The 71900-nt window shown below is 50.4% G+C and overlaps 2 protein-coding genes and 1 long non-coding RNA gene across 3 annotated transcripts; 1 reads left to right on the forward strand and 2 right to left on the reverse strand.

Moving 5' to 3' along the window:
- Positions 1-26233: 26233 nt before the first annotated feature.
- On the reverse strand, positions 26234-27370 carry LOC134201746 (craniofacial development protein 2-like). Its single transcript, XM_062676995.1, has one exon. The coding sequence runs from the start codon at positions 27368-27370 to the stop codon at positions 26234-26236; it is 1137 nt and encodes a 378-aa protein (XP_062532979.1).
- A 1102-nt stretch (positions 27371-28472) lies between these two features.
- Positions 28473-35649, reverse strand: LOC134201747 (uncharacterized). Its single transcript, XM_062676996.1, has 3 exons — positions 34648-35649; positions 29274-29412; positions 28473-28981 (listed from the first exon to the last, which is right to left on the reverse strand). Exons 1-3 carry the CDS (start codon positions 35647-35649, stop codon positions 28473-28475), a joined length of 1650 nt encoding a protein of 549 aa, XP_062532980.1.
- A 25960-nt stretch (positions 35650-61609) lies between these two features.
- Positions 61610-63084, forward strand: LOC134201800 (uncharacterized). Its single transcript, XR_009977061.1, has 2 exons — positions 61610-61852; positions 62178-63084. It is a non-coding gene; the product is annotated as an uncharacterized LOC134201800 (long non-coding RNA).
- Positions 63085-71900: the final 8816 nt, after the last annotated feature.

Raw genomic sequence — 71900 nt, forward strand, 5'->3', positions numbered from 1 at the left:
GTAGCGTGAGCGGTGATGCCCCTGCTGAGGTAGTACCTCCGAGCATCTCGGAGGAAGAGATTCGTGCGGCCGTGTCGAGGATGCGGAGGAAGGACGCGGCCCCCGGCCCTGACGGTGTTCACGGCCGGGTCTGGGATTTGGCCTTCGGTGCCCTTGGGGACCGGCTCGTGCGGCCCTTTGAAGCCTGCCTCGAGTCGGGACGGTTTCCGAAGCAGTGGAAGACGGGCAGACTTGTTCTGCTGAGGAAGGAGGGACGCCCTGCGGACTCACGTGCGGGGTACCGTCCCATCGTGTTGCTGGACGAGGCGGGAAAACTGCTCGAGCGGGTGGTGGCCGCCCGCATCGTCCAACATCTGACGGGGGTGGGTCCCGATCTGTCAGCGGAGCAGTTCGGATTCAGGGAGGGCCGCTCGACCATCGATGCGGTGATGCGCGTGCGTGCCCTCTCTGATGAGGCTGTCGGCCGGGGCGGGGTTGCACTGGCGGTGTCCCTTGACATCGCCAACCCGTTCAACACCTTGCCCTGGTCGGTAATCGCAGGGGCGCTGGAGTATCACGGCGTCCCTGCGTATCTCCGTCGGCTGATCGGGTCCTTTTTTTTTGTTTTTTTTTTTTTTTCGGGTAGAGGGCCGAACCTCCTACGAGGTCCCCGCGCAAAAGGGGCGCGCGGGGTATGTGAGACTCAACGATCTGCATGGTGTTGTGAGCAGACCGCGGGCCCAAGGATTTTAGGACCCACCCACTAAACGACTCCCCTGCACTCTTACACCCGACGTCCGATCCCCTCCGAGGTCAGAACCCGGATGAGGTAGGGGGGCTACCACGGTCAACACTACAACCAGACGGCGCGGCTCACCCCAAGGACGCCCAGCCGACGGAGCCTTCGAGGCGAATCGAAGGCTCTGGAACGTCGGCCGTCTCGGTACGGCAGCCCGTCGGGCCGCCCAGACGGTGCCGCTGGTGTCCCGGAATACCCCGCTGGACCAGAACCAGCCTGCCGGGTCGGGACGCGATACACCGTCGACCGGTCGCTCTATTCACTCCACGGCAGCGCGCTAGAGTGCTGGTAGCGCGCCGCGCGGCCTCACCCCCTCAGGTCGCCCCTTGACCTTCACCGGGGGGAGGCCGCCACCTACAGGGGCCGGGACGTACGGGCGTATTCCCGCCTCCGGCCCCCGGCTCGACGGCGACGGATCGGTGCGGAAAGGGAAGAGCTCTCCCTCTCTCGCTCCGCCGCCTCCTTCTGCGATATGGTGGACTCGCAGAAGTCGAGCATCGCCTTCCAGGACGCATCGCTGCCGAGCATCGTAGCCACGACGCGCGGCAGCGAGAGGTCCTCTCCAATGACCGCGACGAGGGCGGCGCGTTGCTCGTCAAATCCAGAGCAACGCGCCAATGTGTGTTCCGCTGTGTCTTCCTCGTCGCGGTCAGCGCAGTGGTGGCACTGCGCCGTCGGTTCCCTTCCGGCTATTTTGAAAAGGTACCGGCCAAAACAACCATGGCCGGTCAACATTTGCGTCAGCCGGAAGGTGAGGCATCCGCGGTCGCGGCCCACCCAGTCCGCGAGAACCGGGCGGACCGCCTCGACGGTACGGAGGCCGTCCGACGGGTCCGCCAAGCGGCGAGACCACGCCTCCAGCACGGACCGCCGAGATTGGAGCCTCCGCGCTCGAACTACTCCTTCGCCGGGGCGCCCTTCCCCCCTAGAACGAAGGTCGCTACGCCACCGGTAATCGGCAGCGAGCGCCTCCGCCTCCAGGTCCCAGGGTGGCGCCCCGGCGAGCAAACACGCCGCCTCGAAGGAGACGGTGCGGTATCCTCGGATCGCCCTGACCGCGATCGCGCGCTGCGGACGTCGCAGCGCCGCGACGTTCTTGCGGGTCAGGGCGTGGCACCATACGGGAGCCCCGTATAGTGCCATCGACTGCACCACCCCCATGTAGAGGCGGCGCGCCACCTGATCGGGACCCCCGACGTTTGGAAGCAGCCGGCTCAAAGAGCCGGCCGTCGCCATCAGTCGAGGGCCCAACTTCGCAAAGTGAGCGCGGAAGTTCCACCGACCATCCAGTTCGAGGCCGAGGTACCGAAGACCGGTCACCCCGACCCCGACGCGGACGCCTCCGATCACGAGGTGGGCACCCAGAGGCGGCGCTCGTCCCGGCCCGTGAAACAACAGGGCCTGGGTTTTGTCGAGCGCCACCTCGAGTCCCAGCCGTCGGATCCTTGTGACGACGTGTGCTACGCCTGCGCACGCCAGACGGGCAGACTCCCGGTAGTCCCTCCCCGGAGCCACGACCAACGTGTCGTCGGCGTAACAAATTACACTCAGCCCGGGGAGGGGACCCCGTACGACGCCCCGCAGGACCCAGTCGTAGCCGATGTTCCACAGCAGGGGGCCCAGGACAGACCCCTGCGGAACACCGCGCTCGACGGGGAAGCGGTACATCGCCCCACCGTGTCCGATGCACTGGATCGACCTGCCCTCGAGGTAGGAGCCGATCAGTCGGCGGAGGTATGCGGGGACGCCGTGATACTCCAGCGCCCCCGCGATCACCGACCAGAGCAGGGTGTTGAAGGCGTTCCTTACATCTAAGGATAACGCCATCGCCACCCCGCCCCGGGATACGGCTTCGTCGGAGAGGGCACGCACGCGCAGAATTGCGTCTATCGTCGAGCGGCCCTCTCTGAAGCCGTATTGTTCCGCCGAAAGATCGGGACCCGTCTCGGTCAGGTGCCGGACGATGCGGGCCGCGACGATCCTCTCGAGCATCTTGCCCGCTTCGTCCAGCAACACGATGGGGCGATAGCCCGCGGGTGAGTCCGCGGGGCGCCCGTCCTTCCGCAGAAGGACCAGTCTGCCCGTCTTTCATTTCGACGGGAACCGTCCCGACTCGAGGCACGCTTCGAAAAGCCCCCCGAGCCGGTCCCCTAGGGCCTCGAAGGCCAAGCTCCAGACCCGGCCGTGAACGCCGTCAGGGCCGGGGGCCGCGTCCTTCGCTCTCATTCTGGACACGGCCGCATGGATCTCCGCCCCCGTGATAGGGGGAGGGGGCTCCTCGGCAGCGGGAACGCTGGGACGACGCGGAGGCGTGCCCCACGTGGCGTCCATCTGGGGGGGCTCAAAGTCCCCCCCTGCTGCCGGCGGGAAGAGTGCCGCAACAATTTCCCGCAGCTGCCGAGGCTGGAGCCGCTCGGTCACCGGGAGCGCCCACGGCTGCAGTTTCCTGCGAACCATCTTGTATGGGCGCCCCCAGGGATCTTCGTCGAGCGACTCCAGGAGAGTCTTCATGCTCTGCTTCTTGGCCTTGCCGATGGCCAGCTGCAGCGCCGTCTGCTTTTGACGACAGTCAGCGTGCAGCTGGGCCGCCGTCTCCGCGAACGCAGCGTCGCGACGACGGCGGCGGCGGTGGCGTGCGCTCCGGCGGCGCGCCCTCACGCACTCCTCGCGGCGTCTTGCGATCTCGGGCGACCACCAGAACGCACCCCCACGTGGTGCTCGGGGGCCGACCCGGGGCATGGCGGCATCACAAATGTTTGCCATGGTGCCCCGGAACCAGTCGACCTCCGCATCCACGTCCGCGAGCCGCGCGGGTTTTGGCGCCCACGCAGCAACAGCGGCCGCCTCCATCAGCAACTCCTTGTTCATCCGCTTCAAGGCCCACCTGGGGAACGAACGGGGCGCACCTTACGGGAGCTCCTCCTCGCCGCGGGCGCCCACGGCTGACGACGACGACAAGGAGGAGGCGGAGAGCTCGAATCGGACGTATCTGTGGTCCGAGAGCGTCTCCGCCCCCTCGAGTACGCGCCAGCCGCGGGTGCGGCGCACGGCGGACGGGGACGCGAACGTCACGTCCACGTGAGATTCCCCGTTCCACCGCACGCAAGTCGCGACCGTGCCTCTGTTTAGAAGACAGAGGCCGGTCGCGATCGCCCACTCCGACAGGAACTCGCCTCGCGAATCCGTGCGGGGGGAACCCCAAGCCGTACACTTGGCGTTGAGGTCCCCCGCGACGATGACAGGGCGGGACCCGAGGCGGTGTAAAAGCGCCTCGAGCCCGCCCAGAAACCGTTCGAATTCGGCGAGGCTCCTGTTCGGAGAAAAGTACGCCCCGATCACGACGGTCCCGTCGATCCTAGCCGCGACGTACCCGGCCACCATATCCAAGGGGGGTAACGCCGCGGACTGTCTTAGTACGATGGCCACGGAGCCGTCGACGTCCCCCATCCAGCAGTCCTGGTCGGTGGGGACGAAGTACGGCTCCGCGGCGACAGCAACATCAATTGACCACTCCGCCATGGTGTGGACGAGGAGATCCTGTGCCCTGGCGGAGTGGTTCAAATTGCACTGGAGGAAGCGGTGGACGCAACCCATTACGGGGCTACGTCCATCGCTCCCTCGTCTGTCCCGCCCTGCGGCTCTTCCCGTGCCGCGGCGGGAGCTGACTCACCGGCTGCCCTTTTTGCAGCCGGCTTCTTTTTCTTTCCGCCCCTCCTCGTTTTTGTAGAGGAGGGGGCGGACTTGCATGCCGGGCCACCGGCCCGGTGGTCGGCCTTCCTTTTAGCCGCGTCGCACAAGACACAGTGCGGCGCGGCTGCGGTGCAGGAGGCTGCCTTGTGCCCCGGATGGCCGCAGCGGAAGCACAGGTTGCTGCGGTCCACTGTCAAGGGGCACTTGGCAAGGCCGTGGCCGGTGCCGAAGCACCGAAGACAGCGCCACGGCCTGCTCTCCTGCAGTTGCACGTGGGCCACCACCCAGCCCACGCGCAGTTGTCCCGGGCTGTCCGAAGGCCGACCCTGTGGAGGGGTAGCCAGGACTGTCGCCGTTGCTACCGGGCAACGCGCCCACGCCGTCCGGGTTCCGATATATGTAGGCCGAAGCTCCCCAACTTTTACGTCGGCGAGGGCGCAGTTGCCCTGCGACGCAATGGCCGCGGCGACTTCCTCTTTGGTGGCGCATTCGTCGAGGCCCGTAATTTTCACTTCCGCCATTTTGACGGGCCGCGCGATGCGCACCACCTCGGGGTCCGGCAAGATTTCCCGCAGACGGACCGCCAGTTTTTCTGCCACGGCGCTGGAATTCGCGCCGGGGCATTCTACCAGGCGGGCCCCGTTGGCCGTCTGCCGGACCCTCAGGCCACCCTCCACGCCGAGGGCGTCCACATTTACGCCACCGCGCGCCTGGGTCATCACCTCGTGGTAGGTGATGCCCTTTTCTTTGCCGGCCGGCAGCAGCTCCACAACCACTGCAGCCGACCGCGGGGCGCGCGGCCTCCTTCGTCCAGTTCGGCCCCTCGGCTCCGCTCGACCCCCTTGGCGGGGAGCGGCAGCCGCAGGGGCGGGCTTGGGGCGCGGCGCAGGAGGCGCCGCCACCTTTTTGGGCCCGCGCCGCACCACCGTCGTCCAGGCCTCGTTCATGTTTATCGGGGCCGGGGGCAGTGGGCGGGGCTGGGGGGTCGGTGCCGGTTTGGCGGCGTTGACGCCCCCCTTCTTCTTGGTCCGGCTCCTGCCGGGCCCCGCCTTCGCAGGCTGGGACGGGGCAGGAGCAGTCTTCTGCGTCATACGCTGGCCGGTGCTTTGTGCTCCTGAGGGAGCGGGTTTTGGTGCCCCCGTATCTTTTTGGGTCCCCGATGGTCCTGGTTTGGCCGGAACAGAAGCCGAAGCAGCCGGACGTGCCGCGGGTGTCGCGCCCTTTTTAGGGCCGCTATACATTTTAGCGGCCACAGTCCTGCGGGGTGCCGGTGTAGGAGCTCCGTTTTTCACCTCATGAGCGAGGGGCGGTCTTGCGCGCTCAACGTTCGAACTCCTTGCCTCCTGTATAAGGAGCTGCCGCCTCAGCTCCTCGACCTCAGTGAGGCCTTCTGCTTCGGGCGGAGGAGGGACAGGGGCCGAGCTGCGTTGCCGCTCGATGAGATCGGCAACCATTGTTCGCAGCTCGGCCATGTCGACGCGGAGCTGTCCGTTCTCCGCCCGAAGTTGGCCATTCTCATCCGCCAGTTGTTCGAGGCGGGCGTGCTGCAGGGCCACTTCTTGTCGCAATCCCGCCGTCTCCACGGTTGTGGTGCGATCCACAACGTCCTGCAGCCTTTCTTCGAGCGTGGCGGCCGCCGATTTCATGGCCGACAATTCCGAGCCCTTGAGGCCTGCAGTGGATTTAGCCGCAATGGTCGCGACTATTCTCCCGACTATTCCACAAGCTCGGAGGGGGTCAGAAGGTCCCACCTCCGTCAGGGATCGCTGTAGGCGCTCGATTTCCTCCAGCTTCCTATTCTTTTTTATCGCCTCACGGCAGGCGGCCCTGGACTGCGCCGAGGAGGCAGCGTCCAGTCCGCAAGTCGACGGCTTGTCAAAATCAGTGGCGGGCGGCGCCGCAGCAGCCGCCGGCCCTTCCGCCAACGCCATATACTTGGCGCTGGCAGGCTCTCCTTCCGATGAATCGGACGGAGCGGAGGACGCCGGCCGACGAGCCGACTTCCGCTTCCGCCGAGTCCGCTGCCGATCACAATCGGCAAACAGCGCCGGTGTCTCCCTCCCACTGGACGCGTCGCCCCTCGCGGAGCTTCGCGCCGAGTGCAGCGAGATGAGGCTGTCGCACCTCTCCAGCAGCACGGTGGGGACTTTGTCCCTTACGCGACCCGTGTTGTCGCCCCCTTCGTCGTGGCAGTGTTTGCCCCCCCCAGAAACGGTGGGGCAGCGTGCGGCCGATCGCTCGACCGCACGGAGGGATTCTCCCCCCGCAGAGCGAGAGGTACCCTCCTGGGGTAGTAGTTTTGGAACAGATGCCATTTTTTTCATTATTCCTTTTTGTTTAACCAGGGGTCGGTCCCCTGGGGTCTGGTTGGTACCCTTGGGACTGGACTCCCTCCAGCCATTCATCCCATCGCCGGGCACCAGAGCTTAGGATTGGGGCATTTTTTAAAGAGGTTTACGTCCTCGCGGCCCCGTGCCTCGCGACAGCGGCCCCCGTCCCCCACACGGTGAGGATTACGGGTTGGCCGGCGACCCGCCGAGTGCAACGAGCAACACGACAGACCACCGCCCGACGCTCAAAAGAGCAACAACCACGAAGCCACGCCGGTATACCGGTACCCCCCTCTGGAGGGCGTGCCCCTGTAGCCGAAGCCGGGGACATGGCGACCAGCGGCCGGAAGATGCGTAAGCAACGCCGGCTCACTTCTCCATCAAAGGGCAGGCCAAAAGTGGCCCACCACCACCCGTGGGTTACGTCCGAAACGGGTCGGACGTGACCCGAAGAAAAAAGAAAAAGGGGGAAGAAAGGGGAAAAGAGAGGGAGCCCGAGCGTCTCCAGGAGGAGCACCCTTCAGCGAGTGAAGGGCGTGGAGAGCTCGCAACTCCCCCTGCTGGTTTTGGTCCGCGTCATCCGATCTCTTTCGTTGCAAAGCCTAACTAGGCTACCCTTTTTTTTTTTTTTTCGGGTAGAGGGCCGAACCTCCTACGAGGTCCCCGCGCAAAAGGGGCGCGCGGGGTATGTGAGACTCAACGATCTGCATGGTGTTGTGAGCAGACCGCGGGCCCAAGGATTTTAGGACCCACCCACTAAACGACTCCCCTGCACTCTTACACCCGACGTCCGATCCCCTCCGAGGTCAGAACCCGGATGAGGTAGGGGGGCTACCGCGGTCAACACTACAACCAGACAGCGCGGCTCACCCCAAGGACGCCCGGCCGACGGAGCCTTCGAGGCGAATCGAAGACCGGTCACCCCGACCTCGACGCGGACGCCTCCGATCACGAGGTTGGCACCCAGAGGCGGCGCCCGTCCCGGCCCGTGAAACAACAGGGCCTGGGTTTTGTCGAGCGCCACCTCGAGCCCCAACCGTCGGATCCTGGTGACGACGTGTGCCACGCCTGCGCACGCCAGACGGGCAGACTCCCGGTAGTCCCTCCCCGGAGCCACGATCAACGTGTCGTCGGCGTAACATATTACGCTCAGCCCGGGGAGGGGACCCCGAATGACGCCCCGCAGGACCCAGTCGTAGCCGATGTTCCACAGCAGGGGGCCCAGGACGGACCCCTGTGGAACACCGCGCTCGACGGGGAAGCGGAGCATCGCCCCACCATGTCCGATGCACTGGATCGACCTGCCCTCGAGGTAGGAGCCGATCAGTCGACGGAGGTATGCGGGGACGCCGTGATACTCCAGCGCCCCCGCGATCACCGACCAGGGCAGGGTGTTGAAGGCGTTCCTTACATCTAAGGATAACGCCATCGCCACCCCGCCCCGGGATACGGCTTCGTCGGAGAGGGCCCTCACGCGCAGAATCGCGTCGATAGTCGAGCGGCCCTCTCTGAAACCGTACTGTTCCGCCGAAAGATCGGGACCCGTCTCGGTCAGGTGCCGGACGATGCGGGCCGCGACGATCCTCTCGAGCATCTTGCCCGCTTCGTCCAGCAACACGATGGGGCGATAGCCCGCGGGTGAGTCCGCGGGGCGCCCGTCCTTTCGCAGAAGGACCAGTCTGCCCGTCTTCCATTTCGACGGGAACCGTCCCGACTCGAGGCACGCTTCGAAAAGCCCCCCGAGCCGGTCCCCTAGGGCCTCGAAGGCCAAGCTCCAGACCCGGCCGTGAACACCGTCAGGGCCGGGGGCCGCGTCCTTCGCTCTCATTCTGGACACGGCCGCATGGATCTCCGCCCCCGTGATAGGGGGAGGGGGCTCCTCGGCAGCGGGAACGCTGGGGCGACGCGGAGGCGTGCCCCACGTGGCGTCCATCTGGGGGGGCTCAAAGTCTCCCCCCGCCGCCGGCGGGAAAAGCGCGGAGACTATATCCCGCAGCTGCCGAGGCTGGAGCCGCTCGGTCACCGGGAGCGCCCACGGCTGCAGTTTCCTGCGAACCATCTTGTATGGGCGCCCCCAGGGATCTTCGTCGAGCGACTCCAGGAGAGTCTTCATGCTCTGCTTCTTGGCCTCGCCGATGGCCAGCTGCAGCGCCGTCTGCTTTTGACGACAGTCAGCGTGTAGCCGGGCCGCCGTCTCCGCGAACGTAGCGTCGCGACGACGGCGGCGGCGGTGGCGTGCGCTCCGGCGGCGCGCCCTCACGCACTCCTCGCGGAGTCTTGCGATCTCGGGCGACCACCAGAACGCACCCCCACGTGGTGCTCGGGGGCCGACCCGGGGCATGGCGGCATCACAGATGTTTGCCATGGTGCCCCGGAACCAGTCGACCTCCGCATCCACGTCCGCGAGCCGCGCGGGTTTTGGCGCCCACGCAGCAACAGCGGCCGCCTCCATCAGCAACTCCTTGTTCATTCGTTTCAAGGCCCACCTGGGGAACGAACGGGGTGCACCTTGCGGGAGCTCCTCCTCACCGCGGGCGCCCGCGGCTGACGACGACGACAAGGAGGAGGCGGAGAGCTCAAATCGGACGTAACGGTGATCCGAGAGCGTCTCCGCCCCCTCGAGTACGCGCCAGCCGCGGGTGCGGCGTACGGCAGACGGGGACGCGAACGTCACGTCCACGTGGGATTCCCCGTTCCACCGCACGCAAGTCGCGACCGTGCCTCTGTTTAGGAGACAGAGGCCGGTCGCGATCGCCCACTCCGAAAGAGCCTCGCCTCGCGAATCCGTGCGGGGGGAGCCCCAAGCCGTACACTTGGCATTGAGGTCCCCCGCGACGATGACAGGGCGGGACCCGAAGCGGTGCAAGAGCACCTCGAGCCCGCCCAGAAACCGCTCGAACTCGGCGAGGCTCCTGTTCGGAGAAAAGTACGCCCCGATCACGACGGTCCCGTCGATCCTAGCCGCGACGTACCCGGGTCCCCTGGCCACCATTTCCAAGGGGGGTAACGCCGCGGACTGTCTCAACACAATGGCCACGGAGCCGTCGACGTCCCCTATCCAGCAGTCCTGGTCGGTGGGGACGAAGTACGGCTCCGCGGCGACAGCGACGTCGATTGACCACTCCGCCATGGTGTGGACGAGGAGATCCTGTGCCCTGGCGGAGTGGTTCAAGTTGCACTGGAGGAAGCGGTGGACGCAACCCATTACGGGGCTACGTCCATCGCTCCCTCGTCTGTCCCGCCCTGCGGCTCGACAACAGCCGCGGCGGGAACTGACTCGCCGGCTGCCCTTTTTGCAGCCGGCTTCTTTTTCTTTCCGCCCCTCCTCGTTTTTGTAGAGGAGGGGGCGGATTTACACGCCGGGCCCCCGGCCCGGTGGTCGGCCTTCCTTTTAGCCGCGTCGCACAAGACGCAGTGCGGCGCGGCTGTGGTGCAGGAGGCTGCCTTGTGCCCCGGTTGGCCGCAGCGGAAACACAAGCCGCTGCGGTCCACGGTCGAGGGGCACTTGGCGAGACCATGGCCGGTGCCGAAGCACCGAAGACAGCGCCACGGCCTGGCATCCTGCAGCTGCACGTGGGCCACTACCCAGCCCACGCGCAGCCTTCCTGGGCTGTCGGAAGGCCGCCCCTGTGGAGGGGTGGCCAGGAGGGTCGCCGTTGCTACCGGGCAACGCGCCCACGCCGTCCGGGTTCCGGAGTAGGTTACCCGGAACTCCCCGACCTTGACATCGGCGAGGGCGCAGTTGCCCTGCGACGCAATGGCTGCAGCGACCTCCTCCTTTGTGGCGCACTCGTCGAGGCCCGTGATTTTAACTTCTCCCATCTTCACGGGCCGCGCGATGCGCACCATCTCGGGGTCCGGCAGAATTTCTCGAAGCCGGGCCGCCAGTTTTTCGGCCGCGGCGTTCGTGTTTTCGCCGGGGCACTCCAAAAGACGAGCCCCGTTGGCCGTCTGCCGGACCTTGACGCCACCCTCCACGCCGAGGGCGTCCACATTTACGCCGCCGCGCGCCTGGGTCATCACGTCGTGGTACGTGATGCCCTTTTCTTTGGCGGCCGGCAGCAGCTCCAATACCACTGCAGCCGACCGCGGGGCGCGCGGCTTTCTGCGTGCTCCTCTTCTTCCTTTTTGGCCCCTCGGTTCCGCTCGACCCTCTTGGCGGGGAGCGGTGGCCGCAGGGGCGGGCTTGGGACGCGGCGCAGCAGGCGCCGCCACTTTCCTAGGCCCACGCCGCACTACCGTCGTCCAGGCCTCTTCCATATTGGCCGGGGCAGGGGGCAGTGGGCGGGGCTGGGGGGTCGGGGCCGGTTTTGCGGCATTGACGCTCCTATTCTTCTTAGTCCGGCTCCTGCCAGGCCCCGCCTTCACAGGCTGGGTAGGGGCAGGAGCAGACGCCGGTGTCTTTGGAGGGGCGGACGTTGTTGCCCTCGCAGCAGCAATCGCGGCGGGACGTGCCGCAGGAGTTACGCCCATTTTGGTTTTGGGGCCGCCATATGTTTTGGTGGCCCTTGATACCGCGTTAGAGCTGGCGGTCGTCTTCATGATCCTGCGGGGTGCCGGTGTTGGGGCTTCTCCCTTTCTCTCGTGAGCGAGGGGCGGTCTCGCACGCTCCACGTTCGAGCTGCGTGCCTCCTGTATTAGGAGCCGCCGCCTCAACTCCTCGGCCTCGTTGGCCTCTTCTGTCTCGAGCGGATTAGATGCAGGGGCCGAGTTGCACTGCTTCTCGACTAAATCGTTCACGAGCGTGCGCATCTCAGCCATGTCGACCTTCATCTGCCCGTTCTCCTGCCGAAGGCGATCGTTTTCGGCACTGATTTGGGCCAGTCGGGCGTGCAGCAGGTCCACTGTTTTTCGTAGACCCACCGTTTCATCATTCGTGGTGCGGCTTACTGCACTTGCCATTTGCTCCTCCAGGGAGGAGGTAGCCGATTTTAGGGCCCGCACGCAGTCGCCCTTTAGGCCCTTGGCCGACTTCTTCACTACCGCAGCCACTAATTTCTGGGCGATATCACATGTTCTGAGGGGGTCGGAGGGACCCACCTCGGTAAGGGAGCGCTCCAGATGCTCAACCTCTCCGTTTTTTATAGGTTCGTTGGCCTCACGGCGGGCGGCCCTGGTTTGCGCCGAGGAGGCAGCAGCCAGTCCGCGAGACGAACGAGTCTCTAAATCAGTGGCGGGCGACGCCGCAGCAGTCGCCGGCCCTTCCGCCAACGCCATATATTTGGCGCTGGCAGGCTCACCCTCGGACGAGTCTGACGGAGCGGAGGACGCCGGCCGTCGAGCCGACTTCCGCTTCCGCCGAGTCCGCTTTTGCGCGCTGTCTGCGAACAGCACTGGCGTCTCCCTCCCACTGGACGCGTCGCCCCTCGCGGAGCTTCGCGCCGAGTGAAGCGAGAACAGGCTGTCGCATCGTTCGAGGAGCACGGTGGGAACTCGATCCCTTACGCGACCCGTGCTGTCGCCCCCTTCGTCGTGGCATTGTTTGCCCCCCCCAGAAACGGTGGGGCAGCGTGCGGCCGATTCCTCGACCGCACGGAGGGATTCTCCTCCCGCGGAGCGGGAGGTACCCTCCTGGGGTAATAACTTTTTAACAAGTGCCATTATACATTTTTTCCTTTTTTATTAACCAGGGGTCGGTCCCCTGGGGTCTGGTTGGTACCCTCGGGACTGGACTCCCTCCAGCCATTCATCCCATCGCCGGGCACCAGAGCTTAGGATTGGGGCATTTTTTAAAGAGGTTTACGTCCTCGCGGCCCCGTGCCTCGCGGCAGCGGCCCCCGTCCCCCACGCGGTGAGGATTACGGGTTGGCCGGCGGCCCGCCGAGTGCAACGAGCAACACGACAGACCACCGCCCGACGCTCAAAAGAGCAACAACCACGAAGCCACGCCGGTATACCGGTACCCCCCTCTGGAGGGCGTGCCCCTGTAGCCGAAGCCGGGGACATGGCGACCAGAGGCCGGAAGATGCGTAAGCAACGCCGGCTCACTTCTCCATCGAAGGGCAGGCCAAAAGTGGCCCACCACCACCCGTGGGCTACGTCCGAAACGGGTCGGACGTGACCCGAAAAAACAAAAAGGGGGAAGAAAGGGGACAAGAGAGGGAGCCCGAGCGTCTCCAGGAGGAGCACCCTTCAGCGAGTGAAGGGCGTGGAGAGCCCGCAACTCCCCCTGCTGGTTTTGGTCCGCGTCATCCGATCTCTTTCGTTGCAAAGCCTAACTAGGCTACCCTACTCCTACACCTAGCCTACCTACCTAACACCTAGAAATCCTTGCAACGAAAAAGACCGGACGATACCCCTGGGAGTGGGACTGTTCCCAGAGGATCCCGTTATCCGCCACCTACGGACGCGCCCGGTGGAAGTCCAGCAAAACTCCCCCACAGACGGAGCCCCCGGCCACGCAGAGTGCGCGCCGGGGGGCCCGCCCAGGTCCCTCGGGCTACTCCTACACCTTTTTTTTTTTTTTTTTTTTTTTTTCGGGTAGAGGGCCGAACCTCCTACGAGGTCCCCGCGCAAAAGGGGCGCGCGGGGTATGTGAGACTCAACGATCTGCATGGTGTTGTGAGCAGACCGCGGGCCCAAGGATTTTAGGACCCACCCACTAAACGACTCCCCTGCACTCTTACACCCGACGTCCGATCCCCTCCGAGGTCAGAACCCGGATGAGGTAGGGGGGCTACCGCGGTCAACACTACAACCAGACGGCGCGGCTCACCCCAAGGACGCCCAGCCGACGGAGCCTTCGAGGCGAATCGAAGGCTCTGAAACGTCGGCCGTCTCGGTACGGCAGCCCGTCGGGCCGCCCAGACGGTGCCGCTGGTGTCCCGGAATACCCCGCTGGACCAGAACCAGCCTGCCGGGTCGGGACGCGATACACCGTCGACCGGTCGCTCTATTCACTCCACGGCAGCGCGCTAGAGTGCTGGTAGCGCGCCGCGCGGCCTCACCCCCTCAGGTCGCCCCTTGACCTTCACCGGGGGGAGGCCGCCACCTACAGGGGCCGGGACGTACGGGCATATTCCCGCCTCCGGCCCCCGGCTCGACGGCGACGGATCGGTGCGGAAAGGGAAGAGCTCTCCCTCTCTCGCTCCGCCGCCTCCTTCTGCGAGATGGTGGACTCGCAGAAGTCGAGCATCGCCTTCCAGGACGCGTCGCTGCCGAGCATCGTAGCCACGACGCGCGGCAGCGAGAGGTCCTCTCCAATGACCGCGACGAGGGCGGCGCGTTGCTCGTCGAATCCAGAGCAACGCGCCAGCGTGTGTTCCGCTGTATCTTCCTCGTCGCGGTCCGCGCAGTGGTGGCACTGCGCCGTCGGTTCCCTTCCGGCTATCTTGTGCAAGTACCGGCCGAAACAACCATGGCCGGTAAGCATCTGCGTTAGCCGGAAGGTGAGGCATCCGCGGTCGCGGCCCACCCAGTCCGCGAGAACCGGGCGGACCGCCTCGACGGTTCGGAGGCCGGCCGACGGGTCCGCCAAGCGGCGAGACCACGCCTCCAGCACGGACCGCCGAGATTGGAGCCTCCGCGCTCGAACTACTCCTTCGCCGGGGCGCCCTTCCCCCCTAGAGCGAAGGTCGCTACGCCACCGGTAATCGGCAGCGAGCGCCTCCGCCTCCAGCTCCCAGGGTGGGGTCCCGGCGAGCAAGCACGCCGCCTCGAATGAGACGGTGCGGTATCCTCGGATCGCCCTGACCGCAATCGCGCGCTGCGGACGTCGCAGCGCCGCTACGTTCTTGCGGGTCAGGGCGTGGCACCATACGGGAGCCCCGTATAGTGCCATCGACCGCACCACCCCCATGTAGAGGCGGCGCGCCACCTGATCGGGACCCCCGACGTTTGGAAGCAGCCGGCTCAAAGAGCCGGCCGTCGCCATCAGTCGAGGGCCCAACTTCTCAAAGTGAGCGCGGAAGTTCCACCGACCGTCCAGTTCGAGGCCGAGGTACCGAAGACCGGTCACCCCGACCCCGACGCGGACGCCTCCGATCACGAGGTGGGCACCCAGAGGCGGCGCTCGTCCCGGCCCGTGAAATAACAGGGCCTGGGTTTTGTCGAGCGCCACCTCGAGCCCCAACCGTCGGATCCTAGTGACGACGTGTGCCACGCCTGCGCACGCCAGACGGGCAGACTCCCGGTAGTCCCTCCCCGGAGCCACGACCAACGTGTCGTCGGCGTAACAAATTACGCTCAGCCCGGGGAGGGGACCCCGAATGACGCCCCGCAGGACCCAGTCGTAGCCGATGTTCCACAGCAGGGGGCCCAGGACAGACCCCTGCGGAACACCGCGCTCGACCGGAAAGCGGTACATCGCCCCACCGTGTCCGATGCACTGGATCGACCTGCCCTCGAGGTAGGAGCCGATCAGTCGACGGAGGTATGCGGGGACGCCGTGATACTCCAGCGCCCCCGCGATCACCGACCAGGGCAGGGTGTTGAAGGCGTTCCTTACATCTAAGGATAACGCCATCGCCACCCCGCCCCGGGATACGGCTTCGTCGGAGAGGGCACGCACGCGCAAAATCGCGTCGATCGTCGAGCGGCCCTCTCTGAAGCCGTATTGCTCCGCCGAAAGATCGGGACCCGTCTCGGTCAGGTGCCGGACGATGCGGGCCGCGACAATCCTCTCGAGCATCTTGCCCGCTTCGTCCAGCAACACGATGGGGCGATATCCCGCAGGTGAGTCCGTGGGGCGCCCGTCCTTCCGCAGAAGGACCAGTCTGCCCGTCTTCCATTTCGACGGGAACCGTCCCGACTCGAGGCACGCTTCGAAAAGCCCCCCGAGCCGGTCCCCTAGGGCCTCGAAGGCCAAGCTCCAGACCCGGCCGTGAACGCCGTCAGGGCCGGGGGCCGCGTCCTTCGCTCTCATTCTGGACACGGCCGCATGGATCTCCGCCCCCGTGATAGGGGGCGGGGGCTCCTCGGCAGCGGGAACGCTGGGGCGACGCGGAGGCGTGCCCCACGTGGCGTCCATCTGGGGGGGCTCAAAGTCCCCCCCCGCTGCCGGCGGGAAAAGCGCTGAAACTATTTCCCGCAGCTGCCGAGGCTGGAGCCGCTCGGTCACCGGGAGCGCCCACGGCTGCAGTTTCCTGCGAACCATCTTGTATGGGCGCCCCCAGGGATCTTCATCGAGCGACTCCAGGAGAGTCTTCATGCTCTGCTTCTTGGCCTCGCCGATGGCCAGCTGCAGCGCCGTCTGCTTTTGACGACAGTCAGCGTGCAGCTGGGCCGCCGTCTCCGCGAACGCAGCGTCGCGACGACGGCGGCGGCGGTGGCGTGCGCTCCGGCGGCGCGCCCTCACGCACTCCTCTCGGAGTCTTGCGATCTCGGGCGACCACCAGAACGCACCCCCACGTGGTGCTCGGGGGCCGACCCGGGGCATGGCGGCATCGCAAATGTTTGCCATGGTGCCCCGGAACCAGTCGACCTCCGCATCCACGTCCGCGAGCCGCGCGGGTTTTGGCGCCCACGCAGCAACAGCGGCCGCCTCCATCAGCAACTCCTTGTTCATCCGTTTCAAGGCCCACCTGGGGAACGAACGGGGTGCACCTTGCGGGAGCTCCTCCTCGCCGCGGGCGCCCGCGGCTGACGACGACGACAAGGAGGAGGCAGAGAGCTCAAATCGGACGTATCTGTGGTCCGAGAGCGTCTCCGCCCCCTCCAGTACGCGCCAGCCGCGGGTGCGGCGCACGGCGGACGGGGACGCGAACGTCACGTCCACGTGAGATTGCCCGTTCCACCGCACGCAAGTCGCGACCGTGCCTCTGTTTAGGAGACAGAGGCCGGTCGCGATCGCCCACTCCGAAAGGGCCTCGCCTCGCGAATCCGTGCGGGGGGAGCCCCAAGCCGTACACTTGGCATTGAGGTCCCCCGCGACGATGACTGGGCGGGACCCGAGGCGGTGTAAAAGCGCCTCGAGCCCGCCCAGAAACCGTTCGAATTCAGCGAGGCTCCTGTTCGGAGAAAAGTACGCCCCGATCACGACGGTCCCGTCGATCCTAGCCGCGACGTACCCGGGTCCCCTGGCCACCATATCCAAGGGGGGTAACGCCGCGGACTGTCTTAGTACGATGGCCACGGAGCCGTCGACGTCCCCCATCCAGCAGTCCTGGTCGGTGGGGACGAAGTACGGCTCCGCGGCGACAGCGACATCGATTGACCACTCCGCCATGGTGTGGACGAGGAGATCCTGTGCCCTGGCGGAGTGGTTCAAATTGCACTGGAGGAAGCGGTGGACGCAACCCATTACGAGGCTACGTCCATCGCTCCCTCGTCTGTCCCGCCCTGCGGCTCGACAATAGCCGCGGCGGGAACTGACTCGCCGGCTGCCCTTGTTGCAGCCGGCCTCTCCTTCTTCTTTTTCTTTCCGCCCCTCCTCATTTTGGTAGAGGAGGGGGCGGATTTACACGCCGGGCCCCCGGCCCGGTGGTCGGCCTTCCTTTTAGCCGCGTCGCACAAGACGCAGTGCGGCGCGGCTGTGGTGCAGGAGGCTGCCTTGTGCCCCGGTTGGCCGCAGCGGAAACACAAGCCGCTGCGGTCCACGGTCGAGGGGCACTTGGCGAGGCCGTGGCCGGTGCCGAAGCACCGAAGACAACGCCACGGCCTGCTCTCCTGCAGTTGCACGTGGGCCACTACCCAGCCCACGCGCAGCCATCCTGGGCTGTCCGAAGGCCGACCCTGTGGAGGGGTGGCCAGGAGGTTCGCCGTTGCGATGGGGCAACGCGCCCACGCCGTCCGGGTTCCGGAGTACGTCGCCCGGAGCTCCCCGACTTTGACGTCGGCGAGGGCGCAGTTGCCTTGCGACGCGATGGCCGCGGCGACCTCCTCCTTCGTGGCGCACTCGTCGAGGCCCGTAATCTTCACCTCCGCCATTTTTACGGGCCGCGCGATGCGCACCACCTCGGGGTCCGGCAGGATCTCCCTCAGCCGGGCCGCCAATTTTTCGGCCGCGGCGTTAGTGTTTGGGCCGGGGCATTCTATGAGACGGGCCCCGTTGGCCGTCTGCCGGACCTTGATGCCCCCCTCCACGCCGAGGGCGTCCACATTTACGCCGCCGCGCGCCTGGGTCATCACCTCATGGTAGGTGATGCCCTTTTCTTTGCCGGCCGGCAGCAGCTCCACTACCACTGCAGCCGACCGCGGGGCGCGCGGCCTCCTTCGTCCATTTCGGCCCCTCGGCTCCGCTCGACCCTCTTGGCGGGGAGCGGTGGCCGCAGGGGCGGGCTTGGGGCGCGGCGCAGGAGGCGCCGCCACTTTCTTAGGCCCACGCCGCACTACCGTCGTCCAGGCCTCATCCATGTTTGCTGGGGCCGGGGGCAGTGGGCGGGGCTGGGGAGTTGGTGCCGGTTTGGCGGCGTTGACGCCCCCCTTCTTTTTATTCCGACTCCTGCCGGGCCCCACCTTCGCAGGCTGGGACGGGGCAGGAGCGGCCTTCTGGGTCTTGGGCTGGCCGGTGATAGGTGCCCTTGAGGGGGCGGGTTTTGGTGCCCCCATATCCTTTGCCGATGATCCGGGTTTGGCCGGAGCAGCAGCCGAAGCGGCCGAACGTGCCGCTGGTGTCGCATCCTTTTTGGGACCGCCAGATGTTTTTGCGGCCATTTTCTTTCGGGGTGCCGGTATGGGGGCAGCGCCTTTCGCCTCGTGAGCGAGGGGCGGCCTCGCACGCTCCACCTTGGAGCGGCGTGCCTCCAAGATTAAGAGGCGCCGCCTCAGCTCTTCGGCCTCGCTTTCATCTTCCACTTCGGGCGGAGGGGGAACGGGGGCCGAGCTGCGCTGCTGCTCTATCAGGTCATTGACCAGCGTGCGCAGCTCTGCCATGTCAACCTTGATTTGACCGTTTTCAGCTCGCAGGTGGCCGTTCTCTTCGCTCACCTGCGCAAAGCGGGCGTGCATAAGGTCCAGCTCCCGCCGCAGGTCCGCGTTCTCCTTGTCCGTCGTGCGCTCCACCACCTCCACCAATATCTCCTCCATCGAGGTGGCTGAAGATTTGAGGGCCCGTAGGCAGTCACCCCTTAAGCCCGCGCTCGACTTCGTCGCCACCGCGGACACAAGTTTTTTAATAATGTTTAATCTACGGAGAGGGTCATAGGGACCCACCTCCGTCAGGGAGCGCTCTAGTCGCTCGACCTCTCCCACCTCTGTCCCATTCGGTGCCTTTCGGCAGGCGGCCCTGGACTGCGCCAAGGAGGCAGCATCCAGTCCGCGGGAAGAAACGTCACAATTAGTGGCGAGCGACGCCGCAGCAGTCGCCGGCCCTTCCGCCAACGCCATATATTTGGCGCTGGCAGGCTCACCCTCCGAGGAGTCAGACGGAGCGGAGGACGCCGGCCGTCGAGCCGACTTCCGCTTCCGCCGAGTCCGTTGCCGAACATTATCGGCGAACAGAGCCGGAGTCTCCCTCCCACTGGACGCGTCGCCCCTCGCGGAGCTTCGCGCCGAGTGCAGGGAAATCAGGCTGTCACAGCGCTCCAGTAACACGGTGGGAACTCGGTCCCTTACGCGACCCGTGCCGTCGCCCCCTTCGTCTTGACAAAGTTTGCCCCCCCCAGAAACGGTGGGGCAGCGTGCGGCCGATCGCTCGACCGCACGGAGGGATTCTCCCCCCGCAGAGCGGGAGGTACCCTCCTGGGGTAATAATTCTTTAACTGTTGCCATTTTCATTTTTCCTTTTTGATTAACCAGGGGTCGGTCCCCTGGGATCTGGTTGGTACCCTTGGGACTGGACTCCCTCCAGCCATTCATCCCATCGCCGGGCACCAGAGCTTAGGATTGGGGCATTTTTTAAAGAGGTTTACGTCCTCGCGGCCCCGTGCCTCGCGGCAGCGGCCCCCGTCCCCCACGCGGTGAGGATTACGGGTTGGCCGGCGGCCCGCCGAGTGCAACGAGCAACACGACAGACCACCGCCCGACGCTCAAGAGAGCAACTACGACGAAGCCACGCCGGTATACCGGTACCCCCCTCTGGAGGGCGTGCCCCTGTAGCCGAAGCCGGGGACATGGCGACCAGCGGCCGGAAGATGCGTAAGCAACGCCGGCTCACTTCTCCATCGAAGGGCAGGCCAAAAGTGGCCCACCATCACCCATGGGTTAGGTCCGAAACGGGTCGGACGTCACCCGAAAAAAAAAAAACAAAAAGGGGAAGAAGGGGAAGAGAGAGGGAGCCCGAGCGTCTCCAGGAGGAACACCCTTCAGCGAGTGAAGGGCGTGGAGAGCCCGCAACTCCCCCTGCTGGTTTTGGTCCGCGTCATCCGATCTCTTTCGTTGCAAAGCCTAACTAGGCTACCCTACTCCTACACCTAGCCTACCTACCTAACACCTAGAAATCCTTGCAACGAAAAAGATCGGACGATACCCCTGGGAGTGGGACTGTTCCCAGAGGATCCCGTTATCCGCCACCTACGGACGCGCCCGGTGGAAGTCCAGCAAAACTCCCCCACAGACGGAGCACCCGGCCACGCAGAGTGCGCGCCGGGGGGCCCGCCCAGGTCCCTCGGGACACCTAGCCTACCTACCTAACACCTAGAAATCCTTGCAACGAAAAAGACCGGACGATACCCCTGGGAGTGGGACTGTTCCCAGAGGATCCCGTTATCCGCCACCTACGGACGCGCCCGGTGGAAGTCCAGCAAAACTCCCCCACAGACGGAGCCCCCGGCCACGCAGAGTGCGCGCCGGGGGGCCCGCCCAGGTCCCTCGGGGGCTGATCGGGTCCTACCTCGAGGATAGATCGGTCGTGTGCACCGGGCACGATGGGACGGTGCTCCGCTTCCCCGTCGAGCGCGGTGTTCCACAGGGGTCGGTCCTTGGCCCTCTCTTGTGGAACATCGGCTATGACTGGGTTCTGCGGGGCGCCCTTAGCGCTCCTCTCCCGGGTCTGAGTATAGTTTGCTACGCGGACGACACTTTAGTCGTGGCCCGGGGGAAGGATTTGCGCGAGTCTGCTCGTCTTTCTTGCGCGGGGGTGGCCTTCGTCATTGGCAGGATCCGAAGGCTGGGTCTGGAGGTGGCGCTCGATAAATCCCAGGCCCTATTGTTTCACGGGGCCCGGAGAGCGCCGCCTCAGGGGGCCCACCTTGTGATCGGAGGCGTCCGCGTTCGCGTCGAGATCGAGGCGACCGGGTTACGGTACCTCGGTCTCGTACTGGACGGTCGTTGGAGCTTCCGCACTCACTTTGAGAGATTAGGTCCCCGATTGATGGCGGCTGCCGGCTCGCTGAGTCGGCTGTTGCCGAACGTCGGGGGGCCTGGCGTGGTGGTGCGCCGCCTCTACACGGTTGTGGTGCGGTCGATGGCACTGTACGGGGCTCCCGTGTGGTGCCACGCCCTGACCCGCGACAACGTTGCGGCGTTGCGACGTCCGCAGCGCGCGATTGCGGTCAGGGCGGTTCGTGGATACCGCACCGTCTCGTTCGAGGCGGCGTGCGTGCTAGCTGGGACGCCTCCCTGGGACCTGGAAGCGGAGGCGCTCGCTGCGGATTACGCGTGGCGATGCGATCTCCGCTCCAGGGGGGAGCCGCGTCCTGGCGCGGCGGAAGTTCGAGCGCGGAAACTTCAATCTCGGCGTGCCGTGCTCGAGGCGTGGTCTCGCCGCCTGGCGGACCCCGCCTACGGGCGACGGACCGTCGAGGCGATCCGCCCCGTCCTCTCGGACTGGGTGAATCGCGACCGAGGACGTCTCACCTTCCGGGCGACGCAGGTGCTCACGGGACACGGCTGTTTCGGTCGCTACCTGCACCTCGTCGCCCGGAGGGAGCCGACGCCGAAGTGCCACCACTGCAGTGGCTGCAACGAGGACACGGCGGAGCACACGCTCGCGTACTGCCCCGCTTTCGCGGTGCAGCGCCGCGTCCTCGTTGCAAAAATAGGACCGGACTTGTCGCTTCCGACCGTCGTAGCTACGATGCTCGGCAGCGACGAGTCCTGGCAGGCGATGCTCGACTTCTGCGAGTCCACCATCTCGCAGAAGGAGGTGGCGGAACGGGAGAGGGAGAGCTCTTCTTCCCTCTCGGCGCCGTGCCGCCGCCGTCGAGCCGGGGTTCGGAGGAGGGCGTTTGTCCAGCTCCAGCCCCTATGAGGAGGCAGTCTCCTCCCGGTGATGGCCACGGGGCGACCTAAGGGGGTTGAGGCTGCGCCGCACGCTACCGTCACTCTAGCGCGCTGGCACCAGGAGGACGGGACGGCGCGTCGGCGGCTGCGGACTGCGATGCGGTCCGCATTTTCGTCGTCGCTGTCGTCGCCGAACATACTGTTGAAGAGCAACCCGGTCGGCGGTGTATCGCGTTCCGACCCGGCAGGCTGGTTCTGGCCCAGCGGGGTATCCCGGAACACCAGCGGCACCGCCCGGGCGGCCTGGTAGGGCCGCCGTACCGCGGAGACTGACGTCGTTGGTCGTTGACTATCGCCTCGACGACCCGTCAGTCGGGCGTCCTCGGGGTGGCGCCGCGTGTCTGGTTGTAGTGTTGACCGCGGGAACCCCCCTACTCTGAACGGGTTCTGACCCCGGACGGAGATCGGACGTCGGGTGTAAGAGTGCAGGGGAGTCGTTTAGTGGGTGGGCCCTAAAATCCTTGGGCCCGCGATCTGCTCTCAACACCTGCAGATCGTTGAGTCTCACATACCCCGCGCGCCCCCTAGGCGCGGGGACCTCGTAGGAGGTTCGGCCCCCGGCCCGAGAAAAAAAAAAAAAGGGTCACCAGCTTAGGATGAGGTTACTAACTCACAACTTATATATTTACGGAAAATACAATAGGTACATACAGTTTTATTATAGCTATCTAAGTGGAACTGTGTTCGCTGTATGACCGTTACAACTGGACTGTCGTCCCAATATATTTTTCCTACAAGCATGGAATGGTGAAGATGACACCTTGCATTACGTAGCCAGGTAACACGCCACGTACGTTATTAAGCATGTGTGTGTGAGCCTACAAGCAGCTTTCTCGATATATATTTAATAATTCCCTCACTAGCCCTTTTCAATCTGGGCTTAGACCAGGCCACAGTATCATTTCCGCGCTTCTGAAAGTGACAAGTGATATCAGGGTGGGTTTGGAAAAATCCAAAATCACTATACTAGTTTTGGTTGATTTCTCAAACGCGTTTAACACCGTTTGTCCGATATCCTTCTTTCCATCCTCTCCCATCTCAACGTCTCAAAAGGGGCGTTGGATTGGTTCTCTTCCTGGATGGGTTAAGGGGCGTCAGCAATCTGTTCGTAATGACTAATTCTCATCAAACTGGTGTAATCTTGAATCTGGGGTCCCACAAGGCGGTGTCCTCTCTGCTCTCTTGTTTTCAATTTTTATAAATTTTCTCACCCCTGAGCTACGGTGTGCATTTCATCTTTACGCCGATGATCTACAACTGAATGCACAAACCGATGTTGATCACGTATCGGACACTATTACCAAATTAAACCATGATTTAAAATCAATCAAAAATTGGTCCGATAGGTTTGGTCTGGCGGTGAATCCTACCAAATGCCAAGCGATAATTGTTGATAGCCATCGAAATATGAGTAAAATCAGTAATTGTTGTTTTCAATGATATAATCATCCCCTTTAGCCAAGACGTCAAAAATCTTGAATTACACATTGACACTACACTTGTATGTATTGTAGTCCTAGGGTACCCCGCTGGTACATAGTAGACATGCGTAGTTCCGGACCGAAATAGTTCCTGGAACTATGTCCTCATATGGAACTATAACATTCAATCCGAGTTGTCAAAATTAACATGTTCAGAAAGCTCCATTTCCATTCCAAGTGTACTGTTATGCAGGAACTACGAACGCGTTGAACATGACGGACATTCGGACATGATTAGAGCATAGGTATCGCGCGGCGCGGAGGCGTGGCGCGGCGAGTCCACCCGAATGAGTCCCGAACCGACACGAGTCCACGTAAAGAGATAAGGCGAAATATGGCGCTAATACGAGGGAGTGAGATGGAGCGAGTGCATTGCAACTGCGTGTGGAGTTCTTTCACATTACATTTTTATGAATATTGAAGTTATATTCTACGACCTACGTGTTACAGTCGATAGTTGAATGAATTAAAATGTTTTGCTTAGGATTTTGACCTTGACCATGCATCATTCTTACGAGCACTTAACCTTAAGTGTTTGTAGACCATTTCTTAGAAAATCATAATAAAAAATTAGAGAATTTTAAAACATTCACCATTTTCGCTAGTTTTGTTAGCTACATTACGTAATGAAAATAAAATATATTGTTATCTCGGTTATGGGAAAAAGGTTGTAAAGCTAAAACGAGCTCAATATGTTGTATATCAGAATAACGTGGTATTTTAATTGACAATTGATAGGTTATAGTTTCCGGTGCATCGTACAATACATTGAAAAATAATGAAAGTAGTAGAGTAATTGAAATTATGACAAAGTGGAATAGTACATTAATAAATTATGAAACAAACTAACAATGAACCTAAAATTAAAAACCTTACAAAATAATAATTATAGTAATAATTGCCATCAGCGGCAATCTATTTTTATAGTGTTTTTAAAAAATTGTATTTTAATACCTTTTTTGAAAAATATTGTGTAATTAATGATAATTTAATACGTGATTCGCTACACTACAAACAGCTACTAGACTTAACATGTCCGCGGAACTTAACAGTTCCGCGAACATGTTTACTGGAACTAGTTCCGACACTCTAAAGAACGATGTCATGTTCAATCCTTTTCCGAACATGATTAGCGCACGTCTAGTACATAGGGCCCTCACAAGTTGTCTCCCCTTTACTCTGTCTTGCGCTTGCTCTTTGACATCACTCCAGGTCACGTTGGCAGTCCTCATCTCACTCTCTACGGTGCGTCGCCAAGTGTGTACAGGGCGACCAGGTCTTCTCCTGCCAAGCGGTTGCCACTCAAACGCGATTGATGCTGCGTTGACTCCGCTGCACCGTAGAGTGTGTCCTATCCAACGCCATTTCCGATGAGCAATGTCTTGCGTGATGGGATTTTGGTCGCATTTAGTCCAAAGGTCTTTATTAGAGATAGTGACTGGCCAGAATATGCAGAGTATCGACCTCAAGCACTTATTTACAAATACCTGCAGTCGGTTCGTGAGTGTCTTGGTCACTCTCCAGGTCTCACATCCGAACAGGAGAACACTCTTGACAATGGAGTCGAACAGGGTCAGCTTGATCCGACGAGTCATGACACTTGACTCCCAGACTGGTTTCAACTGCGCGAAAGCACCCCTGGCTTTCCTAATTCGTATCTCTATATCTTCGTCCGAACCACCCTGATTTGATATGGAACTCCCCAGATATGTAAACTTCTGTGCTGACTTCAACACACAGTCTTGGAGCTTTAGGGGAGTAGTGTTTTTTGACATTACTCGCATGTCGACAGTTTTGTTGGTATTGATACGCAAGCCTCTTTTCTCCGCAGATATACGGAGGTCTTCAAGTTTTGCTTGCATTTGATCCAAAGTCGGCGTCATCAACACTATGTCATCTGCATAGTCAAGGTCTTCCAAGATATTTTCGCTCCATTCAATGCCCCGAGGTGTCGTCACCACTTCCCGCATTATGTCATCCAGTAACATAATGAATAGTAACGGAGACAGGAGACAGCCCTGCTTAACACCCGCTGTCATCTCAATAGGGGCTCCCAGGACTTGGTCATGCACGACTCTACATGTACTACCTCTGTATAAGGCCTGGATTATACCAATGATTTTATTTGGTATACCTCTTTGTTTTAAGCAGGCCCACATTTTGCTCCACTGTACAGTGTCAAACGCTTTCTCAAAGTCTACAAACGTAAGAATCATTTCAGTCTGCCATTCAACACTTTGTTCTATGAGGATGCGAAGAGTGTTTGTATGGTCTGTGCATGATCGGCCCGGTAAGAAACCTGCTTGCTCCTCCCGAAGAGTTCCAGTGATCTTTTTGGACATCCGGTTTAGAAGTAATCTAGCCAAGACCTTTGCTGCGCAAGGAAGAAGTGTAATGCCACTCCAGTTGTCACAAGAAGACAAATCGCCCTTCTTCGGAACTTTCACGAGTAGTCCCTGCTTCCATTGAGACGGTATTTGCTCAGTCTCCCAAATCCTTACGATGAGCGGATATAGCAAGCTTGCAGATCTCGGTGCATCAGCCTTCAGCATTTCGGCATTGATATTGTCAATACCGGGGGCCTTACCTGGTTTCAGCTGTTTAATTGCCTGTACTATTTCATTAAAGGTGGGCGGTGCAATAGGTATATCCAAAGGCAAGTCGGGTACTGATATTCCGTCTGTGGGTTGGGACTGACATTTGGACAGCAACTTAGTAAAGTGTTCCGTCCATCGCACGAGGTGCTCTTCCATGGTACATAGTAGCTGACCCGAGTAGTCTTTCAGTGGTTTTTTCCGTGGATGATGTTTTTTGTTTATTATCCGCTTGGTGACATCGTAAAGCTCTTTCATATCTTACCTCTTGGCTGCCAATTTTGCTCGGTCTGCTAGCTCATCGATTGCATTTCGCTGATCTCTCCTAGCCAGCTTTCTAATTACTAATCGCATGGATGAGTATTCCCGACGCAACATAGCATCTGAAGGGGAGCCTAAAATCTGAGTGTTCAAAAGTTGCCTCTTCTCAATGGCTGCCCAAAGCTCTGCTGACATCCAAGGTTCTTGCTTTGTATTGGTATACCCCAATACTTCCTTAGCAGCTTTATTATAAGCACCACGTATGCGGTCCCACGTCTCGTCCATCTGCTCATCCTCTATTTCCTTAAGCAGCTCGAAACTATTTTTGAGAGATAAGCTGAACTTCTCTCGGCAATTGCTATCTTCCAGTTTTCGGATATTAAATTTTCTAGCTGCTTTATCTGGCTTTCTGTGGGGAACTGCTATTTTAAGACGAACTTCCGCTACCACCAGATGGTGATCACTGTCAATGTCTGCGCCACGCTTATTTCGCACATCAAGAAGAGAAGAGCGCCATGTCTTACTGATAGCTACGTGATCGATTTGGTTCTTTGTCTTTCCGTCCGGTGATATCCAAGTAACTTTATGACATTCCTTATGCTTAAATAGGGTACCTCCAATAACTAGACCATGATCACCGAAAAGTTCTCCGTTTTCGTTAATAGTTAAGGTTGCCCCATATTGTCCCATGTAATATTCGCGGTCTACATTGTCATTTCCCATCTTCGCATTTATGTCGCCCATGAGAATCACGATATCTTGTTTCTTGATGCCTTTGAGTGTATGCCCCAGCTGTTCGTAGAATTGTGACTTTACATCGGTCGAAGCAGAGTTAGTGGGAGCGTAGCATTGTATCACCGTCACCTTCCGTACTCGTGTCGAAAATCTGGCGCATATTATTCGTTCCGAGACTGGCTTCCAAGAGAGTAAGCTACTGTTAGCGCTGCGGCTTAGCAGCATACCCACGCCATACTCTCGGGTCGCATCCTCTTCCTTACCACTGTACAATAACGAGTATCCAAAATCACATTGCGTTTCTCCAAAACCGTTCCATCTCGTCTCACTCAATCCAAGAATGTGAATGTTGTATTCTTTCATGACTTTAGCCACTTGGGGTAGCCGTTCAAGTCGAGTCATGGTCCTTACATTCCAACACCCAATTCGTGTCCGTAATTTCGCGCCAAAAGTCGTTGTTAAAGGGTTCCGGTTATTACTTGCTTTGGGTTTCATAAACTATTTAAATTTAAGAACTTGCAGGTGTTTAGCCCACAGAGTCCCGATCACGGTGATGGGGCTGCCATCATTGTGTCCGTGCCCATAGAGCCAGACTTTCTGAACAAATGGTTCACGGCTCCTGGTAGCCTTACTGCGCGTGTTAGCTCACATTGGTTTTACGGTCAATACTCTCTGGACTAACCCTCCTCCTTTTGCATCCGGGCTTGGGACCGGCAATGGCGGAGTTTATATATGGCAAATAACATCCATTAGTCAAAAAGTCATCAGGTCCTTGCGATCTCTCTATCGGCAAAAAAATATGCTACCATCGAATGTAAAGGCCATGCTCGTGCAGACTTTAATTTTCCCTATGGTAGACTACGGTGATGGGTGCTACTATGACCTGAATGCAGATCTTCTCAACAAACTAGACCGCCTTCTCAATAATTGCATTCGATTCGTTTTTAATATTAGAAAATATGATCATGTGTCCGCGCATCGAACTCGTCGGAAATGGTTACCGATCCGTCAGCGTAGAGAGGAAAGAGCGCTGACTGCCTAATTTTCTCTTTAGGACTCTGCCTCCTCACCCTCTTACTTAAAATCGCATTTTAGAAACTTGAACGCAAGCCATGAGAGAAGTCTACGTTCCTCACATAATCGTCTCTTACAATGTCCTATCCATCGCTCAGATTTTTTACATTCTTCTTTTATTGTACAGTCCATAATATTATGGAATTCGCTTCCCAAAAAAATCAGGATGACCAGCAATCGCTTTACTTTTAAACTCAAAGTTCGCGAATACATCCACAAAAAACTGGAAGAATCATCTCCAAACTAATTTATTTTATTTTTCAATTATTATTATTATTATTTTTTTAGCCATTCTTAATTATAATACTAAATTGTGTATTTTCATGTGTATTTATATATTATTGCTTTACATGTATATTATAGTGTGTGTAATTATGTGTATGTATGTATTTTATTATTTTATACATACGTATATTAAATTGTAGTATATTTACTGTTCACCATCTACAGTGACGCAGCATTGCATGTCGTCATGCAGGAGTCTAAGAAGCGCCACAAAATTTTCCGTGCATCCGAGTTTCCGTAACACCAGCCACAAGGCTTCGCGAGGCACGCTGTCAAAAGCCTTCTCCAGGTCAACAAAACAGAGGTACAGCTGACGACCCTGTTCTCTGCTCTTTTCTTGTAGTTGACGCACAGAGAAGATCGCTTCGCATGTGCCTCGATCCGATCGGAAGTCAAACTGAGTTTCGGGCAGGATCTTTTCAGATAAGTCCTTTAGGCGGTTTAAGAGTACCCTAGCAAAGACCTTTCCCGGGGCCGATAGGAGCGAAATACCGCGGTAGGAGTCGCAGTCAGATCGGTCGCCCCTGTTCTTATAGAGAGCAGTTATGCGCGATACTTTAAAGCTATCCGGAACGCGCTCTTCCTCCCACATACGAACAAACAGTTCCCAAACCAACGTGTGCAAATCCTCTCCATCGTACTTGATCAGCTCTCCTGGCAAAAGGTCAGCGCCAGCTGCCCTTTTATTTTTTTCTGTCTGATGGCAGTAACAACCTCGTCACGCAATAGGGGCTCGTCCAGCTCAAGGGCAAGAGGGAGTTGAGGCATTAAAGCGATGCTTTGCAGATCTGCTGATCGATCCACATTCAGCAGGGCATTGAAGTGCTCTGCCCAGCGCCTTAGTACATCCTCCTTGCATGTTAAGAGGTGCCTACTATCTAGAGCCCTTAAAGGAACCTTTGCATGCATGTACCCATCAGCTTGCGCACCTCGCTATAAAACTCACCGAGCTGGTTTGTGTCAGTGAGCCATTGCATATGAATAGCTTTGTCCTGCAACCACTTGTCTTTTATTTGTCGAGATAGCTTGCGCAATTCGAGGTCGCTAGCTTTGACCGCCGCAACGCTTCCTTTACGCCTTCTGTGCTGTCACAAGAGATCACGGTGTTTGTCGAGTGCCGCCCGCAAAACTTCATCATTTCCATCAAACCAGTCTTCATTACGACGGCGTTTCCTACCCAGTGCAATTTTTTTTTTTTTTTTTATGATTGAAGGATTACTGGTGGCCCGGAGGCCTTTCCAGTTTCACCAGGACAGGTGGGCGAGCAAAGGCTCAGCCAGGAGGGGTGGGATTTGCTAACAGCTACCCGAGCGCCTCCGAAGGAGACCTAACAGCTCAAGAGCAGCTGCTTCGCGAATGAATCTACTACCGGATCGGAATCGCGACCCGCTGAGAAGATCCGGCGAGAAACTCAGCGAGCTGATTCATGGGTTAGGTTGCACGGCGAACTCTTTGTCGAGTTCGACGAGTACGGTTACCGAGGTCCCTAAGCCTGCTCCTAGAGCTGAAGGCGTCTAGTGCAAAGGTTATTGGATCTGAGGGATCCGTAAGGACGTGTCTAGGGCGTCGACGGTGACTGGCTCCTACATGATCAGGATTCGGGGAGTAGTCAGCGACGGCTACGATAAGGCGATTATCATGACGCATAGCCTTATCGAAGTACCGTTCCGACGCTGACTTCATGTATTTCTGGATAGATTCGAGGCCCACGTCGTCGTGTAGGTCAACGTTCCTCACGAACCACGGAGCTCCGACGGCTAACCTGCAAAAGCGGGATTGTAGAGATTGAAGGGTGTCTATGTGTGTGCGGGCCGCGTGAGCGAACACCACACTCGCGTAAGTCATGACGGGCCTTATGCAAGTTTTGTAAAGTGTCACCTTGTTCCGAAGGGACATTTTACTCCGCTTACAGATCATGGGGTAGAGTCTACCGAGAATAAACGCGGCACGGTCACGGACTGATTTTATATGCGGGCGGAATGTCATCGATGCATCCAGGGTAACGCCCAGGTACTTGACCTTCCTGGCCCAGGGTATGGATTGACTAAAGAGAGTAATCGGGGGTGTGAGATTCCTCCTCCTAATACGGGAGGAAATCCGTGTGGAGCTTCCCCTCTGAAATAGCACCGCAGTACTTTTCGCTGGGTTGATGTCTATGCGCCATTTTCGGAACCACTGTCCTAGGGCTAGGGCTGCGCTCTGAAGCTTCTTCGCGATTAGGGACTTGTTTCTACTGGAATAGTAAACAGTCGTGTCGTCGGCGAATAAAGCTAAATGGGTCGGCGGCGACCGGGGAATATCGTTAACGAATAAGCTAAATAGGAGGGGTGAGAGGACAGAGCCTTGCGGGACTCCAGCTGTGAGAGGTCGTGGGGAGGAGCGGGTTCCCTCGACTCGATATCGAAAAGAGCGGTTCGACAAGAAGTCCCGTATGATGAGCACGAGACTATCCGGCACGCCCATGTTGAATAGTTTGAAAATCAAACCGTTGTGCCAGACTTTGTCGAACGCTTTTGCGACGTCGAAGAAGAGAGCTCCCGTGTATAACGGCTTTGGTCGATTAAGCCCCACAAGAATGTGCTCCGTGAGGCGGTGCACCTGTTGAACGCATGAGTGATTTGTACGGAATCCGAATTGTTCATCGATGAGAATGCCCTTGGATGAGACGAAGTCTCTGAGGCGTTTGTAGAGCAGACGCTCATACAGTTTGCCTAGAGACATGAGGAGGCTAATCGGGCGGTAGCTCGTCGGATGATTTTTTGGTTTACCGGGTTTATGTATGCCGATAACGTCCGCTTCTTTCCACACCGCGGGAAAGATACAGTTCGTCATAGCGGCATTGAAAATAGATGCCAACATCACGATGAGTTGGACGGGTAGAAGTTTAATAACGCGGTTGGATATACCGTCGGAACCGGGAGCCTTGCGAGGACGTAGGTCTTTGATCAAGTCTTTAACTTCCATCGGGGTGACGGGTGGTAACGCGTCCGAGGGTGGCAAGGAGACTCTGCGTTCTACCTCACTGTCTACAAATTCTACATGAACAGGGTCCACGGATTGAGTGCTGGGCGTGCACTGGGTTTGCAATGTATCGGCCAGCAGCTCTGCTTTTTCATCATCATCGAACGCCGCGAGTCGGCCTGAGGGGCCTACGAGGGGGGCCATAGTTACTACCGTATCCGATTTGAGAGTACGAGCTAAGCGGTAGTAAGACCTTTGAGAGGGCGCGAGTCTTTCTAAGAAATCAGACCATCTGGCATCTCGGACTTCGGCGATGCGAGACTTTACGTCGCGTTGTAGGGCACGCATTCGAATACGATTTTCCGCGGTAGGATACCTGTCGTAGGCGCGTATCGAGGCGTTCTTAGCTCTAAGGAGTTCCCTAATATCGTCGGACAATTTGAAGCGGTGAAGGAAGTCCTCCGCTACAACTTGTTTCGATGACCTATCTAATGTCGAGGTGATGTGTGACGTTAAGATGTCTATGGCTTCAGCGGTATCCTGAGGAGACGGGGTAGAGTCTGGGTTAAACGGGAGCGATGGTGGATCAGATTCAGCCAGGCTGATGCCCAGCGTGTGCCAATCCACCACAGTCCTCGTGACGGGAACGGAATCGGGAGCGCGACCGAGCTTCATAACGACGGGACGGTGGTCTGAATCTAACTCTGAAACTACTTCGATCGAGTGCAAGCGCAGAGTTACGTTTTTTAATAACGCTATGTCGAGTATATCCGGGCGATGCGCGATATTTAGCGGGTAGTGAGTCGGGGTTAGCGGAGCGACGATATCGAAGGCGAGATCATCGACTAACGCGTCAAGCCGCCTGCCATTCGGGGTTGTAGTGTGTGAGTTCCACCTGATGTGTTTACAATTTAGGTCGCCCGCCAGAATGACAGAGCTCCCCATGCCGAGCAGCGCCTCGATATCACTGCTTAGAACGATCTTATCCGGTGGAAGATAAACGGACGCGATAACGATCGGCGCGTGTCCCGTCAGTGAGATTCGGCACACTGATGCTTCGATATTAGCGAGCGCGGGAGGATCGAGCGGGACGCAATGCAGGGCTCTTCTATAGTAAATGACGGTACCACCACCATGAGCAGAGAGCCTGTCGTTCCTGACCATGTTATAGTTCGCGATTTTAGGGTCACGGCGCGCGGGCTTAAGTAGGGTCTCCTGCACTAAAAAGATATCAATTTGATGGTCACGCAAAAAGTCAGAAACCTGATCACGTTGATTTGCGAGACCGTAAGCGTTAAAAAATCCTATCGTTACGGATAGGGGCTTTATTCTACTTATATACGCCATTGATTACCGGCGGAGTGAGGGGAGGACGTACGTATTTAATGACGCGTATACGTCGGCGTATTCTTGCACAACGGCGATAAAGTGTTGTGCAGTGGAGGCAGCGCGAATGGCGTCGCCCAAAGCGTTAACGCGCTCAAAGTTGATCGACTGAAAGAAGTCGATCGCTAAAGCGAGATTGTCGGACGCGGTCGGAGGGCAAGTCGCGGGAGAGGGACGAGTCGCGGGGGCGGGACGAATCACGGAGGAGGGAGTTGTAGCCGTGTTCGTGTACGGCAGCGGTTTCGCCCAGGCCGAGACACTGGGCACCGGCGCCGGAACGAACGCTGGCTTAGCCTGCGACACAGAGGGTGCCGAGGCTTTGATGTCTGGGCCGGAAGCTCGGAGGCGGTTTTGGCGGGCGACGCGTCGATTTATTTTAGGGGCTCGGGGGCATCCGCGGTAATTTGCGGGGTGACCCTGTGTTCGACACAGGACGCAGCTAGGCGGTTCCGTCGCGGTTTTTTGATCGCGAGTGCATAGGGCCGTGGCGTGATCGCCTAAGCACTTGACGCATCGGGGGCGCGCGTGACAGTTACGGGAAGAATGCCCGTATAATTGGCAGTTATGGCACTGGCTAGGTGTGCCTTTCTTGTGTGGGGTTTCGACTGCGATTCCGGAAAGGCTACAGACCGTTCGGATGTTGAATATTTGCTTACCCTCTGGGGTAGGCTGGAGGGCGACGAGAACCATATTATATGGCTCCCTTCCGCGGCCTGTATGCATGCGGTGTACGGAGTTAACCGGTAGGCCTTGTTCGAGAAGGTCGGCCTTAACGAGCTCGGCATCCAACTCTTTAGGGATGCCACGTATAACGGCACGGAGTTCGCGCTCCTCCTGGAGCGTATACGTGTGGAAACTTATACACTCCTTACGGAGGTAAGAAGAGAGGGCCCTATGGTCGTCGGGTGTTCGAACCTTAATTTGAATGCCGTTCGCGAGGTTACGGGCATTCGTGAAATTGATATTTTTGGCCTTAAGGGCCAGGGAAACTCGTTCCCAAGCTGCCTTCTCTTGAAGGATTACCGGGGGAGGGGTCTGGGTTTTATTTTGTGCCACCGGACGCGGCGACGGAGTGGCACGGGCTAGAGGCGCAACGGGAGTCTGAGGGCGGGGGCGCGACGCGTTCGCGGCTTTGCTAATTTTAGCGGCCGCGGGAGCTCGAGACTCCGCGGCACGCTTCTTACCCTTTTGCACCAGGGTGAATCCATCCGTCGATGAGGCGGGGGCGAGGTCGACCTCCATCTCCGAGTCAGAGTCGGAGGACGAGGAGGCGGGCGCAGGTGACCTACGAGTAGGTGTTTTGGAGGGTGCGACGGAGGCCGCGGATGATCGCGCTGCTGGAACGGTGACCCCGGCGAACGACGCAGCAGTTTTACTCGCCAGTATAGGCGACGCGGGAACGGCAGGCACGACGGAGGCTGCGGTGCTCGATGCAGAAGCTTTGCACGCAGGTACAGGCGACGCAGGAGCAGCGAGCTCGGCGGAGTCCACGAGAGGGCTCGCGGTGTGATCGGCCTTGAAGGCCTGAAACTCGGAAGTGAGCTTTGGGTAGCGAAGCCGGAGAAATTCCGCAAATACAGCGTCCATGATGGCTACGTGCCCAGGTGGGGCTACCCTGGGTCTTAGAAAACACTCGCCTTGCGGCGAGGCCCCAACTTCTCGGACCTGAGCGGTTCTATTGAACACAGGTGGCGATGCGGCACGATTACTACAGGACAAAGAAAAAAACACAACAAAACGGAAATAACAAAAAGAAACAAAACAATTAAACACTTCCAGGAAGACAGTTTGTCGGCAGATGTACCACGAACACAGAAATAACAAAAGGAAACAAAACAATTAAAAACTTCCAGAAAAAAAACACTTGGTCGGCAGATGTACCACGAACACAGGCCGCGCGAACAATGGCCGGGCTAACAAAAGCCGGGTGAACAAAGGCCGGGCAATCGAGTGGTCGATGAGCACGTCCGCACGTGACGGGTGCCTCTATCGAAATGGCCCAGTGCAATTGAAGCGGTATCCATGATATGAGATGATAAAGCTCCCCAGTCAGCATCAGCATCACCTGTCTCATTAACTGGCAACAGCTTCTTAGACAAAACTTCAGCATAGTTCTTCCTCACCTCAGGATCTCTTAGCTTGTCTATGTCCAAAGACGCAAGCTTTTTCATAGGAGATCTACGCGGGCGGCGGAGGCGGAGTCGTAGCTTAGTGACAATAAGTCGGTGGTCAGACCAGCAGTGTGCACCACGCATAACACGGGTGATCTGCACTTGGCTGAAATCTCTTTGCCTTACGATAGCATAGTCGATCAAATGCCAGTGCTTGGATCTTGGGTGCATCCATGTTGTCTTGTACTTAGCGGCAAGTCTAAACATAGTGTTCGTAATTGCTAGACCGTATTGAGCACAAAGACTGAGCAGCAACTGACCATTGCTGTTAATGTTGCCGACTCCGTGTCTACCCAGAACTCCAGGCCAAGCCTCATAGTCCCGACCGACCCTGGCATTGAAGTCGCCCAGCAATAGTACCTGCTCTCTGGCGTTTATGCTGTCAAGGCAAAGAGTCACTTCCCCATAGAATTTGTCCTTAATGTCATCAGACTTGTCAAGCGTTGGAGCATATACACTGATGACATTAAGGTAATTGTCTTTATCCAGGTGAACTCGCAGTGTGGTAATGCGGTCCGAGATATGTACAGGGTACTCCTCTAATCGCTTTACTAAGTGATTCTTGATGGCAAATCCTACACCTGAATGTCGCGTTTCAGAGGCAGCGGTACCTTTCCAGAAGAAAATATAACCAGCACCTACTTCCACCAGCTCTCCTTCATCGGCAAGATGTGTTTCGCTGAGAGCAGCCACATCTACGTGGTAGCGATGAAGTTCCCGAGCTACTATGGCGGTCTTGCGTTCAGGGCAGGCGTTGCCATCTCGATCAAGAAGCGTTCTCACGTTCCACGCCCCAAATGTCATGATAGATGTTTTTTTTTTTTTTTTTATAATTACTATTTCTCTAGCAAACAACAAAGCCAGAGATTCATATTTACATTTTTTGTTTTGTTTTAATTTTAATTATAGTTTATCCGAACAAAAACAGTTTCACTGTAAAAAATTGCGCCAAGTCCACGTTTATAAAACTCATCTCAATAACATTTGCACTTTACAAAAAAAAGAAGACTTCAATAGCTTTCATTCTCTACAAAAATATGTGAAATACAAAAAAATACCAAGAAACCGTCATAAAGATGAAAAAATAAAAAATAAATTGTTGAAAATTTAAAAATAAAAAAATAAAAATTTTATCGTACTTGGCGCGCGTCATTGAGTACCCCAAATTTTTCAGGATAAATGAACATCCTTTCAATGTTTAGAAATTTATAAGTAGGTCAACCTATGAAATGCATAAATGTAATTAATGAATTATTATTTCATAATAAGTTTTACAAAAGTTAAGTAAAATCGACATCTCATACGTATGTTATTTGAATTTTTTTCATTTCCCACTCATCTTTTATGATTTGAACTAAACACCCTCTCGTGTTCGCTTATACAAATACAAACTACTTACGAGTCGATACGTATGTATACGTTGGCTTCAAAACATTTGAAAAAATTCTCAAAGATGTTTTTCAAAGGGTAGAAAAGAATAATAAAGTTTCAGCTGAATCTAAAGGGGTCGAACGCAAAAGTGGTCGATTTGGCATATAATAGCCCATAGGTATATAGTGAGAGCTGTTGAAAATTACCGTAGTTCTGTCTCAATTTCTCATAAAACGCTAACAAGAGCGAAAAAGACAACCTGGGTAACTTTTTCAACTTTCACTGTATATTAAAGCAAAACGGTTTTTTTCTCGGGTTGAAATTCTTCCGAAAAATTTTGGGGTACTCAATGACGCGCGCCAAGTACGATAAAATTTTAATTTTTTTATTTTTAAATTTTCAACAATTTTTTTTTTATTTTTTCATCTTTATGACGGTTTCTTGGTATTTTTTTGTATTTCACATATTTTTGTAGAGAATGAAAGCTATTGAAGTCTTCTTTTTTTTGTAAAGTGCAAATGTTATTGAGATGAGTTTTATAAACGTGGACTTGGCGCAATTTTTTACAGTGAAACTGTTTTTGTTCGGATTTCATATCTTTTTGTTAAGTATTATTTTTTGCTCATTTATTACTTAATAAAAATAAATTATAAATAGTCACTCAGCTTAAAAGCTAATGAAACGCTCAATTAATTAGTGTTTTAATGTTAGGTGCCCGACTGGCATGAGACTCTCGGGTTGTCAGTTCCGGTATCGACCGGGGACGCGTGTATTCCGCTTCAAAGTCTGGCGCGCACTAATTGGGGGTGCGAATGATGCAACAGATGCGCGGGCGCGGGTAGCGCGGGGTGGGTCGTCGCGGCACGGACCTGAGTCACATTCTCTTTGGCTGCTGTTGCCCCGCGAAACGGAACGCTGCGTTACATACTCCCCCTCCAAGTTGGGAACGCGTCCCGAGTCCAACTTGGGACTGTTAGTCTGAAGACGCGGCCTTCCTCTCTGCCTCTTTGGCATAATTGGATCCGTACTTGAATTTGACGGAGAGTGGGTTAAATCCGCGGTGTGATACTTGCCGATGACATTGTTTGACAAGTCTGCTATGAAGTACGTTGTAGGACTAACTATCTTTACTACGCGATACGGGCCATCCCGTCGTGGCATGAACTTACGTATTACACCCCTAGACGCATAAGCAAGCCATAACGAAGGAAATACTCTTCCAGTAGGACTCGGGAGCAAGCCACGGCGGTGGCATCAACAAGTGCGTAGAGTTCTACCCATCTTGTAGCTACATCCTCTACCAGGAGTACCCATCGCTCCCCCTGCTCTCCTTCTGGCAGTGGCCCGAACAAATCGATTGCGAGAACCTCTCCTCGCTGTTGAAGCACAGGAGTGAGCCTATACGGCGGTACCGATATAGGCGGATGATCACCGGTATCAATGTGGTGCTCGGCGTAAAGAGTTGGGGCTCCCCCACCCTAAAGATGTCTCCATTCTGCTGCAATAAATGTGATAGCTGCTGCCGTTCATCGGAGCCAAGCATAGAACCCTTATCATCACGCAGGAAGTCAGCAGTAGAAGCAAACATGCATGGCTTAGGGCACTCATATTCAATTGGATAGGTAACCCGTTTTCCCGAAAAATGCCAAGTGGATGAAGCAAAGTCAAGCACAATACCTGCCGCCACCAAAAAATCCATGCCAAGCAAAGTTTCATTATTTTGAGCATCTGGAAAAACAGTAAATTCAAGGGTTACTGACCTTTCGGGACTTATCCTTACTTCTAGAGTAGTGAGCAAAACTCGGCGGGTGCGCGCGGAACCGTCTGCAAGCCTCACCCGACGCCTGGTTTCCTCACACGGATGGTTATGCTTTAACAGCAATTCATAAAGCAACGCACCGGCAACGCTACTCTTAGCTCCCGTATCCAACAAAGCATTACCTCGTATACCTAAAATTTGAACACTTAAAATTGGTCTTAACCTAACCTGGTGCTCAGTAGAGTTACTCTGGGCAACACTTTTCACATTAGAATTAATCGTCGAAAAATGTCCGACGTTTTCCATGGTCACCCTATTTTCGTTCATCATGGTCACCCACCCTATCGCGGCCACTTGGTACCTCGGAATAACTATGTTTTGGTTCGGTACCACTCGAGTAACGCATCAGGGGCCTATTCCTAGAACTAATATTATTGTTTATATTATGAATTTTATATTTATAATATTAAATTATTATGAATTTCTAGAATAATTTTGAAGTTTTTTTTTTTTTTTTTTTTTATGATTGAAGGTTTACTGGTGGCCCGAAGGCCTTTCCAGTTTCACCAGGACAGGTGGGCGAGCAAAGGCTCAGCCAAGAGGGGTGGGATTTGCTAACAACTGCCCGAGCGCCTCCGAAGGAGACCTAACAACTCAAGAGCAATTGTTTCGCGAATGAATCTACTACCGGATCGGAATCGCGACCCGCTGAGAAGATCCGGCGAGAAACTCAGCGGGCTGATGCATGGGTTACGTTGCACGTCGACCTCTTTGTCGAGTTCGACGAGTACGGTTACCGGGGTCCCTAAGCCTGCCCCTAGTATTAGAGCTGAAGGCATCTAATGCAAAGGTTATTGGATCTGATGGATCCGTAAGGACGTGTCTAGGGCGTCGACGGTGACTGGCTCCTGCATGATCAGGATTCGGGGAGTAGTCAGCGGCGGCAACGATAAGGCGATTATCATGACGCATAGCCTTATCGAAGTATCGTTCCGACGCTGACTTCATGTATTTCCGAATTGATTCGAGGCCCAGGTCGTCGTGTAGGTCAACGTTCCTCACGAACCACGGAGCCCCGACAGCTAACCTGCAAAAGCGGGATTGTAGGGATTGGAGGGTGTCTATGTGTGTGCGGGCCGCGTGAGCGAACACCACACTCGCGTAAGTCATGACGGGCCTTATGCAAGTTTTGTAAAGTGTCACCTTGTTCCGAAGGGACATTTTACTCCGCTTACATATCATGGGGTAGAGTCTACCGAGAATAAACGCGGCACGGTCACGGACTGATTTTATATGCGGGCGGAATGTCATCGATGCATCCAGGGTAACGCCCAGGTACTTGACCTTCCTGGCCCAGGGTATGGGTTGTCTAAAGAGAGTAATCGGGGGTGTGAGATTCCTCCTCCTAATCCGGGAGGAAATCCGTGTGGAGCTTCCCCTCTGAAATAGCACCGCAGTACTTTTCGCTGGGTTGATGTCTATGCGCCATTTTCGGAACCACTGTCCTAGGGCTAGGGCTACGCTCTGAAGCTTCTTCGCGATTAGGGACTTATTTCTACTAGAATAGTAAACAGTCGTGTCGTCGGCGAATAAAGCTAAATGGGTCGGCGGCGACCGGGGAATATCGTTGACGAATAAGCTAAATAGGAGGGGTGAGAGGACAGAGCCTTGCGGGACTCCAGCTGTGAGAGGTCGTGGGGAGGAGCGGGTTCCCTCGACTCGATATCGAAAAGAGCGGTTCGACAAGAAGTCCCGTATGATGAGCACGAGACTATCCGGCACGCCCATGTTGAATAGTTTGAAAATCAAACCATTGTGCCAGACTTTGTCGAACGCTTTTGCGACGTCGAAGAAGAGAGCTCCCGTGTATAACGGTTTTGGTCGATTAAGCCCCACAAGAATGTGCTCCGTGAGGCGGTGCACCTGTTGAACGCATGAATGATTTGTACGGAATCCGAATTGTTCATCGATGAGAATGCCCTTGGATGAGACGAAATCTCTGAGGCGCTTGTAGAGCAGACGCTCATACAGCTTGCCTAGAGACATGAGGAGGCTAATCGGGCGGTAGCTCGTCGGATGATTTTTTGGTTTACCGGGTTTATGTATGCCGATAACGTCCGCTTCTTTCCACACCGCGGGAAAGATACAGTTCGCCATAGCGGCATTGAAAATAGATGCCAACATCACGATGAGTTGGACGGGTAGAAGTTTAATAACGTGGTTAGATATACCGTCGGAACCGGGAGCCTTGCGAGGACGTAGGTCTTTGATCAAGTCTTTAACTTCCATCGGGGTGACGGGTGGTAACGCATCCGAGGGTGGCAAGGAGGCTCTGCGTTCTACCTCACTGTCTACTAATTCTACATGAACAGGGTCCACGGATTGAGTGCTGGGCGTGCACTGGGTTTGCAATGTATCGGCCAGCAGCTCTGCTTTTTCGTCATCATCAAAGGCCGCGAGTCGGCCTGAGGGGCCTACGAGGGGGGGCATAGTTACTACCGTATCCGATTTGAGAGTACGAGCTAAGCGGTAGTAAGACCTTTGGGAGGGCGCGAGTCCTTCTAAGAAATCAGACCATCTGGCATCTCGGACTTCGGCGATGCGAGACTTTACGTCGCGTTGTAGGGCACGCATTCGAATACGATTTTCCGCGGTAGGATACCTGTCGTAGGCGCGTATCGAGGCGTTCTTAGCTCTAAGGAGTTCCCTAATATCGTCGGACAATTTGAAGCGGTGAAGGAAGTCCTCCGCTACAACTTGTTTCGATGACCTATCTAATGTCGAGGTGATGTGTGATGTTAAGATGTCTATGGCTTCAGCGGTATCCTGAGGAGACGGGGTAGAGTCCGGGTTGAACGGGAGCGATGGTGGATCAGATTCAGCCAGGCTGATGCCCAGCGTGTGCCAATCCACCACAGTCCTCGTGACGGGAACGGAATCGGGAGCGCGACCGAGCTTCATAACGACGGGACGGTGGTCTGAATCTAACTCTGAAACTACTTCGATCGAGTGTAAGCGCAGAGTTACGTTTTTTAATAACGCTATGTCGAGTATATCCGGGCGATGCGCGATATTTAGCGGGTAGCGAGTCGGGGTTAACGGAGCGACGATATCGAAGGCGAGATCATCGACTAACGCGTCAAGCCGCCTGCCATTCGGGGTTGTGGTGTGTGAGTTCCACCTGATGTGTTTACAATTTACGTCGCCCGCCAGAATAACAGAGCTCCCCATACCGAGCAGCGCCTCGATATCACTGCTTAGAACGATCTTATCCGGTGGAAGATAAACGGACGCGATAACGATCGGCGCGTGTCCCGTCAGTGAGATTCGGCACACTGATGCTTCGATATTAGCGAGCGCGGGAGGATCGAGCGGGACGCAATGCAGGGCTCTTCTATAGTAAATGACGGTACCACCACCACGGGCAGAGAGCCTGTCGTTCCTGACCATGTTATAGTTCGCGATTTTAGGGTCACGGCGCGCGGGCTTAAGTAGGGTCTCCTGCACTAAAAAGATATCAATTTGATGGTCACGCAAAAAGTCAGAAACCTGATCACGTTGATTTGCGAGACCGTAAGCGTTAAAAAATCCTATCGTCACGGATAGGGGCTTTATTCTACTTATATACGCCATTGATTACCGGCGGAGTGAGGGGAGGACGTACGTATTTAATGACGCGTATACGTCGGCGTATTCTTGCACAACGGCGATAAAGTGTTGTGCAGTGGAGGCAGCGCGAATGGCGTCGCCCAAAACGTTAACGCGCTGAAAGTTGATCGACTGAAAGAAGTCGATCGCTAAAGCGAGATTTTCGGACGCGGTCGGAGGGCAAGTCGCGGGAGAGGGACGAGTCGCGGGGGCGGGACGAATCGCGGAGGAGGGAGTTGTAGCCGTGTTCGTGTACGGCAGCGGTTTCGCCCAGGCCGAGACACTGGGCACCGCCGCCGGAACGAACGCTGGCTTAGCCTGCGACGCAGAGGGTGCCGAGGCTTTGATGTCTGGGCCGGAAGCTCGGAGGCGGTTTCGGCGGGCGACGCGGCGATTTATTTTCGGGGCTCGGGGGCATCCGCGGTAATTTGCGGGGTGACCCTGTGTTCGACACAGGACGCAGCTAGGCGGTTCCGTCGCGGTTTTTTGATCGCGAGTGCATAGGGCCGTGGCGTGATCGCCTAAACATTTGACGCATCGGGGGCGCGCGTGACAGTTACGGGAAGAGTGCCCATACAATTGACAGTTATGGCACTGGCTAGGAGTGCCTTTTTTATGGGGGGCGTCGACAGCGATACCAGAGAGCCTACAGACGGTCTGTGTGTTAAAGATTTTCTTACCCTCGGGGGTAGGCTGGAGAGCGACTAGAACCATATTATATGGCTCCCTACCGCGACCGGTGTGCATACGGTGCACAGAATTCACTGGTAGGCCTTGTTCTAACAGGTCGACTTTTACGAGCTCTACATCTAACTCTTTAGGGATTCCGCGTATTACAACGCGGAGTTCGCGCTCCTCCTGAAGCGTATAAGTGTGGAAGCTTATACGCTCCTTACGGAGGTAAGAGGTGAGGGCCCTATGGTCATCAGATGAATGCACCTTTATTTGGATGCCGTTCGCGAGGTTACGGGCATTCGTGAAATTGATATTTTTGGCCTTAAGGGCCAGGGAAACTCGATCCCAAGCTGCCTTCTCTTGAAGGATTACCGGAGGAGGGGACTGGGTTTTATTTTGTGCCACCGGACGCGGCGACGGACTGGCACGGGCTGGAGGCGCAACGGGAGTCTGGGAGCGGGGGCGCGACGCGTTCGCGGCTTTGCTAATTTTAGCGGCCGCGGGAGCTCGAGACTCCGCGGCACGCTTCTTACTCTTTTGTACCAGGGTAAATCCATCCGTCGTTGAGGCGGGGGCGAGGTCGACCTCCATCTCCGAGTCAGAGTCGGAGGACGAGGAGGCGGGCGCAGGTGACCTACGAGCAGGTGTTTTGGAGGGCGCGACGGAGGCCGCGGATGATCGCACAGCTGGAACGGTGGCCACGGCGAACGACGCAGCAGTTTTACTCGCCAGTATAGGCGACGCGGGAACGGCAGGCACGACGGAGGCTGCGGTGCTCGATGTAGAAGCTTTGCACGCAGGTACAGGCGACGCAGGAGCAGCGAGCACGGCGGAGTCTTCGAGAGAGCTCGCAGTGTGATTGGCCTTGAAAGCCAGAAACTCTGAGGCGAGCTGTGGATGACGAAGTCGGAGGAACTCCGCGAATACAGCGTCCATGATCGCTGAGTGCCCAGGTGGGGCGGCCCTGGGTCTTGACAACACTCGCCTTGCGGCGAGGCCCCAACTTCTCGGACCTGAGCGGTTCTATTGAACACAGGTGGCGATGCGGCGCGATTACTACAGGACAAAGAAAAAAACACAACAAAACCGAAATAACAAAAAGAAACAAAACAATTAAACACTTCCAGGAAAGCAGTTTGTCGGCAGATGTACCACGAACACAGAAATAACGAAAGGAAACAAAACAAATAAAAACTTCCAGGAAAAACACTTGGTCGGCAGATGTACCACGAACACAGGCCGCGCGAACAATGGCCGGGCTAACAAAAGCCGGGCGAACAAAGGCCGGGCGATCGAGTGGTCGATGGGCACGTCCGCACGTGACGGGTGCCTCTATCGGAATCTAATTTTGAAGTCTAACCTTGTTATCAGTACCGAAAAAGCGCGGAGGAAGAATCGCCTTAAAATCGGTAGGATAATAATTATTTTCATTATCAACAAAACATTGTTTACGATTATTAATATAAATGGACGACTTTACGGTGTTTGAAGTGCAAGCTGTATGCAACGAGCTGTCGCGATGAATAGAGTTCACTGAACTTGACAGCTGTGTATTTACTTTACCAATAGGTAAATCGGATGTGACTGATCGGGTCCTTGCAGCGTCGACGGCGTAATAACTTGCGTTACACTTTGTACACTGAGACCGAGTAACACCTTTGGTACCACACCCGTAACACGAGGATACAGCTTGCGTATTTTCGTTGTCGAATTTAGTTTTTGACGCTAATTTTAAACACTCATCACGAATATGTCCGTACTTTTTGCAATAAACACAGAACAGTCTTTTAACAATCGACGTAGATGATACATTATCAGTGTTCGTGTAGCGAGGCGCGGGGACTCGAACGGTGCTCGGCGCAGCGCTGTCGTCGCGTGGCGGGCCGCCAGCGGGGCCCGAGTTGAATATTTTCCGCGGCGTCATCCGCGCGTATGTATGCTGCGAAGTCGAAGCACCGGTGGGAACTTCGCCTACGGTACTACCCGATGAACGTGGCGTCGCTCGCTGAGGATGATGAATAAATTCAGGCGGACTGGTCTCGTAGATGGAGTCCTCGATATGGCGCGTTTTCTTTAATAACGTGTCGTATGAAGTTATTTCGTCTCTTCTTAATCTTTTACGAACACGACGGTGTAGAAGGCCGTAAAGCATATCAATTTGAACTTTCTCACTAAGGTCACCAGGTGGGAGTCGAGCTAGTAGGGCTCGTGCTCTGGCAACGAAGATCTCCGTCTTCTCTCTTTGTCCTTGCGACATTTTGAAGAGCTCTAAGTAGACTCGATGGGGCGGTCTGCAATCACCGAAAGCGCTTCGTAACGATGATAAAGCGTCGTCCCAGGAAGTGATGCTAGCTTTAACGCCTTGCCACCACACGGCTGCATTTCCGGTTAGTAACATCGAGAGTCCTCGTAACGCGATGGCGTGTCCTACGTCAGCACAATCTTTGTATGATTCGACCGCGTCAAGGAAACCGTCGAGTGAGTCGCCGGGCGCTCCGCTGAACCGCGCCGTGCATGACGCGAAGTTCCCAGAATGGTGAGCGGGCATCGAGGAAGGCGGCGATGTCGGCTCCGACGTCGGTGTTGCTGATGATTCGAGTTGAGTTTTATGCTCAAAAACTCGGTCGAGTAGGCGTTCGAATGCTGCCATTTGACTTTCTTGTAATGACGCCATGTTGTTTGCGGTAAATGTTGGCGTCGGTCCCGCGGTTGAACCAATTTCTTCTTCAACGTCTTGAAAATCGGATTGACGCCGTGACTGACGACGAGTACGTGTCGTAATTACGTAGATTCACTCCGAAATACTAGTTAAAGGGCCCGCGCTTGGGCTGCCAGTTTAATGTTAGGTGCCCGACTGGCATGAGACTCTCTGGTTGTCAGTTCCGGTATCGACCGGGGACGCGTGTATTCCGCTTCAAAGTCTGGCGCGCACTAATTGGGGGTACGAATGATGCAACAGATGCGCGGACGCGGGTAGCGCGGGGTGGGTCGTCGCGGCACGGACCTGAGTCACATTCCCTTTGGCTGCTGTTGCCCCGCGAAACGGAACGCTGCGTTACAATGTAATAATAATCAACATCAACTTTTACAAATTTAAACCGAATTAAATTTTGTTTCAAATGTGAAGGGTAGATGACGCTGTTCTTAATTATTTCAGAATTTAAAATTAAAATCTGAAAGCCTTGAAACATCAATCCACATAAATGTAATTTAAAAACTACAGTAAGAGGCTTAAATAAAAAGCTGAACTTAACTCAGCCTTAACTAGAATTTTCTTCGGAATTCAATAGTAAAGTTCAAGTTATTTTGATGAAATCAAAACCGAAATATTCATAGCATCTTAAACAATCACCTACGAATAAATATTAGTTATTATATTATTTATTATTCGTAGACAATCACAACGGTTTTATAGTTTTGGGAAGGGATTTTTTGTAACGCCATCTCGTAAAGTATTTCGGTATTACATTACAAAACAAAATTGTTTCTCCAACAGTAACAACAGTACTTGCTTCGGCAGTACTTAATCTAAAATACTAACAGTAACAACATTAACGTTATTTAATGTATAAACCGTTCAATAAGAACTGCAAACTATCCCCTTGAAGCTACAGTTTATGTAGGAATAATGACTTTTTGGCGGGAACGCGAGGTGTGAAGTTGTGTGATTTGTTTTAATTTGTCTATTTAGTGTTTCTTCGGGTTTAAATGTGTAATAATAGTGGTTTATTAACTGTTTAATATCTGTGAAAGTGCACAAATGTGGGAAAATTAAACAAAGACGCTGTACGTAACTTCTCGGTTTCCTCCAAAAAGTCCACTGAGATCTTAGTAAACGACCACCACCATTTTACTGAGATTATATTTCATTCCATATCATCTCATCTCATTTCATTTCATCCCATTTGATTAATGTCTCAAATTAATCATCTTCATTTCATTTCACTCCATAATATCACATTTCATTTCACTCCATAATATCATTTTTCATAAAAATATGAATATAAATTAAAATAAGACATGACTTAAAGGTCTCAGTTACCAGGTCATAAAATCCATTACAAATAGGAATAATTCCAGCGCACCCTGGCGGCCGTAGATTACCATTCTCGAATATTTATAGTCTGTGGCATGTCACTTTTTACATCGAAAAAAGTCAGGATCGAAATTTTTGAGCGAGCCATAGTTTGTGGTGATAAAATTAATAATTTCAAGTAGATTAATTGTTGTAATTGATATAACTAGTTAATATGAGTAAAATAAAGTTGTGAGTGATTGATATAATATACAATTTAGGAACCAGAAGTACCGTAGAATTAAATAAAATTTCGCAACCTCAAAAAACTGTTCTGCTCACAGTAAACACAGTCGGTAGTCTGGCGCTCCGTTTACAACGTCAACGGGATTTTTGAACGGAACTTGGCGCCAGATTCTACCGAATCTGTGGATTATATCAATCACTCACAGCTTTATTTTACTGATATTAACTAGTTATATCAATTACAACAATTAATCTACTTGAAATTATTAATTTTATCAACACAAACTATGGCTCGCTCAAAAATTTCGATCCTGACTTTTTTCGATGTAAAAAGTGACATGCCACAGACTATAAATATTCGAGAATGGTAATCTACGGCCGCCAGGGTGCGCTGGAATTATTCCTATTTGTAATGGATTTTATGACCTGGTAACTGAGACCTTTAAGTCATGTCTTATTTTAATTTATATTCATATTTTTATGAAAAATGATATTATGGAGTGAAATGAAATGTGATATTATGGAGTGAAATGAAATGAAGATGATTAATTTGAGACATTAATCAAATGGGATGAAATGAAATGAGATGAGATGATATGGAATGAAATATAATCTCAGTAAAATGGTGGTGGTCATTTATTAAGATCTCAGTGGACTTTTTGGAGGAAACCGAGAAGCTACGTACAGCGGCTTTGTTTAATTTTCCCACATTTGTGCACTTTCACAGATATTAAACAGTTAATAAACCACTATTATTACACATTTAAACCCGAAGAAACACTAAATAGACAAATTAAAACAAATCACACAACTTCACACCTCGCGTTCCCGCCAAAAAGTCATTATTCCTACATAAACTGTAGCTTCAAGGGGATAGTTTGCAGTTCTTATTGAACGGTTTATACAATAAATAACGTTAATGTTGTTACTGTTAGTATTTTAGTTTAAGTACTGCCGAAGCAAGTACTGTTGTTACTGTTGGAGAAACAATTTTGTTTTGTAATGTAATACCGAAATACTTTACGAGATGGCGTTACAAAAAATCCCTTCCCAAAACTATAAAACCGTTGTGATTGTCTACGAATAATAAATAATATAATAACTAATATTTATTCGTAGGTGATTGTTTAAGATGCTATGAATATTTCGGTTTTGATTTCATCAAAATAACTTGAACTTTACTATTGAATTCCGAAGAAAATTCTAATTAAGGCTGAGTTAAGTTCAGCTTTTTATTTAAGCCTCTTACTGTAGTTTTTAAATTACATTTATGCGGATTGATGTTTCAAGGCTTTCAGATTTTAATTTTAAATTCTGAAATAATTAAGAACAGCGTCATCTACCCTTCACATTTGAAACAAAATTTAATTCGGTTTAAATTTGTAAAAGTTGATGTTGATTATTATTACACTGTAACGCAGCGTTCCGTTTCGCGGGGCAACAGCAGCCAAAGGGAATGTGACTCAGGTCCGTGCCGCGACGACCCACCCCGCGCTACCCACGCCCGCGCATCTGTTGCATCATTCGCACCCCCAATTAGTGCGCGCCAGACTTTGAAGCGGAATACACGCGTCCCCGGTCGATACCGGAACTGACAACCCGAGAGTCTCATGCCAGTCGGGCACCTAACATTAAACTGGCAGCCCAAGCGCGGGCCCTTTAACTAGTATTTCGGAGTGAATCTACGTAATTACGACACGTACTCGTCGTCAGTCACGGCGTCAATCCGATTTTCAAGACGTTGAAGAAGAAATTGGTTCAACCGCGGGACCGACGCCAACATTTACCGCAAACAACATGACGTCATTACAAGAAAGTCAAATGGCAGCATTCGAACGCCTACTCGACCGAGTTTTTGAGCATAAAACTCAACTCGAATCATCAGCAACACCGACGTCGGAGCCGACATCGCCGCCTTCCTCGACGCCCGCTCACCATTCTGGGAACTTCACGTCATGCACGGCGCGGTTCAGCGGAGCGCCCGGCGACTCACTCGACGGTTTTCTTGACGCGGTCGAATCATACAAAGATTGTGCTGACGTAGGACACGCCATCGCGTTACGAGGACTCTCGATGTTACTAACCGGAAATGCAGCCGTGTGGTGGCAAGGCGTTAAAGCTAGCATCACTTCCTGGGACGACGCTTTATCATCGTTACGAAGCGCTTTCGGTGATTGCAGACCGCCCCATCGAGTCTACTTAGAGCTCTTCAAAATGTCGCAAGGACAAAGAGAGAAGACGGAGATCTTCGTTGCCAGAGCACGAGCCCTACTAGCTCGACTCCCACCTGGTGACCTTAGTGAGAAAGTTCAAATTGATATGCTTTACGGCCTTCTACACCGTCGTGTTCGTAAAAGATTAAGAAGAGACGAAATAACTTCATACGACACGTTATTAAAGAAAACGCGCCATATCGAGGACTCCTGCCCGTATCTTTAGACGTTTCGTAAAATAGTCCTCCACTCTTAACTCATCCGATGATGCTCCAGAATTCCCTCCAAACTTACTCGAGTTTGGTATTTTTAGTTGACCATTACAATATTCCTCAACTGACCTCGAGTTAGGTAATAATGATGAAAATTTGATCAAGCTAGCATCAAACCCATAGAGTTCTGTAGTCTATGGTCATTGTTTAATGTCAAAGTCAAGCTGCCGCTGTCTGTTTGACACTAGATGAACTTGTTTGATGTTTTGGTTGCTGAGTTATTCGTAAATATGTGTGCGTGCGGTAAATCTGAAAGTGTATTATTTATTTTCTAACCTATTATTATTTTAGATTTCGGATCCGGCTTTGTATTTTTATTCGCCGCTTTTGTGTGATTTTGGTTGCATCGTGTTGTTGAAGTGCTTTTCCACAACCACCAGTTTATTATTATTTAAATAAAACTTATAATCGCATTGACTTTATTTATCAGGTAGTAAGCAAAATATGACTCTTATGTAGGTAAATAAAATAAAGAGTTTCAAATGTCTAACCTCGAACTATTTACGTTATTAATAAATATTATCAAACTTAAATTATCAAAATATGCGCGAATCATGCACAGATCCAGGCCATTGCACAACAATATCATATATTTCCATTTGCGGTCCACATACTATTTGGACATCGATAGAAAACCAGCCTTGAGGAACGTTCAAGGTACGTCGCGACGTACCTTAACTTGACAGTTCGGTCACTTCACTCCGGTTAGGAAATTTTTCCAAGGACGTTTGAGTGGAGTTTATTTTTACGACTAATCATACCAAAACGCGTGTTGGAGGTTGAGTCGAGTCGAGTTAAGCTCGTGTAAACGACTAAAGATACGGGTGTAAATCTACGAGACCAGTCCGCCTGAATTTATTCATCATCCTCAGCGAGCGACGCCACGTTTATCGGGTAGTACCGTAGGCGAAGTTCCCGCCGGTACTTCGACTTCTTAGCATACATACGCGCGGATGACGAAGCGGAAAATATTCAACTCGGGCGCCGGTGGCGGCCCGCCACGCGACGACAGCGCTGCGCCGAGCACCGTTCGAGTCCCCGCGCCTCGCTACACGAACACTGATAATGTATCATCTACGTCGATTGTTAAAAGACTGTTCTGTGTTTATTGCAAAAAGTACGGACATATTCGTGATGAGTGTTTAAAATTAGCGTCAAAAACGAAATTCGACAACGAAAATACGCAAGCTGTATCCTCGTGTTACGGGTGTGGTACCAAAGGTGTTACTCGGTCTCAGTGTACAAAGTGTAACGCAAGTTATTACGCCGTCGACGCTGCACGGACCCGATGAGTCACATCCGATTTACCTATTGGTAAAGTAAATACACAGCTGTCAAGTTCAGTGAACTCTATTCATCGCGACAGCTCGTTGCATACAGCTTGCACTTCAAACACCGTAAAGTCGTCCATTTATATTAATAATCGTAAACAATGTTTTGTTGATAATGAAAATAATTATTATCCTACCGATTTTAAGGCGATTCTTCCTCCGCGCTTTTTCGGTACTGATAACAAGGTTAGACTTCAAAATTATTCTAGACTTAATCATAATATAAACAATAATATTAGTTCTAGGAATGGGCCCCTGATGCGTTACTCGAGTGGTACCGAACCAAAACATAGTTATTCCGAGGTACCAAGTGGCCGCGATAGGGTGACCATGATGAACGAAAATAGGGTGACCATGGAAAACGTCGGACATTTTTCGACGATTAATTCTAATGTGAAAAGTGTTGCCCAGAGTAACTCTACTGAGCACCAGGTTAGGTTAAGACCAATTTTAAGTGTTCAAATTTTAGGTATACGAGGTAATGCTTTGTTGGATACGGGAGCTAAGAGTAGCGTTACCGATGCGTTGCTTTATGAATTGCTGTTAAAGCATAACCATCCGTGTGAGGAAACCAGGCGTCGGGTGAGGCTTGCAGACGGTTCCGCGCGCACCCGCCGAGTTTTGCTCACTACTCTAGAAGTAAGGATAAGTCCCGAAGGGTCAGTAACCCTTGAATTTACTGTTTTTCCAGATGCTCAAAATAATGAAACTTTGCTTGGCATGGATTTTTTGGTGGCGGCAGGTATTGTGCTTGACTTTGCTTCATCCACTTGGCATTTTTCGGGAAAACGGGTTACCTATCCAATTGAATATGAGTGCCCTAAGCCATGCATGTTTGCTTCTACTGCTGACTTCCTGCGTGATGTTATCATTCTATGCTTGGTTCTATGCTTGGCTCCGATGAACGGCAGCAGCTATCACATTTATTGCAGCAGAATGGAGACATCTTTAGGGTGGGGGGAGCCCCAACCCTTTACGCCGAGCACCACATTGATACCGGTGATCATCCGCCTATATCGGTACCGCCGTATAGGCTCACTCCTGTGCTTCAACAGCGAGGAGAGGTTCTCGCAATCGATTTGTTCGGGCCACTGCCAGAAGGAGAGCAGGGGGAGCGATGGGTACTCCTGGTAGAGGATGTAGCTACAAGATGGGTAGAACTCTACGCACTTGTTGATGCCACCGCCGTGGCTTGCTCCCGAGTCCTACTGGAAGAGTATTTCCTTCGTTATGGCTTGCTTATGCGTCTAGGGGTGTAACACGTAAGTTCATGCCACGACGGGATAGCCCGTATCGCGTAGTAAAAATAGTTAGTCCTACAACGTACTTCATAGCAGACTTGTCAAACAATGTCATCGGCAAGTATCACACCGCGGATTTAACCCACTCTCCGTCAAATTCAAGTACGGATCCAATTATGCCAAAGAGGCAGAGAGGAAGGCCGCGTCTTCAGACTAACAGTCCCAAGTTGGACTCGGGACGCGTTCCCAACTTGGAGGGGGAGTATGTAACGCAACGTTCCGTTTCGCGGGGCAACAGCAGCCAAAGAGAATGTGACTCAGGTCCGTGCCGCGACGACCCACCCCGCGCTACCCGCGCCCGCGCATCTGTTGCATCATTCGCACCCCCATGCGCGCCAGACTTTGAAGCGGAATACACGCGTCCCCGGTCGATACCGGAACTGACAACCCGAGAGTCTCATACCAGTCGGGCACCTAACATTAAAACACTAATTAATTGAGCGTTTCATTAGCTTTTAAGCTGAGTGACTATTTATAATTTATTTTTATTAAGTAATAAATGAGCAAAAAATAATACTTAACAAAAAGATATGAAATCCGAACAAAAACAGTTTCACTGTAAAAAATTGCGCCAAGTCCACGTTTATAAAACTCATCTCAATAACATTTGCACTTTACAAAAAAAAGAAGACTTCAATAGCTTTCATTCTCTACAAAAAAATGTGAAAATAAAAAAATACCAAGAAACCGTCATAAAGATGAAAAAATTAAAAAAAAAATGTTGAAAATTTAAAAATAAAAAAATTAAAATTTTATCGTACTTGGCGCGCGTCATGAGTACCCCAAAATTTTTCGGAAGAATTTCAACCCGAGAAAAAAACCATTTTGCTTTAATATACAGTGAAAGCTGAAAAAGTTACCCAGGTTGTCTTTTTCGCTCTTGTTAGCGTTTTATGAGAAATTGAGACAGAACTACGGTAATTTTCAACAGCTCTCACTATATACCTATGGGCTATTATATGCCAAATCGACCACTTTTGCGTTCGACCCCTTTAGATTCAGCTGAAACTTTATTATTCTTTTCTACCCTTTGAAAAACATCTTTGAGAATTTTTTCAAATGTTTTGAAGCCAACGTATACATACGTATCGACTCGTAAGTAGCTTGTATTTGTATAAGCGAACACGAGAGGGTGTTAAGTTCAAATCATAAAAGATGAGTGGGAAATGAAAAAAATTCAAATAACATACGTATGAGATGTCGATTTTACTTAACTTTTGTAAAACTTATTATGAAATAATAATTCATTAATTACATTTATGCATTTCATAGGTTGACCTACTTATAAATTTCTAAACATTGAAAGGATGTTCATTTATCCTGAAAAATTTGGGGTACTCAATGACGCGCGCCAAGTACGATAAAATTTTTATTTTTTTATTTTTAAATTTTCAACAATTTTTTTTTTATTTTTTCATCTTTATGACGGTTTCTTGGTATTTTTTTATTTTCACATTTTTTTGTAGAGAATGAAAGCTATTGAAGTCTTCTTTTTTTTGTAAAGTGCAAATGTTATTGAGATGAGTTTTATAAACGTGGACTTGGCGCAATTTTTTACAGTGAAACTGTTTTTGTTCGGATATACAATTTAGGAACCAGAAGTACCGTAGAATTAAATAAAATTTCGCAACCTCAAAAAACTGTTCTGCTCACAGTAAACACAGTCGGTAGTCTGGCGCTCCGTTTACAACGTCAACGGGATTTTTGAACGGAACTTGGCGCCAGATTCTACCGAATCTGTGGATCATGAATAACATGAATTTACGAGGCTTACTGATGTTTGGAATTTTATCCATCATTAGAATTTAGACAGTTTCACATTTTTTCTAATGCGCAATTTTGTTTATTATCGGCTTCGACGTTGTTTCGTTTTTGGCTGTGGAAAACTGTTTCCTAGTCTGACTCACTTAAATTCGATCTCACTTTCTGATGCCACCGAACTTTTCTAATACACACGTTTTTGAGATAACCAGTCGATATGCATCGATTTTCAATAACTTGATCATAGAAATGCACGGTCGATCTTATCTCACCTATTTGCAACTTCTACTTCGTTTATAATTCTCGGATCGCACGAAATCACTAGATCGATTGTATAGACTAAATGATGCTGATACAAAGATGCATTGTTGCTAAACTTTATTAGTTCGCGGTCATAGAGACAAGGAAATCAATTGATAAACATGTTATTAAACTATTTTACTGCGTACAGGGTAGTAGATACTTACATACATTGTCATTCTTACAATAAGCATTAAAAAAAAACGTATTTTCGTTTTGTGCTGATTTTCTTTCATTGTTACCTCTTTTTGTCAATTCATAAAGTCATTCAGTGTAGTCAAATTCTTGCAATAGCTTTAATGTTGCGTTTGCTAATTTGATGTGCAATTTAGGGAACTTCAAACCAATATTCTTCTAGACTACGTCTACAAGTCATAAATGTGTCTCTCATATTTTTGATTGAAGACTGAACAACTAAGAAAGTACGCTTATCGTTAATTCATCAATCATGAATAACATGAATTTACGAGGCTTACTGATGTTTGGAATTTTATCCATCATCAGAATTTAGATAGTTTCACATTTTTTCTAATGCGCAATTTTGTTTATTATCGGCTTCGACGTTGTTTCGTTTTTGGCTGTGGAAAACTGTTTCCTAGTCTGACTCACTTAAATTCGATCTCACTTTCTGATGCCACCGAACTTTTCTAATACACACGTTTTTGAGATAACCAGTCGATATGCATCGATTTTCAATAACTTGATCATAGAAATGCACGGGCGATCTTATCTCACCTGTTTGCAACTTCTACTTCGTTTATAATTCTCGGATCGCACGAAATCACTAGATCGATTGTATAAACCAAATTATGCTGTTACAAAGATGTATTGTTGCTAAACTTTATTAGTTCGCGGTCATAGAGACAAGGAAATCAATTGATAAACATGTTATTAAACTATTCTACTGCGTGCAGGGTAGTAGATACTTACATACGTTGTCATTCTTACAATAAGCATTAAAAAAAACGTATTTTCGTTTTGTGCTGATTTTCTTTCATTGTTACCTCTTTTTGTCAATTCATAAAGTCATTCAGTGTAGTCAAATTCTTGCAATAGCTTTAATGTTACGTTTGCTAATTTGATGTGCAATTTAGGGAACTTCAAACCAATATTCTTCTAGACTACGTCTACAAGTCATAAATGTGTCTCTCATATTTTTGATTGAAGACTGAACAACTAAAAAAGTACGCTTATCGTTAATTCATCAATCATGAATAACATGAATTTACGAGGCTTACTGATGTTTGGAATTTTATCCATCATTAGAATTTAGACAGTTTCACATTTTTTCTAATGCGCAATTTTGTTTATTATCGGCTTCGACGTTGTTTCGTTTTTGGCTGTGGAAAACTGTTTCCTAGTCTGACTCACTTAAATTCGATCTCACTTTCTGATGCCACCGAACTTTTCTAATACACACGTTTTTGAGATAACCAGTCGATATGCATCGATTTTCAATAACTTGATCATAGAAATGCACGGGCGATCTTATCTCACCTGTTTGCAACTTCTACTTCGTTTATAATTCTCGGATCGCACGAAATCACTAGATCGATTGTATAAACCAAATTATGCTGTTACAAAGATGTATTGTTGCTAAACTTTATTAGTTCGCGGTCATAGAGACAAGGAAATCAATTGATAAACATGTTATTAAACTATTCTACTGCGTGCAGGGTAGTAGATACTTACATACGTTGTCATTCTTACAATAAGCATTAAAAAAAACGTATTTTCGTTTTGTGCTGATTTTCTTTCATTGTTACCTCTTTTTGTCAATTCATAAAGTCATTCAGTGTAGTCAAATTCTTGCAATAGCTTTAATGTTACGTTTGCTAATTTGATGTGCAATTTAGGGAACTTCAAACCAATATTCTTCTAGACTACGTCTACAAGTCATAAATGTGTCTCTCATATTTTTGATTGAAGACTGAACAACTAAAAAAGTACGCTTATCGTTAATTCATCAATCATGAATAACATGAATTTACGAGGCTTACTGATGTTTGGAATTTTATCCATCATTAGAATTTAGACAGTTTCACATTTTTTCTAATGCGCAATTTTGTTTATTATCGGCTTCGACGTTGTTTCGTTTTTGGCTGTGGAAAACTGTTTCCTAGTCTGACTCACTTAAATTCGATCTCACTTTCTGATGCCACCGAACTTTTCTAATACACACGTTTTTGAGATAACCAGTCGATATGCATCGATTTTCAATAACTTGATCATAGAAATGCACGGTCGATCTTATCTCACCTATTTGCAACTTCTACTTCGTTTATAATTCTCTGATCGCACGAAATCACTGGACCGATTGTATAAACCAAATGATGCTGATACAAAGATGTATTGTTGCTAAACTTTATTAGTTCGCGGTCAAAGAGACAAGGAAATCAATTGATAAACATGTTATTAAACTATTTTACTGCGTGCAGGGTAGTAGATACTTACATACGTTGTCATTCTTACAATAAGCATTAAAAAAAAGGTATTTTCGTTTTGTGCTGATTTTCTTTCATTGTTACCTCTTTTTGTCAATTCATAAAGTCATTCAGTGTAGTCAAATTCTTGCAATAGCTTTAATGTTGCGTTTGCTAATTTGATGTGCAATTTAGGGAACTTCAAACCAATATTCTTCTAGACTACGTCTACTAGTCATAAATGTGTCTCTCATATTTTTGATTGAAGACTGAACAACTAAGAAAGTACGCTTATCGTTAATTCATCAATCATGAATAACATGAATTTACGAGGCTTACTGATGTTTGGAATTTTATCCATCATCAGAATTTAGACAGTTTCACATTTTTTCTAATGCGCAATTTTGTTTATCATCGGCTTCGACGTTGTTTCGTTTTTGGCTGTGGAAAACTGTTTCTTAGTCTGACTCACTTAAATTCGATCTCACTTTCTGATCCAAGCGATAAATGCCACAGAACTTTCCTGATACATACGTTTTTGAGATAACCAGTCGATATGCATCGATTTCTAATAACTTCATCATAGAAATGCACGGTCGATCTTATCTCACCTATTTGCAATTTCTACTTCGTTTATAATTCTCGGATCTTACGTAATCACTGGATCGATTGTATAAACCAAATGATGGTGATACAAAGATGCACTGTTGCTAAACTTTATTAGTTCTTGGTCATAGAGACAAGGAAATCAATTGATAAACATGTTATTAAACTATTTTACTGCGTGCAGGGTAGTAGATACTTACATACGTTGTCACTCTTACAATAAGCATTAAAAAAAACGTATTTTCGTTTTGTGCTGATTTTCTTTCATTGTTACCTCTTTTTGTCAATTCATAAAGTCATTCAGTGTAGTCGAATTCTTGCAATAACTTGAATGTTGCGTTTGCTTATTTGATGTGCAATTTAGGAAACTTCAAACCAATAATCTTCTAGACTACGTCTACAAGTCATAAATGTGTCTCTGATATTTTATATTGAAGACTGAACAACTAAGAAAGTACGCTTATCGTTAATTCAGCAATCATGAATAATATGAATTTACGAGGCTCACTGATGTTTGGAATTTTATCCATCATCAGAATTTAGACAGTTTCACATTTTTTCTAATGCGCAATTGTAGCTCCTAAGCAGTTAAAGAATTTTTCAAATCGGTTCAGTAGTTTGGAAGCCTATTCGAAACAAACAAACAAACAAATTTTTCCTCTTTATAATATTATAAGTATAGATTACTTTATTCTATCATTAACAGTTTTCGCAGAGCACGCGATATAAAGAATATTTTAGGTGATTTATTTACACCTTGGGTTACATTATTGAAGTTTTAGTAAGGATCCCTAACTTTTTTCAAAAAATATTATACCCTATGTTACTCGGAAATACTGTAGCTTCTATACAGTGAAATAATTTTTCAAATCGGTTCAGTAGTTTAGAAGCCTATTCGAAACAAACAAACAAACAAATTTTTCCTCTTTATAATATTATAAGTATAGATTACTTTATTCTATCATCAATAGTTTTCGCAGGGCACGTGATGTAAAGAATATATTAGGTGAATTTTTTACACCTTGGGTTACATTATTGGAGTTTTAGTAAGGATCCCTAACTTTTTTCAAAAAATATTATACCCTATGTTACTCGGAAATACTGTAGCTTCTATACAGTGAAAGAATTTTTCAAATCGGTTCAGTAGTTTAGAAGCCTATTCGAAACAAACAAACAAACAAATCTTTCCTCTTTATAATATTAGTATAGAAGTATAGATTACTTTATTCTATCGTAAATAGTTTTTGCAAGGCATGCGATGTAAAGAATATTTTATTTATTTATTTATTTATTTATACATTGTGCACAAAACAAAACTTGTACACAGGCGGACTTAATGCCATGGGCATTCTCTTCCAGTCGACCATAGGGTGGTGCAGAGATAATGCATGGTAGGTGCATTGACAAAAGAATAACAAACACAACAACAAAACAAAAAAAAAAAAAAAAAAAGAACAAACTCAAAACAAAAATCTTCCTTAAAATAACATCTCAGTATTATAGAATACACATACTACAATTCAATATACCTATAAATAAAATAGTAAAATACATACATACACATAATTACACACAATAATATACATGTAAAGTAATAATATATAAATACACATGAAAATACACAATTTAGTATTATAGTTAAGAATGGCTAAAAGTAAATATATATAATATAATAATAATAATTGAAAAATGAAATAAACTAGTTTGGAGATGATTCTTCCAGTTTTTTGTGGATGTGTTCGCGAACTTTGAGTTTAAAAGTAAAGCGATTGCTGATCATCCTGATTTCTTTGGGAAGCGAATTCCATAATATTATGGACTGTACAAAGAAAGAAGAATGTCAAAAATCTGAGCGATGGATAGGACATTGTAAGAGACGATTATGTGAAGAACGTAGAATTTTCTCATGGCTTGCGTTCAAATATCTAAAATGCGATTTTAAGTAAGAGGGTGAGGAGGCAGAGTCCAAAAGAGAAAACAAGGTAGTAAGCGCTCTCTCCTCTCTACGCTGACGGATCGGTAACCATTTCAGACGAGTTCGGTGCGCGGACACATGGTCATATTTTCTAAGATTGAAAACGAATCGAATGCAATTATTGAGAAGGCGGTCTAGTTTGTTGAGGAGATCTGCATTCAGGTCATAGTAGCACACATCACCGTAGTCTACCATAGGGAAAATTAAAGTCTGCACAAGCATGGCCTTTACATTCGATGGTAGCATATTTTTTAGCCGATAGAGAGATCGCAAGGTCCTGATGACTTTTTGACTAATGGATGTTATTTGCGCTCTCCAACCAAGTGTAGTGTCAATGTGTAATCCAAGATTTTTCACGTTTCGGCTAAAGGGGATGATTATGTCATTGAAAACAACAGGCGGCAGCTTAAAATTACTGATCTTACTCATATTTCGATGGCTACCAACAATTATCGCCTGGCATTTGGTAGGATTCACCGCCAGACCAAACCTATCGGACCAATTTTTGATTGATTTTAAATCATTGTTTAGTTTGGTAATAGCGTCCGATATGTGATCAACATCGGTTTGTGCGTACAGTTGTAGATCATCGGCGTAAAGATGAAATGCACACCGTAGCTCAGGGGTGAGAAAATTTATAAAAATTGAAAACAAGAGAGGAGAGAGGACACCGCCTTGTGGGACGCCAGATTCAAGATTACACCAGTTTGATGAGAGTTCGTCATTAAGAACAGATTGCTGACGTCCCTGAAGATAGGAAGAGAACCAATCCAACGCCCCTTTTGAGACGTTGAGATGAGAGAGGATGGAAAGAAGGATATCGTGACAAACGGTGTTAAACGCGTTTGAGAAATCAACCAAAACTAGTATAGTGATTTTGGATTCTTCCAAGCCCACCCTGATATCACCTGTCACTTTCAGAAGCGCGGAAATGGTACTGTGGCCTGGTCTAAACCCAGATTGAAAAGGGCTAATTAGGGAATTATTAAATATAAATCGAGAAAGCTGCTTATGGACACAGATCTCGAGCACTTTGGATAGGAAGGGTAAGATTGAAATTGGGCGAAAGTGATTAGGAACAGAAGGGTCAGGAATTTTAGGTAGGGCACGAACATAAGCTCTGCGCCATAGGAAAGGAAACTCTCCGGAGTCAAGAGAGAAGTTAATAATATGATAGATTGCAGGTAGGAGACAGTCTAGGATAGTTATAATCATGCGGCGAGATATGTTGTCATATCCCACCGCATTAGATTTAATGGAAAGTATCACTTTTCTTATCTCAGAGGGGGCAACTGGAAAGAGCTGAAAGGGGACAACATCTGGACGCTTTAGGCCAGACAAATAAGCTAACGTTTGATTTTTAGTTAAGGGGTCTATCACGGAGGATGTGGAGAAGTGTCGGTTGAGATCATCTAGTTGAATAATATTTGGAATGTCCAAACGTCGCGATCTGCCGATACCCAAAGTTCCGAGAAATTTCCAAACATCGGCAGGAGAAGAAGAAGCGATATTATCCAGAATGTGACGGCGCTTGGCATTGCGTATCATTTGATTACACCTATTCCTAGCAGACTTAAAAAGGACCCAATTATCTTCGATGCGATTCTTTTTGTATTTTCGAAAAGCGCGATCTCTGCGACGCATGGCCATCTTAACTCCTTCAGTCATCCATGGTGCAGGCGTTCGTTTCAGTTTTACTTTTCTAATTGGGGCATGAATATCGTATAATTTGATTACGATATTATTGAAAACTTCGACTTTGTGATCAACTGATGCAGCATCTACTAGGGGATCCCAGTTTATCTCCGCTGCATCATTTCTGAGTTTTTCAAGATCCATACGAGCAAAGCAGCGCCTGTGCAGGGTCTTGGGAATAGGTTTTGGGGATTTAAGGATATAGGTAAGAAATATTAGGTCATGAAGAGAGAACCCTGGAGCAGAATGTTGACCATGAGAGGAAACTAAGGAAGGATTCGAGGTAAGGATTAAATCGAGCCAGGTGTCTTCACCGACGGTATTCAGGTGCGTAGCTTGTAGTTGCATTAGATGAAGAGTAGCTGATTCAATGATTTGAAGAAGCTTCTGGGATCTAGGGGAATTACCAGAAAGGATATTTGTGTTGAAGTCACCCATGATGATAAGATGTGCGTACTCAGAGCCCAAAGATTCTAATACTGTTTCGAACTCAGTAAAGTAATCAATATTAGGGGGACAATAGGTGACACCAATTACAGTTTTTACTCTCCTAACACAAACCTCAAGAAAAAGAAACTCCGCACTAGAGTTGGTAGAAGAAGAAGACAATATTTTATATGGAAACGTGCTGCGGAGATAAATGGCCACATCACCTCCTCTACCGACCGTTCTATCATTACGGATAAGAATAAAACCTGGGAGAGAGAAAGAGGTCGACAGAAGAGTAGGCTTGAGCCACGTTTCAGATATCAGGATGACGTCGACGTTTGTATTGTAAAATGTATGATACAGTTCGCTATAATGACTGGCTACACTCTGTGCATTGATGTGGCATACGTTGAACTGGCAGCCAGATTTGTGGTCAAAAGTATGTCGTAAGAAGTCACCCAAGGTGTCGGTGGCTGAACCAAAACTTTCCTCTCCAGAAGACGTACTGGATTCATTGGCAGAAAAAAAAGAATCATCATCAGTATCTGATACACCTGATAAAAAAGACATAAATAATAAATTTAGAAGAAAAACAAAAAAAAAAAAAAAAAACTAATCTAATTATAAAATATTATAAATAAACTAATCTATATTAATTATAAATAAACTAATCTATATTAATATATACTAATCTATATAAAACTAATCTATAAAATAAAAATAAAAAACTATCTAAAAATATTTTAAATAACAATTTGGTAAGATACAATCTATATGCATTAAAAACCAAATAGAGAAAAAAAAAATTTATTAATAACAAACAAAAAGAATAAAGCTTATATCTCAACACCACCTGCCAGCTAACACCAATATAAAATATAGAAGATGTAAATTAAATTCAGTGAACATCAAGAAACATTTAGAAAGCATTAATAAATATAATCAAAATTCAAAAGACAAAACAACAGAACAACTACACTACGTCTGGTACGTTTAAGTAGTCTGTAACTGATTTTATACCAAAATACGAATGTTTTAAACTGTGTCATGAACCACCAACTTCATTGGACTGAATGAAAACAAAACAAATAATAAAATTATTGGAATAGAACTTAATTTATACAAACTTAAAACTACTTACCTAAAAGAAATATACAGATACTACAGAAAAAAAAAAGAAAAACAAAAAAAAAGATGAAATAAATGACATAATAAAAATACATACACACTTTTACTACATCGGTATGGTAATTTTCGAGTTGCCTATCTAAAGAACATTAAAGCACCATTACTTCCGAATTTTATGTTTTAGATTTCCTGCCTCATCACTCTTTCCACTCACATGAGGTGCCACTGAAGCTTTTGGAAACTTCAACAGCAAAGGGCTCAGCTCTTCCATAGCTGTTACCTTATGACGTGTTCCATTAGTTGTCTTGATAACTATGATTCCATCCTGGGTCCAGCAGGATCGCATTCCGAAGTGAGCTCTTGCCTTGATAAATATGGACTGCCTGGGCTTTGTCAAAAACTCCTTCAATGAAATTGAACAACCCTTTAGGTTAGACTTTGCTCTCCAAACATTGGATTTAATGTTTTCATTAGTGAACCTCACAAGAATGGGCCTGTTATGCTCCCGACTTCGCGCACCAAGTCTGTGGCATACTTTTATGGATGAAGAAGACACATTTTTCAAGGCCAGCTTATTATTTAGCACATTTAAGATGACCGAAGTGCAATCCTCTCCGTCAACCTCAGTACATCCCTGGAAAAGCAAAGTCTTGCGTCGCTGCCGAGTCTCCAGACTATCAATCTGCTTCATGCACTCTCCGATTTGTGTCCGGAGCAGCCCAAGTATGCTAAAGACCAACTCTCTGAACGTACGGAACTCTTCAGCAACTTTATTTACAGTTTCCTTTGCAGGTCCTGCAGACTGAATCTGTATTTCAAGCTCACCCATCTTCCGTGTGAAGTTTTCTTCTAAGTTCTTTTGAATAGTTAATATTTCAGCAAGTTGAGACATGATGGGCTTGAGTGTGAGGAACAAGATGTCACTTAAATGGTTGAAGGTGTGCTGGCTGGCGCTTTGCAGCTTTATTTATGACACATAAGCTGCTGCAAACGTTAGTACCAAATCACAAATACTTGTGTACAAACTGGATGTTAAAAAATATTGATAAAAGATTATGTTTCTAATTTTCAATAAAATTTTATGTTTAAAACACGTTTACACTTTTTTCACACCTACCCACTATTTTCAAAGAATATATTAGGTGAATTTTTTACACCTTGGGTTACATTATTGGAGTTTTAGTAAGGATCCCTAACTTTTTTCAAAAAAATGTTAGAGCCTATGTCACTCGGAAATACTGTGGCTCCTAAACAGTGAAAGAATTTTTCAAATCGGTTCAGGAGTTTGGAAGCTTATTCGAAACAAACAAACAAACAAATATTTCCTCTTTATAATATTAGTATAGATTACTTTATTCTATCATCAACAGTTTTCGCAGCGCACGCGATATAAAGAATATTTTAGGTGATTTATTTACACCTTGGGTTACATTATTGAAGTTTTAGTAAGGATCCCTAACTTTTTTCAAAAAATATTATACCCTATGTTACTCGGAAATACTGTAGCTTCTAAACAGTGAAAGAATTTTTCAAATCGGTTCAGTAGTTTGGAAGCCTATTCAAAACAAACAAACCAACAAATATTTCCTCTTTATAGTATTAAGTATAGATTACTTTATTCTATCATCAATAGTTTTCGCAGGGCACGTGATGTAAAGAATATATTAGGTGAATTTTTTACACCTTGGGTTACATTATTGGAGTTTTAGTAAGGATCCCTAATTTAAAAACAAATAATATAGCCTATGTCACTCGGAAATACTGTAGCTCCTAAAGAGTGAAAGAATTTTTCAAATCGGTTCAGTAGTTTGGAAGCCTATTCAAAACAAACAAACAAACAAACAAACAAATCTTTCCTCTTTATAATATTAGTACAGAAGTATAGATTACTTTATTCTTTCATCAATAGTTTTCGCAGGGCACGCGATGTAAAGAATATTTTAGGTGATTTTTTTACACTTTGGGTTACATTATTGGAGTTTTAGTAAGGATCCCTAACTTTTTTTAAAAAATATTATACCCTATGTTACTCGGAAATACTGTAGCTCCTAAAGAGTGAAAGAATTTTTCAAATCGGTTCAGTAGTTTGGAAGCCTATTCAAAACCAACAAACAAACAAACAAATCTTTCCTCTTTATAATATTAGTATAGAAGTATAGATTACTTTATTCTATCATCAATAGTTTTCGCAGGGCACGCGATTTAAAGAATATATTAGGTGAATTTTTTACACCTTGGGTTACATTATTGGAATTTTAGTAAGGATCCCTAATTTAAAAAAAAATTATATAGCCTATGTCACTCGGAAATACTGTAGCTCCTAAACAGTGAAAGAATTTTTCAAATCGGTTCAGGAGTTTGGAAGCTTATTCGTAACAAACAAACAAACAAATATTTCCTCTTTATAATATTAGTATATATTACTTTATTCTATCATCAACAGTTTTCGCAGCGCACGCGATATAAAGAATATTTTAGGTGATTTATTTACACCTTTGGTTACATTATTGAAGTTTTAGTAAGGATCCCTAACTTTTTTCAAAAAATATTATACCCTATGTTACTCGGAAATACTGTAGCTTCTAAACAGTGAAAGAATTTTACAAATCGGTTCAGTAGTTTAGAAGCCTATTCGAAACAAACAAACAAACAAATTTTTCCTCTTTATAATATTATTATATATATAAGTATAGATTACTTTATTCTATCATTAACAGTTTTCGCAGCGCACGCGATATAAAGAATATATTAGGTGAATTTTTTACACCTTGGGTTACATTATTGGAGTTTTAGTAAGGATCCCTAACTTTTTTCAAAAAATATTATACCCTATGTTACTCGGAAATACTGTAGCTTCTAAACTGTGAAAGAATTTTTCAAATCGGTTCAGTAGTTTGGAAGGCTATTCAAAACAAACAAACCAACAAATATTTCCTCTTTATAATATTAAGTATAGATTACTTTATTCTATCATCAATTGTTTTCGCAGGGCACGGGATGTAAAGAATATTTTAGGTGATTGTTTTACACCTTGGGTTACATTATTGGAGTTTTAGTAAGGATCCCTAACTTTTTTCAAAAAATAAGATAGCCTATGTCACTCGGAAATACTGTAGGTCTTAACAGTGAAAGAATTTTTCAAATCGGTTCAGTAGTTTGGAAGCCTATTCAAAACAAACAAACAAACAAATCTTTCCTCTTTATAATATTAGTATAGAAGTATAGATTACTTTATTCTATCGTAAATAGTTTTCGGCAAGGCATGCGATGTTTTTTGTTTTTTTTTTTTTTTTCGGAGGAAATCGCCGGACTCCCACCCTCCACTGGGGATGGAGGGTGGGGCATGTCGGAGTCGAACCGACTAAAACCTCCTGTCGCTCAACAACCAACGTCCAACCCTCGCATGAGACGAAACTCATGAAAAGGCAAGGGGAGGAGAGTGAAGCGTTTAGTGCGGAGCACATCTCTCCCATCACCCTCCCCCTCGGGACGCCGGGCCAGCGATCGTCGGCGCCACGACCACCAGCCCTCTCGGTCGGCAGGCTGTCCGAAGCCCGCCTAGATGGCGCCGGTTTGAATAGGTTATCCTACGAAATACCCCGCTGGGTCAGAACCAGCGTGGGTCGAGGATAGCCGGCCTTCCATCACCCGGATGATCTTGCGTAAAACGCGTGCAGAGCAGCTTGCACGTCGTCTTCTTAGGCCCCCTTCGCCGGGCCCCAGACCGACATATGAGGGGGACCCGAAACACTTAGAGGGCCAGGGCTAGGGCGAGATCCGCCTCCCTGGCCCCCGCTCGACGGCGGCGGGCTTGTGCGTCTCTCACGCGCCCCGCCGCCTCCTTCTGCGAGATGGTGCACTCGCAGAAGTCGAGCGTCGCCTTCCACGACTCGTCGTTGCCGAGCATCGATGCCACAACACTCGGCAACGACAAGTCGTTTCCTATTTTTGCGACAAGGACACGGCGCCCATGCGGGGCAGGCAACGAGCGTGTGCTCCGCCGTGTCCAAGTCGCAACCACAATGGTAACACTCTGCCGTCGGCTCGGCTCCGATCCGGTGCAGGAACTCACCGAAGCAACCATGCCCAGTGACCACCTGCGTGAGCCGGAAAGTGAGGCGTCCTCTGTCACGATTCACCCAATCCACAAGAATCGGGCGAATCGCCTCGACGGTCTTACGACCAGCCGAAGGATCGGCCAGCCGCCTGGACCATGACTCCAGCACGGACCGCCGAGATTGGGCCCTCCGCGCTCTGACCACACTGGGGCTGGGACGCGCCACGCCCCGGGCACGAAGGTTAGCCCGCCACTGATAGTCAGCGGCGAGCGCCTCCGCCTCCAGGACCCAAGGCGGCGTCCCAGCCAGTACACACGCCGCCTCAAAAGAGATGGTGCGATAACCACGGATGACCCTGACCGCGATGGTGCGTTGCGGCCGTTGCAGCAACTTCGCTACCCCCACGGCCCGGGACTGGCCCCACACGGGTGCCCCGTATAAGGCCATTGACCGCACCACCCCCGTATAGAGACGGCGCGTCACCTGGTCAGGCCCCCCCGATGTTGGGAAGAAGCCGGCTTAACGCGCCGGCCACCCCCAACAAACGAGGGACCAGGTGCTGAAAGTGAGCACGGAAGGTCCAACGACTGTCCAGAATGAGGCCGAGGTACTTTAACTGCACCCCGAACCCGATCCGGACGCCTCCAACCACGATATGGGCATCGACAGGTGGCACTCTCCGGGGCCTGTGGAACCACATGGCCTCGGATTTACTGAGCGCCACGTCGAGGCCCAATCTCCTGATTTTGCCGACGACATGCGCTACCCCAGCGGTGGCAAGACGAGCAGACTCAGCAAAGCTCCCTCCCCGGGCCACGACCAGCGTGTCGTCTGCGTAACATATTACGGTTAGGCCCGGGAGGAGGGCACCCCTCAGCACCCAGTCATACCCGATATTCCACAAAAGAGGGCCGAGTACCGACCCCTGTGGAACACCGCGCACGACCGGGAACCGATGTACGACCCCACCGTGTCCGGTACACGTGACCGATCTGTCCTCCAAGTAGGAGCCGACCAGCCGGCGAAGGTAGAGGGGCACTCCGTGTCTTTCCAGCGCCCCCCCTATCACGGACCAGGGCAGGGTGTGAAACGCATTGGCGATGTCGAGCGACACCGCCAAGGCCACCCCACCCCCACAGACGGCTTCCTCCGAGAGGGCCCGCACGCGAAGGATCGCGTCCACCGTTGAGCGGCCCTCTCGGAAGCCATACTGCTCCACCGACAGATCGGGTCCCACCCCGATCAGATGCTGGATGATGCGGGCTGCCAGAATGCGTTCCAGCAGTTTGCCCACCTCATCCAACAACACGATGGGACGGTACCCGGCGGCAGTATCCGCCGGGCGCCCCTCCTTTCTCAACAGCACAAGTCTGCTCGTCCTCCACGATGAAGGAAACCGTCCCGACTCGAGGCAGGAGTTATAAAGCCTCAAGAGTCGGTCCCCTAGGGCACCAAGAGCCAAGGCCCAAACCCGGCCATGGACGCCGTCCGGGCCAGGTGCAGTGTCCTTTGCGCACATTTTGCGTACTGCCACACGGAGCTCCGCCCCTGTTATATGGGGCACCTCAGCAGGGGCTTCGCCGTCGTATTCCGGCGGCGCGCCCATAGCGGGAGCGAGAAATCCCCCCTGCTCCTGCGGGAACAGCGCCGAGACGATGTCCCGCAGCTGCTGAGGCTGGAGACGCTCCGTGATTGGGGGGGCCCATGGGCGCATTTTATTGCGCACCATGTGATAGGGTCGCCCCCACGGATCCTCATCCAGCGTCTCCAGGAGACTCTCCATGTGTTGGTCCTTGGCTCTTCTGATGGCCAGCTGCAACGCCCTCTGTGCGACGCGAAATGCGTCGTACAGCTGTGTTCGAAACATAGCAACCCTATTTTCCTCACCGCGGCGGCAGCGGGGGAGAGGCGTGATGTGACAGAATAAAACGACGTGCATCGACGAAAAACACAATCATTGTCGGTCCCGTAAAACTGTATTAACTTTGATCCGATTAATAAACCAGCTTTAAATACAGTCCACTTTTATTCGTATAAGCCTTGCACCCAACATCTCATCGCAACGGCGCCAACATATGGTCCTTCGAACCTCAACATAATCGGAAGAAGATAGTACATCGGGTCTTTCAAAGAAGTCTTTTGGAGCCTAGGACGCCTATCAACCTTCGTGGGTCTACATTCCGCTGGAAATTCGTCGCCACTGCTTGAAAAAGAAGATCTTCAGTTTTTTCAACGCCTACCTACACTTCAAATTCAAGCAGCGCCTCAGGTGGATTACCTTCGTGGAACGCCCATAATTATCTACAGAAGAAGTCCGAATCCAGCTCACCGACAACATTTAAAAAACAACAATCCAACAAACGTACAACATTGCCGCATCAGCTGAGTACAACATAACCAACACCATTATTCAAGGTCTCATAGGATCAAGTCACAGGAGGTTTACAAAGAAAAGATACGTAAGATCGTTCCTTATATTTTATTCTTTCCATTCCTCATTAACATTAACATTAACATTCATAACCATAACAATTAATTGCTACCGTCAACATTTTCACTATTAACAAAAGGTCCAAAGGTCATTCTTCTCATTTTTGTCAATCACTTTTTATGCTTCTCATTAAGTTTTTATTAAACACAACATAAAATAACACAAGAGCTTTGCTTTTCACGCTTGTTCATTTCATCGCTAATATATAATTTACATTTACACATTTCGTTAGGTATAGCTTTAAACTATTATTGTAGTGTATCATTTACTTGACACTAGATTTAGATTTAAATTCACAATTTCATTTTAATACTAAACTTTTCAAATAGCTCATTCGCCGTCTAATAAAACATTGTAGAAACTTTTATTTAAAAAAAATATATATCGCGGGTAGTTTGAAATATAACACTCCTTAAGTACAGCTGTTAATAATTTTTGCTATTATACTTTATTCAGGGACTTAGATTTTGCTTCGCAGTCTATTGCTATAATTTTTTTGGCAGGGTCAACTTTTGCTTTTAGTTGCTTCATTGCCTTTGGGAAGTAGATAGTTGGTACTCATAATAAAGATGCCTGAAGGCAAAGTAAAAGACTTAATTAAAAGGAGGGCCTCAATAAAGGCCAAAATAACACAATTCTCTTCGTATTTGGATGTCCTACGGGGTTGTGATTATCTCAATGATGTGCAATTCTCGGAACTCCAAGTACGTCTTGAGAAATTCGAAACCTTATACGGGGACTTCGACACTTTTCAGAGTGAGATCGAGATGCTGTCAGACGCGCCGGAAGACCATTATAAGGATCGTGAGTCCATTGAGTCGCAGTACTACAAGCTTGTGGCTTCTGCGCGTACGCTGTTGGATCAACGCAAAAATAATGACGGTAGGTCCGAGGTAAGCTCTGAAAATGGCATGAAGAATACCACCGTGTTAAGTCAAAAGCCAAACTATATTAAGTTGCCAAAGATTGATATACCCCGCTTTGACGGTTGTTACCAGCACTGGCTTGAATTTCGAGACACTTATATTTCTTTGGTTCATGAAAACGATACCCTTGATAGTATTAATAAGTATCACTATTTAAGAGCTTCTCTTCATGGAAGCGCTGCTTTAGTAATCAAAAGCTTAGATTTTAAAGCAGATAACTACTCTTCTGCGTGGACTCTTCTCTGTGAGCGCTATGACAATAAGCGCTTACTTGTCAATAATCACGTCCAAACTCTTTTTAATGTTGACGTCATACAAAAAGAATGCAGTAAGAGTTTACGACACATTGTAGATGTAACCAACAAAAATCTTAGAGCCTTAGCCACATTGGATCAACCTGTCGAACATTGGGACACTTTGGTGATTCATATGATGGCCTCTAAATTGGACAGCATCACTAGTAGGGGCTGGGAAGAGCATCGTAATACTCTCAGCGACCCTCCAACTCTAAAAATATTTACTAAATTCATTTCAAATAAAGTCGATTTATTGGAAACGTTAGAGGACGCGCGTCGAATCAAATCTAAAAATGAACATTTTAAGCTTAAAGCACTAACTACCATTAACAAAAATAAAACAGTTGCGTGTCCGTTATGTAATCAGGAACACTTCCTGTACGCGTGCGAGTCTTTTAGAAGTTTATCGATTGAAACACGTATTAGGAAAGCAAAAGAGCTTAGAGTGTGCCTTAACTGTCTGAGGCCTGGACACACTGATTCTCAATGTAAGCTTAGCCATTGCAAGTACTGCAAGTTAAAACACAACACGCTTCTTCATTATAAGAAGCAAACAGCCGCAGTTGAAACCGTTGTCGTGTCAGCCACGGCAACTGATACTTCATCACACGTTTTACTCTCTACGGCGGTAGTTCAGGTTTTAGACTCTAATGGGCAAACGCACACTGCACGTCTTCTTTTAGACAACGGGAGTACTGCTAACTTTATTACGGAGGATCTCTGTCATAGGCTTAATTTGAGAACGAAGCGTGTGGATCACATAGCATGTGGTATCAGCAATAAAACCTCCGCGTGTAATGAATCGTGTTTGATAAGCATACGATCATTAGATGGCAACCACAACTTTAACATCAATTGCTATCTCTTGAATACAATTACGAACTCTTTACCCTTAGCATATTTAGAAAATAAAAACATAAATATACCATCGGGAGTATCTTTAGCTGATCCAACTTACCATATTCCATCCTCCATTGACATATTGGTCGGAGCAGATGTTTTCTGGAATGTCATAGGTACAAACCGTATTCAACTAGGCAAAAATAAACCTGTTCTTTTTGAAACCAAACTTGGCTGGGTAATTTCTGGTTCCTTCTTAAACAAGACTAACTCTAAAGATTTACATTGCTTATTAAGTTGCGATTCTTCAAAGATCAGCACAGATCTTACTAAATTTTGGGAGCTAGACTCTATACCATCTTCAACAATCAACGATTTAAATAGTCATTCGTGTGAAAAGGTGTTCACTGAAACTACAACGCGCGCTGAAGACGGACGCTTTAACGTGACCTTACCTTTCCACGAATCACCAAAATGTTTAGGAGACTCGTACTATATGGCCAAGCACCGGTTCCTTTCACTCGAAAGGAGACCAAAATCAAACAATACACTTAAATTGCTATACGGTAGCTTCATGCGCGAGTATCTCGATCTTGGTCACATGAGTGAAAATATCCACAATACTAACAATAACGTGGTTCAGTATTTCCTTCCTCATCATGGTATTTTAAAGGAATCGAGTACAACTACAAAATTGCGAGCAGTCTTCGATGCATCTGCTCGTACATCGACAGGTAAATCACTAAATGATATTCAGATAGTAGGCCCCACGATACAAGATGATTTATTTTCAATTTTAATACGATTTCGACAACATCTGTATTTGGTCACGGCCGATATAGAAAAAATGTATCGACAAATTTCATTAGACAATTCTCAACGCCCTTTACAACAAATTTTATGGAGATTTAATCCTTCACAACCCATAAAGACGTACACACTAAACACATTAACTTATGGCATGGCCTCAGCTTCTTTTATAGCAACCCGATGTCTTATACAGCTAGGCAATGAAGCTCACGATGACGATGTTAAGCGCGCTATATGTCATGACTTTTATGTTGATGACTACTTAGGTGGAAGTCACACCATTCACAGCACCATAGAATTGTGCAGAAAGATTAAGGTTGCCCTCCAGTCTGGACAATTTAATCTTCGTAAATGGCATTCCAATAGTTCTGAAATTCTCAGAGCTCTTAGCGATACTTCGAATGATAACGCAGATTGTGTAGATCTGAGTTCCAACGAACACTCGAAGACTTTAGGTCTTAATTGGAAATGTCGCGCTGACAATTT

Source organism: Bombyx mori, chromosome W, assembly GCF_030269925.1.
Source record: "Bombyx mori chromosome W, ASM3026992v2".
Taxonomy (NCBI): Eukaryota; Metazoa; Arthropoda; class Insecta; order Lepidoptera; family Bombycidae; genus Bombyx; species Bombyx mori.

Excerpts from the sequence above, each read along its gene's own strand:
- LOC134201747 (XM_062676996.1), bottom strand. The coding sequence starts at position 35,649 with ATGACATTTGGGGCGTGGAACGTGAGAACGCTTCTTGATCGAGATGGC. Across the intron at positions 29,413-34,647 it reads TCGATAGAGGCACCCGTCAC|CACAGAAGGCGTAAAGGAAG; the intron begins GTGCGGACGTGC and ends CTCTTGTGACAG. Across the intron at positions 28,982-29,273 it reads CACTGACACAAACCAGCTCG|GAGAGCTGATCAAGTACGAT; the intron begins GTGAGTTTTATA and ends ACCTTTTGCCAG.
- LOC134201746 (XM_062676995.1), bottom strand. The coding sequence starts at position 27,370 with ATGACTCGACTTGAACGGCTACCCCAAGTGGCTAAAGTCATGAAAGAA.